The sequence below is a fragment of the Pterocles gutturalis genome, unplaced genomic scaffold (genome assembly GCF_000699245.1).
Source record: "Pterocles gutturalis isolate BGI_N339 unplaced genomic scaffold, ASM69924v1 scaffold32407, whole genome shotgun sequence".
Lineage (NCBI taxonomy): Eukaryota > Metazoa > Chordata > Aves > Pterocliformes > Pteroclidae > Pterocles > Pterocles gutturalis.
The window spans coordinates 1-55,442 of NW_010113814.1; the positions used below are offsets into that span (position 1 = coordinate 1).

At 40.9% G+C, this 55,442-nt stretch overlaps 1 protein-coding gene across 3 annotated transcripts; it reads right to left on the reverse strand.

Annotated features, from left to right (window-relative positions):
- Window positions 1-1,670: 1,670 nt before the first annotated feature.
- IL1RL1 (interleukin 1 receptor-like 1) lies at window positions 1,671-28,150 on the reverse strand. 3 transcript variants are annotated; one of them, XM_010074644.1, is made up of 11 exons: window positions 28,084-28,150; window positions 25,652-25,853; window positions 25,187-25,355; window positions 24,937-25,099; window positions 23,526-23,594; window positions 21,595-21,727; window positions 21,358-21,509; window positions 13,490-13,633; window positions 11,443-11,601; window positions 7,396-7,617; window positions 1,671-1,690 (listed from the first exon to the last, which is right to left on the reverse strand). In XM_010074644.1, the coding sequence occupies exons 1-11, from the start codon at window positions 28,148-28,150 to the stop codon at window positions 1,671-1,673; spliced, it is 1,500 nt and encodes a 499-aa protein (XP_010072946.1). The 3 variants fall into 3 exon arrangements, with proteins under 3 accessions (XP_010072946.1, XP_010072945.1, XP_010072949.1); XM_010074643.1 differs by lacking the exon at window positions 1,671-1,690 and having other exon boundaries at window positions 7,271-7,617; XM_010074647.1 differs by lacking the exons at window positions 1,671-1,690; window positions 13,490-13,633 and having other exon boundaries at window positions 7,271-7,617.
- Window positions 28,151-55,442: the final 27,292 nt, after the last annotated feature.

Genomic DNA, 55,442 nt, shown 5'->3' on the forward strand with positions numbered 1-55,442 from the left:
CGCGGGGCCGCTTCCCGGTTTGGGTGGAAAGAAGCGGTGCCGGGCGGCGGAGCTGGGACAGGGGCTGAGGCCGGGCAGCGGCGCGGCGAAGGCAGGGCGCAATATTCGCAGGTTTACCAAAGGGTACTGGGCTGTCACCCGTCCGTGGGTGAAACCCAGAGATGTCCCCTCAGAGCAAAGGGAGCAAAGGGAGTGGAGATTAACTTTTTTAGGTGATGGGGGTCTTCACTCTCACAACCTTCCCGGGGAGAAAAAGGCTTAAGGAGGTGATCTCTTCGGTTATCTTTAGTCGAAACGCCTCTTCCTCCGCTTTTCTGCTGAATGCCCATTGCAGGACTCTCTTCCAGGAAGTGTGATGGAAGTAGGATGGAGGTTTAGGAACGTGTATATTAAGCTAAATATAGCAACTTTTATCTCTGCTACAGCTTCCTCCCCCTTCTGGATGGCCATTTTGAGAATGAGGATGTGCAAAAAGACAAACTGTATCCTGAAAGGCTGATATTCTACAAAGACCTCAAAAGAAAAAAGAAAATAAAAAGAAAAGAAATTAAAAAAAAAAAAACCTTTACAAAATATCTTCTGCAGGAAAAGAGAAAAGTCAAAACGTGGTCCTACAAAAAGATTTACTGATGCTTTGATCAGAAATGTCCCTATTTCAGTGCAATTTTTTCTGTGCTAGCAGCCCCTTTGGCGAAAGAGTAAGGCAATCTTTCAAGACATGAAATATTTTATAGCTCCATTACTGTAAAGGGAGTGTATGTATTCACTCCTAAATAACTCATGCCAGTAGCTGAGTCTGCTTTTTAGCCAAATGTTGATATACTAGAACTGTAGTTCCATCAGGGATCTCTGACAACCATATTTCCTATTTAAGTACTGTTCCTGAGTATGAATGCTTGCCATTTATTTTGCATGAATGGCTTTTTCAGTATGTACTGTGCAGTGATTCACTATACTTCTAAATAAAGTTATTTTGATAGCAGCATGAAAAAAAAATCATCCCCTCAGCATCTCTTTTATTTTCATATCACCCTTTTTATTTTTAGAAACTTGCCTGGTGACAGCTACACTTTTTTTTTTCACCCAGGACAGGTGGGAATGCAGAAGTGCCCAACAGCAACAGGAGGTATCACTATGAGGTAAAACAAGCAGGTTACACTGAAAAAGGAGAGATTCCCCAGGGCTGGCTTCTTTGCATGTTTTACTGCTGAGATGAAGCAAAGAAACCCTGGAGAGTTTTAATGTCTCACCTCATGTGTTTTTCATCACAGATTGAAACAATTGTACATAAAAGCGAACAGACCATTAGCTAATGTAAATCACCACAACTTCAGGAAAGCCAGCTAAGAATCTGACCCACTATAACTACTTCAAAAATGCGTGTAAGATACTTTGCCGTGGTTTTTGGTTTTATGATTCAGTGCCTGATTTCAAAACTCAAAAGAAAGCATGTATCATCGAGAGGACAGTGATTGTACGTGAGAGTCTGAAAGCAATTTAGCAGACAACAAATAAAATTGTAAGGTAAAATATTGGCTTTTTACTTTAACAGGTTAACTCTTGATAATGACAGTTTGGAAAAATATTTTTTTTAAATTCACTCTTTTACAACAATATTTTCCATGAGCTGCTCTCACATTCATTTGCTTTTGTACCCCTTTGAAATACTCTCAAGTTTCTGAACTTTCATCTGTGTTGTATAAAGTGCTGTGTTCCATTAGTCCTTTCAACTAACGTCATAGCTAACTCTGAGATATGTGAATGTATGTGAAAGGAGAATAAAGTTTACACTTTTTAGACCTCAGACTAATACAATTCTAATGGAGAAGTCATAGCCTTGTAACAGAGAAGTAACTCACTGAAAATAGCTACAGCTCAAATTTTCGTTATGAAAATGCCATGATGAAAATGAAAGTTTGTACTAATATTGAAAAACAGATTTTTGTATGAAGCTCTGACCACCTGACCAATCAGCTAGGGAACACCAGTTACTTCTCACAGTTTTTCGCATCTTCCTTTCCATCCAACATACACTACAAAGAGGTGCTAACTGAAAACCTCAACTGTGAAACTGTTTCCGTCATAAATAGCAACACATCCAGATCTTGTAACCACAGTCCAAGCCTGTTTGCTTCTAGCTGGTAATAGTCCTTTTTAATCTACTTCTGTCATCTCTGTAAAGCAGTTATATTAATTCTTAGCAGGGATGAAGTTACATTCCATAGGTTTCTCAGCGTTATCTATCCCTGATGTCAAAAAGCAGGCTTCAGACTGGTATTGTGTCTGTTAGAGACTCATATGTTCTAAAATACACAAGTTGCACATTTTCAAACTTTCCTCCACATCATAGCCTTACAGAATAACTCAGGTTGAAAGGGACTTCTGGAGGTCATTAGGTCCAGCCCCTGCTCAGGGCAGGTACAGCTGAGACCTTTGACCATGCGTATGGTGAAATTTTTTTTCCTAATATTCAATTTAAATTTCCCATGTTCTAATTTGTGCCAATTTATTTTTTGTCCTGTTGCTGAGCTCCTTTGAGAAAAGTCTGGTTCCATCCATTCACTCTATCTTTCTGTTAGATTCTTGTAGACAGAAACAGGACTTCTTACACTCTCCCTCTGTGTCCTGTGCTGTTGGTGGTCTTTCCCTGGATTCATTCCAGTGTGTCAGTGCTTGACTTGATCTGGGGAGCCCAAAAATTGATGTAGTGCTCCAGAGGTGATCTCGCAAATGATGAATACAGGGTAATAATTACTTTCCTCAACTACACTCTCACTGACAAGGTGCAGCTGGCCACCTTTGTCACAAGGACACACTGCTGACTCATGTTCACCTTAGTGTCAACCAGGATATCAGTCTTATTTCAAGGCCAGGCTGGATGAGGCTTTGAACAACCTGGTCTAGTGGAAGGTGTCCTTGCCCCTGGCAGGGGGGTTGGAACTTGATGATCTTTAAGGTCCTTTCCAAGACTAACCATTCAATGATTCTGTGATCCTATGATTCTTATTCTGCAAAGCTACTTTGTATGGGGTTGACCTCCAGGCTATGTTGTTGAATGAGTTTATTCCATTCCAGATGCAGCACTTCACATGCACCTTGGATTGAACCTTTGAATTTCCCATCAGTCCATTTCTTCAGCCTGTTGCTGTCCAAAATAGAAACCCTGCCCTCCAGTGTGTCAACTATCTTGCTCCAGTTTGTTTTTCTGTCTGAAAACGTTTCTTGTACAGTCTGTCCCATTGCTAAGGTCATTAATGAGGATGCTGAATGGTAGTGGTACCAATATCTGTCCCTGAGGGACGCCACTAGTAATTCAGTGGGAGCTGATCACAATGCGTTGATCCCACATGGACCTTGGTCCCACTGTTTTTCCACTCACCTTTGTCCACTTACCCATATCTCACCAACAGAGGCTATGTTAAAGGCCTTGCTCAGCTCAAAGTATGCAGCATCCAGTGTTCTCCCATTGTCCACAGCAAGTCTGGATAAACGTGATATGCCTTTTGTAAATCCAGTCACCTTCTTTGTGCACTTTGAAAAAGCTTTAGGGGGTATTGCTTCATAATCTTCCCAGGGACCAGGATCTATAACAACTGAAAACAGTTTTAAAGAATAAATTTCTCTAAAACAAAGTCTGCCTTTCATATAGAGTTAGGCACGTAGCTCATACTTTAAAATGGGAAAAGACAACACATGTGCATATGTTTCCAACACAACAACTGTGGTTTTTCAACCCTCAAAAGAACCAGGAACATACCATTCTATCTGTACAATTTTTCAACAGACTATACTGTCAGTTTTACCATCTGTCTTCCAAACATACCTTTGTCCAATGCTGTAATTAATGTTGCATACACTACAAATAACTTGCTACACAGCCCTTCTAGTGGTCACTCTCTTGGCCTTCACAGCCATGTGAAGCAAATACAGGCAAAACTCTCCCTGTGAGTGGCAGGAGCAATAGCTAGGCTGGCTTTTCAGGACTGTGGTTTAGGTGAAGACGTCAGCAGGGGTCATGGTTCCTTGAGCAGTAGGAACATCAAATCTCAATTGTATAGGAGACCTCAAGGCCAAACCATTAAATATATTCACACAAAGGGCTGATGTATATTAAATGCATATGCGGGGAGAGCAGTACATTCTAAGTTCTGTCTTCAGTTATCCTACCTCATATTAGCAGGAACTGGTTTTCATACTTTGACAGTCACCGGGAGCTTCACCACTGACATCAGTGTGAGTAAAGTCTCACTTATACTTGTCTCTTTGTTATTTCTTTATTACAAGAAATGCAGCATATAATTTTCAGATATGAGGTATCCAGAGTTAACAATTTACAATTGAGACTTACAACTCTGTATGACTGCAGTTATATGGCAAGCAGAACACTTCTGTTCCTTCACAATACGTTATTGAAAGAGAGTCAACAGCGGATTCTCAATGCCAGATTCTGAGCTGCTGTTTACAAGTGATGCTGTGTGGGTTTCAGGAGATTACAGCAGTATGCACACACTGAAAATTTCACTGCGTTTAATCCTAATGCTATTCTTAAAAGTGATTTATTTCTAGTTGTTCAGAATCTCTTAGTGCCTGTTCATCCACTAGATGGCATGATGACTCTGGTCTACTGAAAAGTGAAAGCAAGTCTGCTCTCCGGGGTCACTTAAGGTACCAAAAACAGAGAAGCACAGACCAGAAGTTAAAGGGCATTAAATCTCTAGGTGGAAGTTCTAATTCTGAAACAAAATTACCTTTATTCTGTGTAGTTTAAGCTTTAATCATCCAAACTGATTCTTCTATAAGCTTTCTATGGTGAAATGAGAGATTTTTTTGCACTGGGCAGTCTGTCCTTCTGTTATTCCAGTAGGGCAGCCTGCCCCAGGGTACTTTGTATGAATCCAAGGCAATATAAAATAAAAATTGCTAATTTTAATTGAAAACATGTTTGTTTTTTTTAATTTAGATTATTTTTAAGTCTCATTTCCCAGAATGAGACTGGGACAGTCTCATGAGACAGGATGGTTGAGTTTGGCAGGTGCTTGAGCAGGGCCACTTGAAGTTGGTTGCCCAGAACCGTGTCCAGGCAGCTTTTAGACATGTCCAAGGATGGAGACTCAACAAACTTTCTGGGCAACCTGTGCCAGTGGTCACACACCCTCACAGTAAAAGAAGTGTTTTCTGAGGTTCAGACAGAACCTCCTGTGTTTCAGTTTGTGCCCATTGTCTCTGGTCTTGTCACTGAACATCCCTGAGAAGAGCCTCCCTTCCTCTTCTTTATGCCCTCCCTTCAGTTGGGTGCCTTCTCTTCTCCAGGCTGAACAGTCTCAGCTCCCTGAGCTTTTCCTTATAGGACAGATGCTCTAATCCCTTCACGAGATTCATGGCCTTTTGTTGGACTCTGTCCAGTATGTCCATGTCTCTATACTACTGAGGAGCCCAGAACTGGATATAGGACTCCAGGTGTGACCTCACAGGAGATTATGTTGTAGTAATATTGCAAAAGTCTTACACAGTTCTTTTTGCTATAAATGTGATAACATCTATGGAAATACATTAATTTTAATGCACATCTCAGATTTCTGTACTAATAACCAAAGAACACAAAAAGAAGTGACAACTGCAGCATTTTTTTGGTCATTATTACCATCACATACTCACCTCCAGCTCTACAAAAGTTCTTTGCCACTCTCAGAAATCACCCCTTTTCTTTCTGACAAGGCTGTACTCTTCACTGCTGGTAAATCACATTAAGAGTTGTCACGTTTTGATTGCTACTGTTTGTCCTCTTTCTTCCCTTGGTTGGCCATGGGGCTTGATACAAAAGGAGTGACATCACAACAGCCGTTTAGTGGGTTTGGTTTTCACCATCCTAACTACATGCCAGGCTAAGAGAAGTCAATGAGATATCAGTATGTTTCAGAGTAGTATGGTTCATTGCTGACCCCATACACTTCCTCATTGTACCTTCTCCTCTTACCCCTTTCCAGCTTCAAAATTTGTCCTAGAGTTTTTGTTTCCAAGATACTCAGTTATCATCCTTTCTTCTTCACTACATGCCCAGGACTCTAACTCTATTAATAATTGACCTTGTAATTATCTTGGAAATGAATATTCTGTCTTGCTCAGCAGCTGCTGTCAAAAAATCTTCATAGTGAATAGCAACAGGTTTTCCTGCCTTTATGCATGACCTACTATTAGTATTCTGTCTGCGGGAAGAAATGGTACTGTGGGAATAAAGCAGCTCTCTCTTACATTGGCATGCATCCATTCTGTGAAGCTGCCATAGAGACAGTGAGTTTTATCTAGAGGGATCTTTAGGAACAGGATCCAACACTGCACACAGTCTAATGAGGCAGTAATAAAATGCAATATTAGATGTTTTATAGTGAGTGATGAATATGGACACCTGAAAATACAAGTCATCCATGAAAAGCTGTTTCGTTTGCCATAGATCTTTTAATTTAATGTTGAAAAGAATCTACACATATATTGCATACATATTTTTCCTACTCAAATAGCCATCCATAAGTCTGAAGATTCACATTCAATAAAAACTTACAGTGAAATGAAAGGACTTCCCTGCTCTGTAAGCCTGGACTTGGTAACATTAGATGTTCTGCATCTAATTTTCACTTTTTAAGTCCATCTCTGTAACAAAGCTGAAGCTCAAAACCAAGCCTTCTCCAACAATAAGAAAATTCCTGTTTTTAAGAAGCCAAAAAGATTAAAGTTTACAAAGATATCTGTAGTAGAACACTGTTTTTTATACACCCCTGAACTAGCAGGAGATTTGTCTCTGACCTTTGCATCTCAAGGTATTTCCTATCAGAAGAAAGTATAACTAGGGATAAGGTCAAAGGAGAAAAAGAAAAAAAAAAAAAAGGTGAATACTGGCTGTTGTAGAAACGCGGTAAGTCTCTTTTATTTCAGTACAGAAACATGCAGAACATTTGGCTATTCAGAATCAAAATTTCAGTTATATGTATGAGTAAATACAGAAAGAGTACATGTACATTTTGTTTCCTGTGACATGCAAAATTCTGCATACAGCCTTGAATTATTTATTTACAGAACTCCCATACCTATAAAAACTTCCCTCAGTCCCCAGACCTCCTTCATCAGTTTACCTTACTGTTATTCAATTGAAGGACTGAAACAAGTGAAAAAAAGCCAGACTTACACACTGTAAATTTGTGTACCTACTAAAAGGAGAAGCAGCTGCAGGCATGTGGTTCATCCTAATAGTGTACCACTTTTTTCTTAGACTCACTGTTCACCCAGCATTAGCTGAGTATGAGGACTTGAGCGTCATTGGCATATGGTACCTCACTTGTTTCCAGAACTTAGAATTGGATGACTGTGGGTGCACAGTGTGCTGCTCTTTCCATTTGACAGTACCTTGCTGCTTAATAATAAACCTAAGAGATTCCTGAAGCTTCTCATAAGTCCCAATTGTCTCCATTTCCAGCAGTATCACCTTTGCATCATTTTGAATGAGGGCATTGTATAAAGCAATGTGTTGATCATAAGCAGGTTCTTTACAATTAATCAGCTGGTGTGTTAGGAGGATGATCAGCCGTCTGCTCTTCTGCATCCTTTTCTCAATTGCACTGGCTGTATCTAGGAACGTACAAGAAAATAATGAGATCCTGAAAGTTCTTTTATAAATTCTTTTGTGTTTAGGCACTATGTTTTCATTGATTTTTAACTAGAAATGACTTCTATCTCACTTCAGTCTCATAGAGTTTATTCATTAGAAAAAGAGCTTAAAATAAAGGGGGCAAAAAAAAGAAAAAAAACCCTAAAACAAATTTTTCATTTCAAAAGCTTTCTTTGGTTGAAACATTAATATTTTCACTGCTCTTAAGAATTGTTAGGAATTTCTAATCCAACAACCTAGGGTCAAATTCAGTAGATCTAGATTGCATCAAATTTGTGCTTGATCAATAGTCTCCATGTAAGGAATCACGTTCTATCAAGTTTAGTGCTTTACAGACTGATCCTGCAATACTTATCCGTCCTTACCCACTTACCTATTAAGTCATTTGGAGACTTGGGTGACTTACTTCTAAGAGGCTTATTTACTGGCAGAAGGTGTGTTAATTCTCCAGAGCTATAGCTAACCTGTGCATTGGGTTGGCATCTGCCCTGTGGGGGTGGATCCAGACCTGCAGGGCATTTGTATGTCAGCATGACTAAGAGTGTTTTTCTTTTCCACTGCTGTGTTAGGGACAGCTGATCAACCACAACTGGGACTGTGATGTTGGAGATGTTGAACCTAGGAAACTGAAGAGCCAGCATGCTATGGGAGAAACTACTTGGCTGTCTTGGAAAGTTCCACATCAAGCCTCCAGGAGCTGCTTTTCTCAATGACCTGCTGTGATGTCTACATCAGCAGCAGGAAGACTGCAGATGAGTGCCTGTCCAGTGAAATGTTTGTCCCAGTTACAAGAATTTCCTATGGTCTGTAAAACAAAAGATGGAATTGTTTTGGTGGGAGCATGTCATGCTGGGCCCAAGGAAAGAAGGTGGGAGCTGATCTAAGGAACTTCAACGTAAAAATTATTTAACAAAGCCACTGATTTGCAGATGTCATCAGCCAGCTGCGTACGCATCCTCTTGTCCTTTGTGAGGGGCTGCCAGCCCATTGCAAGGGTCTCCTCAGTCTCAGAGATGCCCAGCTTTTTCAGTTCCTGGGTCAGGAAGAGAACTGTTTCTCTGTCCTATTTCTTGATTCTGAGAGTATCCTATGAAAATAATTCACCTTTCTGTGATGTTCATCAATTCTAACTCCTTTCATTGTCTTCTTCTTTTTCATTAAATTTTCCTCATGTTAGGAGAATAGATCCTTTGGGAGGTGAGAAAATTTAAAGAATATGTTAATTCCCATAATAACAACATTTTAAAAAAAAATCTTTCTCAGTTTTAAGGTGCAGCCCATTGTGCTCAGGACCGAGGGACCATGGACATAGGAAGGCATTTACTTCTCCATTTAGATTTCTGATGCCATCCTTGTGGCAACAGGAAGGATGAGGCTGCATGCTATAAATCCTTTAACCAAGGAATTCGTTACAATTTGTTTTGTGAATGCCAGAAGCTTACATGAGTTCAGAAAGTGACAGAAAGTATTGTGAAAGAAAAACCCATCAGTAGCTATTAAACACAAAAATTCAAGCATCTGAAGTCAATGTACTACTGGGAGTGTACATTAGTGGAAGTTTAATATAAGCTTGCCCAGTTCTTAAAATCTTTTCCAGTCATTTGCCCATGGCCACTGCTGAAGGTAGGATACTTCGCCACACAGAACATTGCTCCAGTGAAGTATAATCATTCCTCTGATATTTGCTCGTGGTTTTGTGTATTAGAGACACAGCAGCTCCAGCAGTGCTTGGTTAGATTCTGTGGCAAGGAATGCAGTTGGCAGGAAATTTGACGATGAGAAGAATGGAGTAGAAGGAGATGTTGGTGAAACATATTGATTTGCTGGGCAATGCTTGCATTTGCACCTCTTGGGGCAACGATTAGGTTGTAGAAAAAGCAACTAATCAGTAAGACCAGGGAAAAAAAAAAGAATGCTGGTTTAGGGAAGCATGATGGGAGTCCAACAGCTATGCAGTGCTGGTTTTTTTCACTTAGATCTTTCTGTTTAACTTTGTTTTTTATTGGAAGAACATGAGTTTAAAGTAACAAAACTTTGCTCTGGAACTGAGTCATAAGCATTTCCTGAAATAATAATTCCATTTGATATCCTCACCACACTTTTTTTCTGGAAATACATGGACTTTTACAGTGAAAAATATGACTCATTAAGTGCTACGTTACATGCTCAGGAAGGATTATAGTAGCTCAAAGTGGCATTTCCTGTTTTACTCTGTGCTTAGCATATTTTAATTGCAAGATTTGGGATTTGAAAACCTGGTAATAAAAGACTCAAGAGCAGAAGATATATAAACAAGAGTGGGGAGCATATGAGTAAAGTCTATCTGCCTGGAAGCAGAGAACTTTTTAGTGCTTATAGTGCCAGCAGATTCTGCATAGATTTTCCACCCAAGTGGAAGCGTTTTGAGGCATGAAAGTGGATAAGGAAGAGAAAAATAAAAAGCTGTGAAAGTGGGCAAGAAGAGAAAAAGAAGGACAATGGTCAAAGCTGGGGTCATTTTTAGAGTTTTGATTAAATCAGAGCAAACAAGTCAAACAAAAGTTACTCCCTGTCCAAGGCTGGCTTGTTGAATCTTCTGTCACAGGCATCCATCCATGCCTTTGTACAGTGAAAATGTCTTTGTTTTCAGACAACTTATTACAGCCCACGATAGTACCACCCTCTTCAGCTCAATTGTACACCATGTCCAGTTTTCTTCAGGCTTGCCATCCATAAACCACAGTTTGAGGGTAGTGTCCCGTAACAAAATATTGCACGGTCCTTAATCAGCTGAACAGGTGGCATAAGTTTTTGTCATTGACAGTTTTGTGAGCTACTGTTAGTTCCTTGGTTTGGATCTGGCGTGCTGGGAAGGTTCTGGCTCAGCAACTCTTGCAGCTTTTTTTGCATTCTTGTTGCAGTGAGTTTTCCCAAGGCCAGGTAACACTTCTGCTGCTCTCCAGAAGAGAAGGATATCAAAGATGTCAGCCCAGCTCTAGGCAGGTGAATCACACCTGGCCCAATGCAGACGATTACAGAAATGTGTAGCAGAAAATGTGCCAGCTTTGGCTTCATGCCTGCTTACAAACAGGGAGAGAAGATCTGGTCCACAGAACAACCAGAGCACAAATTAATCAGACAAGTCAGCTCTGAAGGAAAACAGCCATCACCTAGATGACAACAATCGTAAGAGATATAGCAGAGGTGTCCATATGGAAACTAGCACAGATTAACTAACATGATTCCATTCTGGAAGACAAGAAAGCAAGAATAAAGAATAAAGCTCTTGAATGAGCACTGGGAATTGTATGAAGTGAAAGCAGGTCATGTCAGCGAACAGAAGCTGAATGTCCTGTGACTCTAACACCTTTTCAACAGGTTGAAAACCCCCGAGTGATAATAGCAAGGTTAACTTCTCAACTTAGGTTTGTGGTTTTCTCCTCTTCCTTGTCTTGTAGACCTATTCATGCATGTCTTGGTTGTGGCTTTGCCCAGATAATCACTATGCAGAGCTGTGCTCCCCAAAGAGCTGGTGTATGTTTGAAAGAGTCATACTTGGGGTCAGATTTCCTGCATGACCCAAGAAGACTATAAACAATCTGTGCCCTTGCCCTGTAGCTTACTTTCTTAGCACACTGGCAAGCACAGGTCTCACCCTGCCTGAAAGAGCAGACATACAGCTGCTGAGGACATGAGCAGCCAGCTCACGAATGTAAATTGACCTCCTATACTTCTAAAAGGGACTAAAACCACAATTTGCTCCATCTTGACAAGTCATTCAGTGTGTTATCTGATCTGAAACTTACCTTCTCCAGGATATATATCTCTCCCATAAATACACAGTTTATATCCACATTTATTTTCTAGAATATCTGGCATGAGTTGGTAAACAAAGTATTCCACAAAATTAGCTTCATTGGTGTAGCTTCTAGGGTAGATAACATATGCATCATATATCTTCCCATCTGGAAAGCAAAACAAGAGGAAACTCTATTGTGTTAACATGAATTAGAGCTGTCTATTACAAAAGCTAGAATAGAAATAAAAGTATCAGTCTTTGAAACAGATCTAAGTAGAAGTTGCTGCTAATCTGAACAATGTATATCATTGGGTGCATGTCTGGAAATCAGTGACTATGAACATTCGGTGTTTTCCATGCTCACTTGGTGTGTCCTGTGTGTTTGTAACTTCAGAGAACTCAATCTTTGTATTATGAAGGCTGTATCTCAAAGTATATAGAGTAAGAATTAAATTGATTGATGCATGTTATCATGAAACAGGGACAGAGCTCAGCATTTGTTATTTCAGCGATACAATAGGCTGTTAACAGCCTTTGTCTTTCAGGACAAGACATTCCACTTGAATTCTTCCACCTTGAAGAAATTATTCATCATTCCCACAACATACCACACTCCTGAGTGAAAAGTTCCTTTAGTCAGGAAGCAGTCTTATAGTCAGACCCAAGTATGAAGTAAAATATTTCACTCTTCATTTCTCTCAGATATGTTTTCTATTATAGCATTTTTTTCTAATCCCAAATGTTTAACTTCTTTCTTTCCAGTGGAGATGACCATATCCCTTCTTTTGTTGCTATCTGAGGTTCTTGTCCAGACCATCTTTACAATAAAAAAAAGAGATAGCCATTTCCAGAGTCTGATTAACTTTATCATAAAACATACTTAAGTGGAAACTGCCCTGAAAAGCGTACTTCTTTCCTCATTAAAAAGAACATAAGTAACTAGATCAGTTGTAGATATTTACCATGTAGGTGTCTGTGGTAGGAGTCAGCTTCAGATTTAAAAAAACATTTAGGTGTCTACATGAAAGACAGGTGTCTAAACTCCCGCTACAATCAATGGAGAACTAGCCATTGCAGTCAGTGAATTCTAGAGTGATTCAAATTACTCTAATGTTAAACGTCAGGGGCCCAGCTGAGTTGCCTAAACATAGGCAGCTAGTGCCATCTGAGACTTCCTCCAGTACCCTACCTGATCTCCAGAGTCTGCCCCAGAAGTCTGCAACATCTGGAAGATCTGTGTTATGTGTTCATTTTTTTGGCCCTCCCAAATGACTCTAGATGCTCACGTTTAGACCACTGATGCAAGGTCCCAATGCCTGGTTAGGTGAGTTGATTTTATTGATGAGGAGCTGGATTTGGTCACCTAAAAACTTGTACCACCTAGTGTCATTACGTACTGCCTGCCCTTCAGCTGCCACTGCAGAGGGGTTCAGGTCTCTCTTAAGTCTTAAGGGAGCTCCAACAGCTGCTTACAGTTAGACAATTGAATCCAGCCCCAGGTCTCCAGGTTTCACATCAATGATGGAAGTTTGCATGTGTGCACCTTCATTGCATGCAACTATATTTAAATATCTTGATCTTGAGCTGAAATCCACCCCTAAAGTTGTATGGCATGTATTCCCCCCAAAAGTGTCTTCCACAGTATTGGTACCTTTCTCTTTGACTTATAAAAGCTTTATTCCTCTAACAGATGCCTGTTAACACATAAGCCAACAGGCTGGTTCATTTGCTTCAGAGAGCACATAACAAGTATGTTAATAGTACTGCAAATCAGATTTTCACTGTCATTCAATGTTTCATGTCAAATATTTTTGTAAAAAAGTTTGAAACCAGGATCCCTCTGTTATGTAATGCAGCACCCAGGAAACAAGGGAATGTAAAGCACTACCAGAGTTATGATTTTCTCCCTTATCTAAATGATTTCAGAAAGCATGAGAAAGTGAAGGGTCAGGCTCAGGTGTCATATGAGTTAGTAAGCAACTATCAAATAAATTAATTTCCGTATTATTTGTCTTTTTCCTTTTTTAAAACTTTCTTGCTCAATTCTTACTCACCATCCTTGATTGAGTGGGGCTGAAATATCTCCCGATACAATAGGACAATATCAACTCGGAAGAACTGATAGAGTATAACAGAGACTGCTATTGCAACTAGCAGAACTAGACATCCTATGATCAAGAGGATGTTAGGAAGACCCACTGTAAAAAAGAGGAACATATTGTTAGTCGTAGAGAAGTTAACCCATAGGCTGAGCCAGAGCCTCTCATATCCTTACTTCTGCTTCAGCTTTAAGAAGCTCACAAAAAAGACGACAAACCTTTTTCCTTCCCCAGCTGGTGTAGCCAACACAGAGACTCCTAAACTAGAAGCATACTAAGCAGTATATAATAGTCACTTCCCTTGAATCCAAGCCTACTTACACTAAATACCACAGCTGACAATGATGTTTAAGTATTTTGTAACGTTGTAAAACTGTTAATAACACAACCAGCAACCACGTTCAAGCATTTTGTAAGGCATCTAAGCCTATGCGTGACAACTGCAAGCGTTCACAAAAGGACATGCAGAGGCTTCTGGCATAGGTGCACAAACAGGGTACAGAGAAATGTGCAAATAATGAAATTTGCAAGATAACAACAAAGTACACAAAACAAGAAGGAAAACAGAACATGTCCTGGTCACAAAAATAAAATAAACTATGCTGGAGGAAGATGATGTTCTCCCCTCCCTTTTCCTTTGAAGAGGGTCAAGGAGCATAAGATAGTTATGATGAGTAAAGAAAATAGTGAAAAAATGAGCCACCCACTTTAGTTCCAGCTTCCCTCATGGTTCAGCTGTTGAGTCTGACCACGTCCACCTCAGAGACGAAGACTTATCAAGGATAGATTCAGACTAGGTATAAGGAAGAAATTTTTTACAATGAGGGTGATGAAACAATGGAGCAGGTTGCCCAGAGAGGTTGTAGATGCCTCAACCCTGGAAACATTGAAGTCCAGGTTGGATGGGGCTCTTAACAACCTGATTTAGTTGCAAATGTCCCTGCTAATTGTAGAGGGGTCAGACCAGATGACCTTTAAAGGTCCCTTCCAACCCAAACCATTCTGTGATTCTGTAAGGACAGCAGTCACCAGCTCTGTGTTATCATATGCACACAGTTCATCTAGGACAAGAGTCTGATTATCACTCCACTAGGGAAGAGTGGTGTTTCCATTACAACCCAGATAGCTGCATTTCTGTAACAGCCCACTTTTCCTCTTTCACAGAGCAGAAGTCAATCTAGATATGTGCATCTTCTAGATTACACCTTGTTCTGCTGCAGAAAGAGATGATGGGAGGTAGAAGCAAGGTCATTTTGTACTCTCTCCAAACTAGAAAGATAGAAGCTTAATCCACAGTCATACAGCTACTTTTGACCTGTGTCATAGACATATTGAATTCACCCAGGATTCAGTATTGAAAGCACTATGAATTCCAGATAGTCATGTTTGAAATTAAAATATCAAAGGCTTTATACAGCAGTTACTCAAAGAGGATTAATTATTCCCTTGGAGGGAATATTAATGGCAATTGTCTCATAGTAGAAATCTCCCAAGCAAATGAAAGATACCTAAATCTACTCCACTTGGTTTTAATTTGTAGACTCAGAGCAGGTCCATTTTTCTCTGACAAGTAAATCAATTAAGAGGTTTCCATTCACTGTCCACATTATTTGCCTACTTATTCCTACCTAATATGACAACTCGTCATCCTGTAGTTGTAATAACACCACTGCTTTGGGGACTTTTATGTGATTCAGATCACTGAAATAATATGGTTTAAAAAATACACACCCAGAGGCATTGGACTGGGTGATGAACTTTTACCCCCAAAGAAATGCACCCGAAAACCTCCAGATTGTGCACCACATCTGCATAAGAGAGCCCACTTGCATTTTTATTTTACTATGGTATAGCAAACACAATAATTACCAGATGCAAAATGAGATTTGAAGTATGCTGCAAATTCTGAATTATCTTAGCTGAAGAAAAAAATATTCCTTTGAATGTTGGCCCCATAAAAATTTAAGTACAAGCATTCTGGCAATACTAACATGTAGGTCAGCTCTGGCATCCTCATTATAAAGACCCTTTACAGCAACTCAGTGCATGGAGGGTACCAGGAGCAACTCCACCCAGCCACACCCTGTGCATTCAGAACAGGGATCAGTTCAGGACTTTTCCACCCTCTGCCTGCAAAACACACACAAGATATATGTGGCTGCAGCCTCAGGCCATTCACCGGCACTTGAGGAGGTGCATCTTACAGGAGACTGAAGAGGCTGTCTCTATTTCCTCTACAGCAGAGGGATCAAGGCAGATTGGACAATGCTGCAGATTATACACAGACAGTAATTATGCTACCAGGTGAAAGCACTGACCACTACCACCACCAAGGATCATTTTCAGATCTTTGACTTGAACTTGGCACTAAGTGAATGAAATAAGATAAAATATTTATCAGTGAAGAGTCTTATATTGAAATTTACAAGTTACCTGACTTCTCCAGGAGATGTTGGATAAGGCAGTGTATTGAGAAATACTTATTGAGGCAACCTAAAAACATTAGTGCCTGAGAAATTCCACTGAAAAGCTATATAAATAAAGAGTTTACAAGTACATTTTCCCTTTCCTCTGGTAGGATGTGAGGTAAATCTGACATGATTTTCACATTCTTCCTGTTTTTTGCTTTGCCATTTAAAGGAAGAAAAGAACATCAGGCACATGGTGAAACCTATCTCCCCAGAACTAGGGGAGATCTAGAGATCTGGGGAAATCAGCTTCCAATAAGGTCACAGTAGACAAGAAAAAACCCAGCATCTTTTATACTGAAGTTTGGCAGTTTTGTAGTTTTAACAATGTCATGTGATGCCCATGAAGGAACTTTCTCCTTGTGGACCCCTTCACATTTTAAGATTTGACACATTTTCCTGGTCAACTCACACACAAACAAAATCAGAAAACCCTTTCCACTACCTGGTGAGGATGACCCAAGGATCAGAAATTGCCATTATTACTGTTTCATTTGTTGAGAGAGTGCTTACCACGACATTACAAATACTGTTGTAATGCATTGAGCAAGTATCTATAAAATATCTGGAGAAGAAACAGATTGGAACATCTGCAATTAAAAACCTAAAAAATGTTGTTTACGCTTGGTTTTGCACTGATTAGACCAAGGCTGAAAAAGAAGTGACAAATTTCCTGTGCTTATACAGCTTGTAAAGCATCAGACAAGAACTCCACAGGGGTCTTCCTGGAAGACCAGGTTCAGTTCCCAGTAAAGCTGACTCAGCCTCTCGTTTCTCTGAAATAAATCAGCTGTCTTCAGCACAACGGGGGCAAGGGCCAGAAGCCACTTTTGGAGGCCCTGAACAAAGTCGAGCATATCATGTTGTTCCATTTGACTTTGCTGCATCATTTAGTGGCAGAGAGTTCATGAGTAGACTGCCTTCTAATAGTATTTATTTATATTCAAGAGCAATGGGAATACAGAACTATCATCACACAAGAATCAACATTGGAGAGGCCAGAGAAAACAAGTCAGAAGGCAACATTTGAAGGATTTCCTGACAAACTCCAGAAGAACAGCAGTTTTTTGTAACTTCTCTGGCTTCTAAGGTGGACACACTCCAGACAGTAAAGGCAGAGATCTAGGTCTGGAATTCCCAACCACATCTGTATAGCAAAGATGAGCCAAAAGGTCAGGTGCAGTGTTAAAATGTCTTTGAGGAAGAACAGAGCTGATGTTCTGGGCTGAACTTTATCTCTTCTCTGAATGACTGTAATTTCTGTCATTGTCCAGAGAAGAGCATTCATGCTAGAAAGATTTGTGGTCCTCTGGGCACTTTACACTGCCTTGTGAACGAGAATTGAGGAATGCTCAGGGAGAAACAAGATTATGCTTGCGGGTCAGATACATGAAAAGCCACCTCCAGTTATTTAACCAGCCCTAAATCAAGATGAGGAACTAAAAGCCAGTGGTAGCTTATATATTAATAAAAAGGGAAGGATTTGGAAGGTATTCAGACAGCCCATACATTTCCTAGCAGACAGGTTAAAGGGGATGCTGAGGGGTTGTTCCTGTCCTGACCCAGCTCTGATGGTAGAAGGAGTTAACACTTTCTCCAGTTACTTGTCATTGCTTCTTCCTCAGGAGCTAACAAACAGCTTCCCTCCCTCTGCCAGCAGAGCTACTTTTGTGAGCATTGATCCACTGAAGTTGATGAGCTGAACTGGCATGAACAGTGTAGCTGATTAGTTTTCTTGTTCTTGAGAAGTAGCACCTTCCAACATGAGAGATACTGAGCAGCTGTGGAGGACAACTGGGACTAGTCTGGCAGGCAGAGTCGCTGTCTCTTGCCAGGTGTAGCAAGACTAACTACAACTTTGTCAGGAAAGGTGGAAGAAAAGGGAGTTAGAGGTTGTCACAAATTCCTTAGGCTTACAGTGTCCGGAGACACACCACACAACAAGTTACGCAGATGATCTCAGAGCACATGAGAGGACATCTTCTGTGGCAGAGAGGGAATGTAAAATCTGGGATGATCACCATCTCTGTAATTGAAAAGGAAGATACAGGACTGAAAGATCTGGAGGAAATGAGACAGCCTATATTTTCCATAAAGAGGTATTATGAGACATGAAGAGTGTGTTCATGAACAAATGTTGGTGAAGGAGTCAGAAGATACAAAACAGTTTCAGGCACAGAGGAGAGAGAAAGGAAGTCTGGAAGGATGGATTTCACATTGACTAGGCAGAGGTAGATAAGAATAAAATAAAGATCTTTCTCAGCAGGAGGAGAAACAACCCCTGAATGTAGCAGTATGCGAAAGATGCAGGGACATTAGCACCTCTTAATGGAGGCAGGAACAAAGCTGCAGAGACTGTCAAAATTCATAGCCAAATCTTCATTAAATTCTTCTCTTAAAACAAAGAAAGGATTTGTTTGACTCGTCTGTGTCTAAAAGACAGTGTGCATAGTGTGGATACCAGGAAACCACACCAAAAGAGCTGACTGCATTGCATTACTTGTGATAATTGAAGTACTTAAGTCATGTAGCTCATTTCTAAAGAGCTATATCATCTTCTCTTAGAAGAATTTATCTCCTATTTAAAAAGATAAGTGAAAACACACCTGGATCAGATACTTCAGACACTTTTTTCCACAATACAGCACTTTCCTTCACACACATACATGAATACATGTGTGCACAACACATATCCTAAACTGGAAAATATTTTTTTTCCCTGTGAAAAGTCAAGCAGCTTTGCCAATGACATCCATTCCTGGTAGTATTAAGGGAGCATTTTTGTTTTCCATGGAGACAAAAACAAACAGCTCTCATGACTCATGACTGTGAAAGAAACTCTTCCTTTTCTCATCACTCCTCTCTGTCAATTTTTTATTTTTATGTGGATTGCAATTGTTATCAAAGCAAATTGCTAGGGTTAATTATAATTATATTGCCAACAGTGAACTAGGACTTAAAAGTATTTTATTATGAGTCAGAAAAATAGATTTAATTGCTGGTTCCCATTGAAAATTTCCATGTGGTAAGCAAAATCATTAATTCAGCAAGTTTTTGAAGACAGAGACTGTTGCTGTAAGACTGAACAGGTACAAACACAGAGGAGGCTCTAATGCCATTGCTTACAGCATCTTTGCTTCCTCCCTTAATCTGTCACCTGTGCTGCTAAACACTATTTATCTAGTTTATTGAATGCCCCCAAAACCGACTAATTTGACTAGTAAGTGGCACAACACCTATTAATCTCTTACTTCCTATCACAGATCTATGCTACAAATAATAATAATGTAACCCATACTGAATGCCGTGGAAAAAGAAAAAAAAAAGTCAGAATACTGACCAGGACCTTGTGTCAAAAGAACATTATCCATAGAATAGCTAGGAGACACAATTTGTGCTGTGGGAAACACTAAGGAAAAACCGCATTTTAAACAAAAAAAAAAAGTTTTTTACATTAAAAATAAACAAACAAAACAAAAAAAATAGAATACACATTTTTATTACACATTTACAAGATGCGAGGTGCAAGCAAACCCTACAGCATTTTTATTATACTCAGAGGCAAGCTGTCATCATTTTAGCATAAATGTCACTCATCTGTGTGAGGAGTGAAGAAAACTAAAGCAGAGCACAACCATTTCTGGATGTAGCATTGCTTACACCAACAGTGCCGAGTAGCAGAAGCAGGCGCCTTGACAATAGCAGCAACAAGGAGAAGGGGACAGAAATCCACACTAAACAGGCAGCAGCAAAGGGGGGGTCACGGTCAAGAGCTTTCATGAACATTTATTGAAGACCTACGGATAAAAAAACAAAATAAGAGTTGTCTACAACAGAAATCTGATTTCATGAATCACTTAATTAATACAGAATATAAAATACACTCTTTATGTTGTTTGTAATATGGGGCCCATAAAGGACTTGCGCTGCCTGAACTAGAGTGAGCAGAAACTCTTACTCAGTTTCCTTCCCTCTCGTTGCAAGTACGCTCCCACACTCAGATAATTCAGTGCAGAGCGGATGTGTTTCCAGCTTCCTGAGTGATGCTACACTTGCACTCATTTAGTAATATCCAACCAAAACATCTCCTGTCACCTTCCTCTGGGGGGAATTGCTGCTGTCGTGTTGGATGATGGCTCATCCTCTGTTATAATTCACCTACATCCCTTCTAGTCTAGGCTATGGCAAGGAAATAGGTCTATGCTTTGAAGCCATAATTGTGTAGGAAGTTATGAACAGTCAAGAATTCTGCACGACACAGAGCTGTACACATTCTGTAATCACAATACACTTGATTTTACTCTTTCCAGCATTCCCTCATAGAAAACTAATCCCTGTTAAAGACCCTGGGATTTCTTCTCCAAGTCCTTGGTGGTTCAGCATATCTGAAGGGATAAGAAAGGAAATCACTGACTGCAGCTCCTTGTTGTGCCTTCACAGACACAATAGCATTTTTTGCCACAAGAATAAAACTCACTGGTGCTGGTGACAGTGCTTTCTCAGGGATCTGACTATCCCTATAAAAAAAAAGTAATTCCATAGGAGCTAAAGACCATCCCAGTCCCCATCATTTATTGACCATTATTTTCTTTCTCTAGCAGAAATTACTAGAATCATGAATTTAAGAACAAAACCAAGGGAAAGCTTACAAAGTGTTATTCACACCACTGTGTGGCACACAGCGAACACAACAGTGCTCAGAGGGAGAGAGGATAAAGCCAGACATCACAGAAGTTAGTCACACCACTTAACATTCAGTTAAAAACCAAGGCACTACAGTGGATGTGGTATGGGAGGGAAGTCAAGCAAACTGGTAAACTGGCAGCTGAAACTCTTGCTTTTAAAGCTTGCCTGTTTTCCTGCGTGGCTCTGCAGTAGAAACAGTTTGATTCTCAAAAGAAGATGAATCTCTGCTCCTCACAATGCATTGTAGCACTGATGACCCAAGGAGAGGTCAGTTCCTTCCCTCAATCTTATCTGCAGAGGATCCTCTACAGACTATTTTGTAGAGCAGACTGCAGTGTGCTTCAAATCCAAGTGCACCACATGCCTCCGTGGCAAAGGGAATTTGTCACCAAGCAGAAATAGCTTGCTCTGCACATTTAATCTCTCACTAATACTACTTGAGTAATTCCCTCCCCCACAGCACAATTTACCCCAAGGACTTTCATGACCTAATGAAGACACGAGAATTTTGCCACCGGCTTGAATACGTAGGGAGGAAGCAGACTGGTTCTTCTTTTTACTAGCAGAAGCTTTCTTATCAACAGAAACAAGTAATAGAATAAAATCACCAACATATTTCAAACTGAGTGCAAAGTATAAGAAAACAAAACAAAAATATCCTACCCTCACATTGTGCTTTGAGTTGTAACGTCACCGTGACCTTTGTGTTGTGCATTTCATTTAACGCCACACATGTAAAATTTGCCTGCAGATCCTCCTTTTTTACTTCAGTAATATGCAAAGTGGTCTCTCTGTAATATTCTTGCTCATGTCCTTCAAAACTAAGAGAGAGAAAGAGCAGGTACCTTTGGCTTTAATGGCACAATTTGCATAGAAGAAAGATTATTCTGTGTTATATATACTTACAAATGAGTTTTTTCATGAAATCTTGAAAAATCTAAATATTTCACCGAGATGTTGTCCACATCCCATGTGACAACAGCTAGTGGCTGTTTCTTAATCCCCAGGCGAGCCTGACATTTCAGAGACAAAGCAGCACCTAATCAAGATACAGAGGGATGTAAACATTCCTTGATGAAAACCAAATATAATTTTACTTTCCTCATAGCATGTTTTTCTACAAATCTTTATACCACCTGTGAGTTTTGTCCTGTTTTGACATATTTTTCTGCTGAGAAAATGATGCATAGAAGAGACTCAAAAAGAAACAATAAAAGGAGATTTTAACAAATGATCTAATACAACACCAAGGATTACAAAAGGAATTTTTGTATTTGTTATGATGAATGCCTATCCACGCAATTGACTGTTGAGGAACATGGAAAGTAAGTGCTGGTTTACACACAAATGTACACGGAAATAACATAATGTAATTTTAGTATATATTATTTTGCGTAAGTCTTGCACACAGAGTCTTATCTTGGATTTTATTCAAGATGGACAAAAGCAAAGTAAACCAGGAAATTACTTATTAAGTATTTGTCATTCCAAAGTAAAAGTCACTGTTATACTGGGAGAAGGTATAATTAAAACACTTTAAATTATTTCCATGTAAATCTGCATCTAAGCAGGGCTTAGATATGATTAACAAATTTATGAATTACATCCTCAATTGGTATTAGGGAGCATGGAGAAATCCCTTCAGTTTTGCAAATAGGAGACAATAGATTCAGCACAGCAAATAGTTTTTAAACATAAAGTAAATTTGCTCCTTACAAGTGGTGCCAGATTACTTTCTGTCCCAGAGGGGTGGGCAGAGCCCACAGAACACTAGAGACTGACCATCTCATTAGAGAAAGGTGGTCCTGGAGCACAGGTCATCTAATGCCAAGTGACAAAGCAACTAGAGGAAAGATTCAGCATGGTGACTCTCTGAGTATGTGGCACCTCAGACAGGTCCTTGAGGCTCTGCAGTACCTGCTACCACAGCATTCTTGCTGTAGGACTGAAACAGTGGGGTGGTAATTGTGATCCCTGCTCCCAGTGGCCCAGATTCATCCCACCTCCCTTGGGAGAGAGGTATCCTAGGTTATCTGCTTATGTTCCAGATGGGCTCAGTCACTTTCTGGAGAGGTGACCTTTCTCCACTGAGGTTACAAAGCCCCTAGATGGCTCTCACTCCTACCACAGGCACCTTGCTCTGATGCTGGAAGTTACACAGAGTGAATCTGAATCACTGCAAACATCTGTGGTCCTAAATGAAAGTGAACCAGGGGCCAAGCTCTGCACTGCGGGCTTTCCAACCTATCTCTGCGTTCACTCCTTGGTCCTGTCTTTCAGCCCTCCCAGTATCTTTCAACCAGACAGGTCTGCTCAACACTAGTCAACATGCACACGAGCCAGGCAGTGCTCTTCAGCCTCAGAGCCAGCGACCACTCCCTTCTTCTCCTTCATTCATCAACAGAGACACAGACACTGTTCCCACATGGGGACTGTAAGTAACAAGGAGAATCTCTAGCTGCGATAGCCCATCCTTCTCTCTTAGGGGTACCATCAAGCAGTGTCAAGGGATTTAGCTAAAGCCCTCTTTGAAGTGGATGGAAGCTGTCACCCCTTCAGCTGAGATGTAATAATTGACTGTGTGAGTAATCCTACTCTATCCCAGTGATGGTAGAATGGGTTATTTAAATCCCCTTAAACTCCCACTTAATGGCTAAGTAAGCCATCAGTTATATCTAACTTCACATCACTGTGGAATGTGGGATGAATTAAATCTGGTAAACATTATGGTGCATAACCGTTACAAAAAATTCCATCATTTAATCTTCCTGAAGATCCTCATGTTCACCAGGCCATCACAAAATGTTAATTAAAAGCCATTTAAAGTCTGTACTTACCAAGATCCACTTCTATTATATCTTTATCCTTTGGAAATAAAATTTGAGGAGGTAGTGGTGAGTGCTTTGCTTTAGAAGTTAAGGAGTAAAAGAAAGCACATATTAGAAAGTTGTGAAAATGCATTTTATAAGATAATGATTATTATCTGTACAGTTAATATTTTAAGATCCCAAAGCAGAATTGTAAACTACCACTACAACAGTGTTTCACATGTCTGTCGGGACCATCTGGTTTTATTCCCAGGCCCAGATACTTCTGGAAAGTCTTTACATGTTAACAATATAAGCATTTTTCTCCCTATTTATTTAATTTTTACATTTTTTACATAAAGAACAAGGAAAAATTTTTGTTTCTCAAGTACTGTTTTAGCTGCTGAGTGGGAAAAAGGCAAATGCAGTTATAGGTTTGTGTGTTTTCTCAGTTGCTTATTTTTCTTTTAAAAAGAGATATAGAGATCCCTTACAACATTTGAGAAATTACTCATATCCATGATCCAAATCTGCCTTCTGCCCACAAGATGGGTACCTCCCCACAGCAAAAAGGTCTGATGTCAGTCCGCAAATGAACATTATCTATATTTGCAAAAAAAAAAAAATAAAAAAATCCACAACCCAATCCCAAGGCCCTGCCCCCCCCCAAAAAAAAAGTCTTTCTGACTATGTTTCTACTGATCTGATTGCAGAACTGAAGACACATTTTGAAGTTTTACAAGTTGATCCAATCTCGAACTGCTGATTGCTGCATGCTCTTCCCCTGACCACCATCCAAATACAAAGCCTCCCTGAGTAGACTGCACCCCAGAGGCCCCCCTAAGTCCACACACCTCAGACATTTTGGCCACATTCAAAATGACAAAGACACAGGAGTCACTGAGCTCCACTCATTTTCTGTCTCATATTGCTCATTTTGTCTCATTCAAGACAAATCTAAAAGATTTTTCAGCCCTACTATCAAATAAATGCTAGATAATCAAGACAGACCAGAAGATATTGATTTGTAGGCCATCAACACATCAGTGATCCAGTGATCACCAGATGATCCTCACTAGCTACAAATTCTTCTCCCCTCAAACAAATACAAAGCAGAGCTTTGTGGCACCCCACTGAGGACACCCTTCATTTCAGAAATGAGAGCCACCAGACAGTTCTTCCAACAACAGTATGGAACCAGAGTCGATACAGACTTTTAACAAAAAGCTGAATGTGACCAGGTCTGAGTTTACCCCCATCTTGCTCCATTTGGATTCCCATCCAAAAAATTCACCTAAAAAAAAGCTGATCTAAAGTTTTGCTTAAAAGATAAAACAAACCACCAAAAACTCTTTTTCTCTTTAATGTACAGAAGGAGTTTCCTTTGCTTTAAGTAGATAGGAGTCTCCTTTATCTTAGGAAGTTGAAAAGTGACTCTTACCCTTACTTATGAAAATCCTTGTTGCTGATACATTAAACACGTTTCCTTTATGAATGTAGATAAATCGACAAGTATAATAACCATCGTCCTCCTTCCTTGGGTTGTTAACAAAAATATATTTTTCTCCCTGGAAGTATCTCTGTCCCTGAAGAGGTTTGCAGTCCTGGAAAAGAAAACTTCCTTTATTTGGCTGCAGATATCTTCTCACAGTAATCTGATCTACAACTGGTACTATCAGGGTTTTATTTACCTTATACCACTGGATGATAGTAGCATTCTTATAATTGTCAATTGTAGGACAAACAATTTTTCCTCTTCCAGTGTCATTTGGGTAACGAATTTGACTTGGGAAACATACTCCTTGCTTGTATGGATGCACCTGCACACTCATGTTGAACGACTTTGTGCGATTATTTGAACTTTGAAAATGGAATAAAGGTATGTCAATGGTAGTATTTTTATATGGGATAAGTTAAATATTTGTAACAAATGTGAGTCTTGTTTTATAAACATATGGATGACTATTGCAGTTCAGTCACAGATTGATTTTAATGACCTGTCATAAAAGCAGCAATTGCAGGATGAAAAGTTACGTGAATTGGTGTATCTCATGAAAAAATGGCATAATTTCCACAGCTAATAATTAGAGTATATTATTAAAACATAGGTGTTTCTCTCCAGTCTTACAACTTTCGCTTTTCAATGTTGCACTTACAAATGTATAACACAAGTGTAGTTTCCAGAATCCTCTCTAGAAGTTGGCAGAAACCAAAGAAATTGTTTTAAAGAAAATATTCGTGATCCCTCGTCTTCTGCAGGAATTATTTTGTTAGTATCCATGTGATACCAGGTGAACTTCACAGATGAACTCCATCGGGGACATTTTATAACTAAAGCCTCACCTTCCATTGCATCAACTGCAAAGGAACAAAATATGAAAATCTCAGATTAATTAAACCTTAGCCCCAGTGAGACAGAGGAGAACTTGTCATTCCTGGATCACTAGGCTAGTTATGTTCCTCTACCTTCCCTGGGTTTTCAAATATGATATACAGCAAACTTATTTGCACTAGATTTTTTTTCAAGAAAAAGTTGTTTACCTTGAGTTATTGAGCCATTTGTTTGCAAAAAAAGTAATTAATGAGTGGGACCAAAACAAACAAAGAAGCAAACAAACTCCTGGATTTAAACCAGCCATATACTAAAAAATATCAGGTTTTAATTGAAAAAATTGTAATTTATTTAAATGAACTTCTTATGCAGATCTTTTCTTGAAATTCTGGTTTTGTTCAAAACCGGAATTTAGACACAAAGAAAAGTACTGTCTTTAAAGCTGTACTATGAAGTTAGCTTTCCTTACTTCAGTATAACGAATATTTATTTAAAGAACAGAGAAGAGCTATTGTTCTGCCTTTTTATCTTTTTTTTCCCCCATGGAAGAAAAAATATAGAAGGAGGAAGCCTGTAGATAAGATCACTTTTAAAAAAGGCAAAATCCAGAAGAGCTTCTCCCTGAAGTTCATGAAAATGTGATAAAAAGTAAAGAAATGTAACAGACTGAAAGGAAAAAATTGATGGGAAGATGAAAAGATGCCAGAAAGGAATAAGAGGCAATTAAGAAGCTTAGGAAAACAAACCATACATGCTCACACATAAGAAAAAAAGAGGAATGAGTTGGGAGTATGACACTAAATTATTATTTTTTTTAATTGAGTATATTTCTACTTTTGAATACTGAAACTAGTCCAGAGAAACATTAATTAAGCAATTTTGACATATATTTAAGTCACCAGGCACTTGAATAGCGAACTGGACAAAACTAGAAATGCTAATCCAAAACTTGAATTGCATTTTGGAGAAGAGAAAGGTGAAAAAATAAGCAAGGATGTAGAATGGACAAAGATGGAGATTGGCAGAGGAGCTACAGTAGATAAAGGAGCATAAAAATGAGAGTAGGTAACCAAATAGCTAACCAAAATAGAGAATGCCTATCAAAAATGTCACTTTGTGGGAGTATTGCCACCGCCTGCCTTTAGACACATAGGTGCACAAATCAGGTGGTGAGTCTCACTACATGGTGAACACTTGGCTTCTGCTCTGGTTCTTTCTAAAGAAGTGGTCCATCTCCAATGAGATGAGACATGTTGTCTCACTTACTAATTCAGATACCTAAATTAGACACATCAAGTACCTCCAACCCCATAATTTTAACAGCATTCTCACCCATGAGCCTTGCAAAGACAGTGGGATGTGTCAGGAAAGGTGGCATTGCCCCACCGAAAGAGGAATACTTTGGAAATACAGCTTTCTTCAGGGAAAAATAGAAGAGGAGAGGGAACACACATAAAAGGAGAGGCCTCATCTAAACTCAATGACATCAGTGAAAATTATCTTGGCAAATTCTTGGCCTCTTAACAAATCTAATTCATTTGAAACTTAGCATTTGGCTTCTTAACAAATCTAATTGCTTTGAAACTTATCATTCATATTGTTAAACTGAGAATACGAGGAAATATTTACATATCATATCTTACAATATTTTTCAGCCAAATAAGGAGGTCAGCTGGAGACTAGAACTACGTGAGTGCTATGTAATGCTGTGTCACTGGTCAGCACTGGTCAGCACTACATAGCAAAGTCAGCAGAGCTGACCTGTCAGAAGTAGCTTAGTGTTTTGAATATCCCCCATGTGCAGGGAAATGTTATGCACTTTTGGGTTAACACCCCCAAAACCAGGGCATTAAAAAGCATTTTTAAAGAGCAAAGCACTCAGTTACATCCCTGGTTCAGCAGGGTGTATACAGATATGCCCGTTCAGTGCAATTTAAGCACGCTATTGGAGTCGTTGCCCAGCTGGGGCCTGGAACACCAGCTACACTCAAATCCTTTCAAAAAGCCCCTTTCATTTCAGCTTGCAGAGATTCCAAGGAGCAGAAGTAGAAGCTACACAATGTCACCGAAATGGACAGTACTCAGTGCATTTTAATGTACAGAGAAAACACACAAAGCTAGTTTTTAAACTGTGATTTATGGCTTGAGGTAAACTAGATAACTTTAGGTTTAAAAAAAATTTGCCAGTTTGGGAACAGTCTACATATTTCTACAGAATAAATCTCATCAGAAAGTATTTTTTCAAATGTGACTTACATGTTTCAGACATCATGGAAACCGAGAGGAAGGTAGATAGGAAGATCAAATGTACAAACCCCATCATATTTCTAAACCAAAAAGAAAAACATTGATAACTCAGAATATACTCTGACTACATCAATCCTGCTATTGCCATGGTACTGACGTACATCTACTAACAGATAACAGTATCATGCAGCGATAAACTGCATCATGTGAGCTGCTCTGTACATTGTGTGTGTGTGTGTAGCAGTTGTTTTGCAGGTTTGAGGTGATGCTCTTTGTTCTATAATCAATGCAATAGTCGATGTTCCATTGAAACTACTGTTATGACGTGGTTTAATGGGTGTAGGGGAATTATTCTGCCATGGTGGGCCTCAGGCAGAAGCCTCTTTTTGCTTGGTTGCTTTTTTTTTAAGGAAGGTAAGCGTACATTGGCATTCCCTTCACAGTCAAGTGCAGAGAAATTATACCTCAATTTAGGAAAGGATAGATTTGGATTTGAAAATATATACTCTAACTCTGAATTAAGCTTTCATCCAATCAACTGCTTAGATGCACAACACCTTTTTTGCTTTCTGTGGAAGTGGAGGTATCTTCAGTGACAGCTTCACTAGGTAAGCACTTAGCAGTAAGAACAAAACCAGGTGAGTGCCATCAGCAGTGCTCACCTGAAGGGAAACTGAAGAAATGGACTGGAAGGGTAGGTAAAGGAATATATATTATACTTGTGTAACAGCAGTAGGGCAGATCCTGTGCCTCACTGATGTTTTCATTTGTGTCTAATTGATATGCACCTGCTTTAATTTGCACCTCACAGTGTGGCTCAGGCACTCGCCAGCAAACCCCTTTATTAAAGAAACTGGTTATTTGTCTGTGAACATTAGGTTGACCTAATCTAGGAGTATCTCAGGAGACAGCAGACGTGCAATCCAGCTATACTGCACAGCCGTAAGCATTCTACTTACCATTAACAAAGCCTTCACTTGAATGCTGTCTTTCACTGCAGATCACAGTGGTGGGTTCTGCTATCAGGTACGAGGAAGAAGGGGTCCCATGGTACTACAGATGGCAGATAAGTTTTCAAGATAAATCAAGTTAGAAACAAATTATAATTTATCTGGCAGATAGTGAGCACAAGAGGAGTAGTGAAAAATAGGCAAGAAATGTACAGGCAGGGTAAGTACTGTCGTCACACTTACTGCAAGGAATTTTTACTTCAGTGCCAAAGATTTCCAGACTAAACAAACATCGACAGACCTTATCAAGACCTATGTTTTTGCCAAGTCTGGAATTCAGAACAAAATCAATTTTGAGCTTTCAGAAGTCATCGGCTTTGTATTGATATGGAAAGTTTTCTTTTATAAGGTTTAATAACATCCAGAGGCTTACTCTTAAAATTGTAAAAATAATAACAGGCTGTAGTGTTGGAAGAGAAAAGTGTGAGAATTTCAGCATAGCAATTTTGCAGGGATACTCACAAATCACAGAAAAGATGAGGTTTAGACCGAAAAAGCAGTATCCCAGCATTAATGTGGTGGCAAGGCTAGTGCCATGCCTTTTATGGGAAGTGAGTGACCAGCCAGGAGCTAAAAAGAAATTATTTGCATGAAGAGCTGCTCATTTTCATTAGAGCTGGAGAAAAGCACTACATACAAGCATATAAAGTCTGTTGACTTCTTTAATTTTAAGGAAATCTTTGTCCAGGTTAATAGTTTTTTATAAGGTACTTTTCAGCACAAGAAATGTCAGGAGTTTTCTCCTGGAAGGGATGAACGAGCTGGCCCAGAAGAGCAGCCAGGAGTGACCTGGGACAGGGTAGGACCTGAAGGAGGAAAGATACAGAGCAAAACAGCACACAACAAAACTCACAGCAACAACAGCAAAGCGTTTGTCTTTGTTCATCCTCTAGAGCAGGAGGCTTGTTCCTAGAACTTATTTCTGACACTACCAGGGAGAAAACGAGATTAGCAGGTGGGAATGGGAAGCTGAGTTTCACATATCTCAACTATTAGAGGCCTAGATCCAATTCAGGACCTAAACAGATTTATATTTGCCAACAACTCTTTTGACTTCATTCATCAGCTGAGGTCTACTTCGATCACAGTTGGAAGATGATACAGGGACACACGGCTCCATATTCTCCTGAGAAAGAAAAGGGAGGTGCAAAGACCCTGCATATATTTGTAATCCAGTTTGCTATTCAGCTGATATGAGCAACATTTGATCGATAGATGGTGTCTCAATCTCCTGAACAGCACATCAGGAGCAAGTGACGAAAGTTTCTCTGACATACTGCAGTGAGCACCTCATTTCTACAGTCCATGAGACATTCACCCGTTTCATTTCTGTCTCTCTGGGTAAAATCGAAACACTGCCACCTAGCTCTGATCTTTCTGAGAACTGATTTTCTTTGACTTGTTTTCATGAGCCTGGTTATGATATAGATCTTCTCTAGAACACCACTTCATTCTCCACATTAATTTCCGCTTTCTTTAACAGTCTTTCAATACCTGTTACTGTACCTAATTTTATTAGTTCAAATCAGCTTTGCTTAGCCTATGCCTCACTTGTTTTTTCTCACAGAAATGACTTTTTTCACTTGCAGCTCACAAGAGTCATTATTGCTCATTCCCAGTAATTCAGCATCTCCAGATACTTGTGACTTCGCTGCTTAGCATTGACTTATCCAGATGAGACCTCTTACTCCTAAAAGGTGCTCTGTCCAGCCAGACAGCCAGTTTTTCAATCTGACTTTAAAATAGTTGGTACCCACATTCATTTGGAATGGCTCACTTGCCCCAGAGAGGGTCTGACTAACACTTCACGGACTGCAGCAGGGTATACGCACAGTCAGAACTAGTGGTGTACCAAGGGAAGGTGAATCCCTCCAAAGGGTGTTTATGCTGCCTTCCAGAGCACTGTGCCATCAGATGCTGAATGCCTAAAGCATGCAAAATACATGTATGTGCATACACATACACAAACGGGATATGCAAAACACTAGCTGCAGCAGGGCTAGTTCATCCAACTGAGATCGGATACATCTATATCAACTGAGTCTCTGCAGTGAAGTCTCCAAACAGACCCCAAGAATCAGCTAAGTGAAGAAGTCTAGGCTGAATAAGAAATAAAATTTAGTATCACCAGATTATTTGAGTAATTAGACATAAAAATACATTCAGAATATTCCTTCTTCGCTGGGACACTTTTTCCTCCAAGTGTTTGGTTCTGTTCCATGAACATATTTGCCCCCAATGAGGTATACCTGCAGTTACACTAATGGTTCTGCTACTTTTAGAGCTATTTTGTTTAAGCAAGCGGATACTTCAGCATGAAGGCAAAAAGTGATGGATTTTTGAAACTAGATTTGAAGACTGTCTGAAATGAGGTTCTTTCCCAATTGATATTTTATTTCTTTGTGTCTCTTTGTATTTGGCCACAATTGATGCCACTATTGGAGATACTGGTGAGTCCCTTATTGCCAGTGCTAGAAATGGAAGGCTGGTATTTAATAAAAAGTTGCAAGGACCTGTGCTTTCTCTGTTTTTGAGATACAGCTTTGTCCAGGAATGGAGGTGGCCAATTACTTGCCCTCACTAACTCTTCTAACAAGTGCCAGAATGATCCAGGAGTGAGAAATTTGTATTTGCCTATCATCATACTTGCTAGCTGTTGTAGTTAGCTTTCTGTTTCTTGAAGTTGTCTTTGAGAGAGTCCTCATGGCACGGAGTTGGAACTCATGATCTTTAAGGTCCCTTCCAACCCAAACCATTCTATGATTCTATGACCTTACACATACTGGGCTACCAGCCTGCACCAAAACAGTCCGAAATAGTTGTGCTGAAAGGACAGATTCTCCCCGCCTAACTTTCATGGTTGCTTTGTTGATTTTCCCCCATTTTTAAGTTGCTGTGTGTTGGTGGAAAACTTCCATATGATGCTGAAAAAGCACTAGATCCAAATACAGAGATTTGGATAAATGAGTATGTCAAAACCTAGCCCATAATGATCCAATATCAAGAGAAGATGAAAGAACTGGGGACCCCCTACTTATGGTGCAGAAGCAGTAGTCTATAGGGCTTAACTCCTTGCTTCTCCAAAGGCAACTGTGTTAGTAACATACTTGTGATTTTTTTTTCCAAAATCGTATTTGTCAATGAACTGTTCATAGTACTGTTTATATAAGTGAACAAACATTATAAAAGTATCATACCTTACATACTAACAGAACTTGGAAATGCTATTGCAATTTCTACTTTAAAAACCTTAAAAGACTTTACAACATAAACATACCATGAAATAGCAGTTGTGTGAGATTTGTTTACTAGACATAGAATTCATTCATTCATTCATTCATTCACCTTTTGAAAGTTATTTTCATGCTTTTATCAAATCAGAAAACCCATTCTGTCTGAAAATGGGCAATTAAAATAGCAGCAGAAACACTGAACTTATTCAAGAGCTAGCACTCACAATTCTTAACACCTACACTAGTTACAGCTGTAAGTGTAAAATTCAGGAATTTCAATATTTAAGTATGCAAATGCTAGAACTGATATGCACACTATTCTTACAAAATGTTTTGAAGCAAAAAAGTACATAAATATACTATACTCTGAAAAATACATTGCACAGTAAATATTTTCTGTGTCTTTGAATAAGTAGCAAAAATATCTGACAGAAAACTGCAGACAAATCCATTTCTAAATACATTTCATTATAAGGTAAGTCTTTACAATGGCCCTAAAATTATTTGTCCATCACATAAGTGTATCCCCTATTTTAATCTCATCTTTTTTTCTTGAGATAAAGAAGCACATAAGTTAACTGAAATAAACTTTGTTATAAAATACTTCATACTATTTCCAGCTGAATCAGTTTTGGTTAAATGATAATATAAAAATTCAACATACCATCTGGAAAATTCAGAAAGCAAAGAAGTGGCTTGCTCTCTGTGGCTGGGTTCTCTGCACTGAATTCTCTGCTGTAGCTTGTACCAGATATTACTGGGAACTCTTTTTAACTGGCTTGTGCAGTTCATATCTGTAGGAGCAAGATATACAGCTTCTTTTTGAGACACCTCCCACTGAACAGAGCAGAACATGCAAATTACTGTAGTAACCTTAGGTACCTATCAGCGATGGCATCTTCTAGTTCCAGTTAGTCAGATAGCTGTTACCAATAGCATAGGCTTTCCATTAATCACAAATTATTCCATTTTAGCATGATTATACTGCAATAAATGTGCTGGCTGGTTATTGGCTTTCTCACATGCCCCGGGAGAACAAAGAAGGGACCCTCAGCCAGCAGAGGGTGCTTTGAAACAGATTCTGTTTGAAAACAAGGGACAGTTTTACCTGGTGTAGGCAGGCAGCAGCTCCTGGAGAACAGCTTTAAGTCTCTGAGGCACCAGGGACAGGTTTTAGTGAGGGAAGCTGTTTCACCGAAGCTAAGCTGATAAAAAAAGGCCGCTACATCAGCAGCTAAATTAAGTCTCTGAGGGAAAGAAGGCTGAAGGCAGTTCCACGGGAAATCCAGAAGCAACTCCAAGAGAGAGCAAGAGAGAAAGAGAGAAGTTGTCGCAGCCGTGGAAGTGACCCGGTGTACAGTGACTCACAAGAGAAGGTATTCGGGAGACTCTATGGGCCACTGAATATCAGAAAGACAGTTTTAGGGAGCACTGCTCAAGACTGCTGAGCAGCCTTCCCAGCATCAGCACTAAACCTGGACCCATCAGACCAAAGGTCCCAAACCATCCCCTTCTCATGCAGCAGCCAGTCCATAAGGGGTAATTTCAGTACCAAATCATCCAAATTCCAGGAGACAAATCAGCTTTGTATATCTTAGCAGAATAACCCCTAAAAGACATTTTGAGAATCAACTGTTCATTCTTTCTTTAACAAAACCAGATTTTATACTTATAGTCATTCAAACCCTTGCTTCCCTCTGGCAGACATAAGAGTAGCATTTAGCATTTTCAGTGTTCCTGGGACTCTGCTGTCAGCATACAGCAGCTCCACATCAATATACAAAGATGCAGCAATTATATTCCAGGATGCAAAAATCGTACTGATGTCACACCCATGCTTTTCCCAGTTCTTGGTGTAGCATTTCGTTTGAAGTGGTCTGGGGGTTGCACCATCCATATGACACACAACATGCAAAAGATCTGAAAAAAAAATAACCTGCAACAATGAAATCTCACAATGCTTTGGTCAACTGGTCAGGGTCAGCTCAGATCTTACCTTGAAAAGCTCACAAACCACTCCCTGCTTAGGTTCATGCAGTCTCATCGGAATCAAAGCCTTCCTCATTTCCTGACAACCATTCACTAGAGACTCAGGCAAGAAGTCTGGAGTAACCAGCTGCATTCAGTGGTAGATTCACCATCCTCACACCACAATATGTCAGGTTACTCCAGGGAGGTGTTAAATACATTCAGGTCTAGCTAACTTCCATTGCCTGGAATGAGTTCTTCTAACATAAAGTCCACTAAAATGTTGAACACAGATGCTCACTGTATTGCTCCATACCTCAGAAGAACCCTTCATCCTGTAGTCCATTCCCCATGCCCATGTTGTTCCCAGATCATGATGCAGGTGGGAAACTGAGTTCCTGGCTAAAGGGGATAGTTGCCAGCTGAGCAAAAAGCCATCCTGCAGCTTTCATAAGAAACTACAATCAGCTTCACAACTTTTGCCTCAGCTTCTAAAAAAATTCCTATTTGATCAGGATATGGAAAAATGTGCTTACAGAAACATGTCAAGAGATTTGAGGAGTTAGATGCATCGTGCTCCCTTGAGAGACTCTATACATAGCACCACAACAAGCAAGAGAATCATCTGTTCTTCAAGCAAAGATGTCAAGAACTAATGGGCTTAAACTAAAGCAGCAGACAGTTAGCCAAGACAGCAGGAAAACTATTTTAACAGGAAAGGTAGAGAAGCACAGAAAGAGTCCGCTAGGAACCCAGTGGAGCTGTCACTGGCTGTTAGACCTTAAAGAAAAATCTGGTATTGGTATCACGATGCTGTAGATGGCCCCTCAGGTCCTTACCAGGACTACGAATAAATGGCCCAGAGACTCATCTGTCTGTGATTCAATGGCTGGTTTTGGTGCAGCAGGGCCATGTGAACTTAATTCAGTTGTGTTGGCAAAATTACTCCTCAGCTGTGAAAAAGTATGCAAGTTAAAGCCATGCTAGATACAAAAAGGGAAAACCCAGATCAAGTTAAGTTACTGAGACCATAAGAGTTAGAAGTTCAAGCACTCAAGAAGAAAACTGATGACACGGAAAGAGATAAAATTCTGAGATAAAAAGCAGAGATAGGAAAACAGCAACTCAGCAACATCAGGGTTCACTCTGCTCCAAAAAGTAGTGCTTAGCCTAGCAGCGTATTAGTCCTGGCTGTATAATACCTACCTCTATTAGCCAGGAAATAATTGCTGTGTACATTTTTTTGCACCCTGCTTGCAGGCAGTCATTACACAGAGTAGGGGATGCCTGAGGAGAAGTAATCCTGGCAGGAAAGATTTAATTCTCTGCATTTTTTGAGGACAACCTAGGGACCACTGGTGGAGTTAGGGGGGAAGCTGCTGTTGGGTGTGTCCATACCCCTGGTAGGTCTAACATTTTTCAGATGGTGCAGATCCACCTTGCTGAGACTGCAGTGTCCCTCTTGTTGCTTGGTGTTGTGGTGCCTTACTTGTGGCTAGCATAAGAACCTCATGCTTTGTGCAACAGGGGAATTAGAAATATTTTTCAAGGGTTATAATATTCTGATGGGGATGGAATCCCCTTCCTCCAAGGTAAGCATTACCCCTGGTGTTTATCATTAATCATGCAGTCCTATTACCACCCACATTGTGATAAAGTGTAATGAGCTGGTCCCAAAATAGCTCTGCTGGTTCCTTTCATTGACAAGTTTGAGATAGTTATCCCAAGAAGACACTGTTGGGGAGTACATGCCTAAGTAGAGTGTATTGGGTTTATGTGGCAAGATGTGGGGGGTGCAGGGTGGCTTCTGTGAGAAGACACCAGGAGCTGCCCCTGTGTTGGACAGGGACAGTTCCAACTGACTCCAAGACAGACCCACCACTGGCCAAAGCTGAGCCCATCAGTGCCATTGGTAGCACCTCGGTGATAACATATTTAAGAAAGGGTAAAAACTGCTGGACAGCAACTGTGAGAGAGGAGCAAGAATACGTGGGAGAAACAACTCTGCAGAAACCAAGGTCAGTGCAGAAGGAGGGGGAGGAGGTTCTCCAGGTCCCAGAGCAGAGATTCCCCTGCAACCCATGGAGAAAATCATGGTGAGGCAGGCTGTGCCCCTTCAGCCCATGGAGGACTATGGTGGAGCAGATATCCACACTAAAGCCCATGAAGGACCCCACACTGGAGCAGGTGGATATGTCGTGAAGGAGGATGTAGCCCATGGAGAGCCCTCACTGGAGCATGCTCCCAGCAGGAACTGAGGCCATGGAGAGGAGCCCATGCAGGCCTAGGTTTTCTGACAGGACCTGTGGCCTGCAGGGGACCCACGCCAGAACAGTCTGTTCCTGAAGGCTGCACACCATGGAAAGGACCAACACTGGAGCAGCTCATGAAGAACCGTAGCCCATGGGAAGAGCCCACACTGGACAAGTTTGTGAAGGACTGTTTCCCATGGGAGGGACCTCACACTGCAGCAGAGGAAGAGTACGAGGAGGAAGGAACAGCAGAAACACGATGTTATGAACTGACCACAACCCACCTTCCTCATCCCCCTGCACCACTTAGGGGAAGGAGTTAGAAGAGTTGGGAGTGAAATTGAGGCTGGGAAGAAGGGAGGGGTAGGGAGAAGGTCGTTGTAGTTTTGTTTTATTTCTCACTATCCTACTCTCTTATTAACGGGCAATAAATTAAATTAATTTCACCAAGCTGAGTCTTATTTGTCCTTGACAGTAATTTGTAAGTGTAAGTACCTGTCCTTATCTCAATCCGTAAGCTTTTTGTAGTCTTTCCTTCCCCTGTCCTATTGAGAAGGGGGAGTGATAGAGCAGCTGAGTGGGCCCCTGGAGGCCAGCCAAGGTCAACTGCCATGGCAGGGTTCCACACAACAGTAGGTGAGGACATGCATGTGGAGAGAGAAGGATTAGTAAGAATTTAAGTATTACAAAGCCATCAGGATTTTCATCATACTCATCTTTCTCCTTCATCCCACCAAAGCAGAGCTATTAAGTCTCTTACCAGGTTTCCAGCTCCACTATAGTTGCTGGCTAGTGTATTACAGTTCCAAGGATGGAAAATGGAGGTGAGGCTATCTTGAAGGTAGCAATTAGCTAAACTAACAAGAATTATATATTAATTATTATATCTCTATATACTGTATTTTTAGTATGTCTGGCATGTATTTACCTTTGGGTTGCAAATTGATATGTCACTTGTGAAGTTATCTGGTCACTACCAGTTTATAAAAGATCTTAACAATGACAGTTATGCTTGTCAGGCCAAGGACTACATTCAAACAAAAATCTTAACATCATCACCAAAGACTTTGTATCTCAAAACCAGATTCCCTTTCTAAAGAAGTTCGCAATTTCTCTGCTCCATGCCTTGCCCCAAAAGGAAAAGAGCTGTGCCACCATCCCACAGAGGCTGGACAACCAGACAGAATGAAAATAACAGCAGCTGTTCTGACTACCACCAAGTCGCCAGCAAGATCTCCATGGGGCCACCACAAAGCCCACCAGAGAGAGGATCAGTGCAATACATCTGTTGCTTTTATAGAAAAAAAAATACTCTGCTGAGTCTTCAGGATCTTTATTCTCACAAGTGATCCTGTCCTTGAATGCCAGAATGCCTTACAGTACAGACATGAGTGTCAGTCTGAGCAGGCAAGTATCTTTGAGCAAGAAACCTATCCAAAGTTTATCCACAAAAGAAGAGCTGAATGAACCAACCCTCCTGCGTCTAAATAACTTCAGGGCACAGGCAAGATGTGCCTAAAAGTGAAATCTTCCAAAACTTAAGTCAAAGACCGTTAGATCCAAAAGGTCATTGCTTGGTGCAACAGCATAGACTAATTCCAGAAGTTCCAGGCCTTTACAGCCAGCCCTCCCCTCAGAGGGCACGGGAAGCTAACATCCACTTGTGCAGCACCCACTCTCTTTCCCATTACTGTGGAAACAGAAGATTGTTCAGCACATCATTGTTGTTCCTATCTGGCCTCTTCCCTGAGAATAAAGAGTTTTTTCTACACAATTTCTTAGAAAGAAACTTCTACAAATATATGGCATTCTGTAAAACATAACTCAGATGCAAAAGAGTTTTTGTTCTTGTACACAACTAAAATGAACTGGGATTCTCTGGAAAGTCATTGAAGATAATTTGTTGACAAAGGATACTGTTTATAATTACTTCTTACTAAATAGTCTTGTTTGTTCCTTAATGTATATGAATTCCTGGAAGTTAATATTTTACTGATAAAATAGGGTCATGACATATTGACAGCATACAGGAGCAGAGCTTTGCAAAAACTGTTTATATTTTTTTACAATATCACTATTTAAGAAAATGTCTTTTTTTCTTCCCCAGGTTACGGACTGGGTTTTTAGAAGAACAGTTTTTCTTATAATTATACCATTGTTTTTGCTCTCAGACCTGGCTGCAACTTGGAGTTTACATTCCCTGAAAGTTTAAAATATTTTGGAAAGAAAAACAAGGCTTCTCATGAAAACTAGAACTTCTGAGTTCTTCCTACGAAAAGGAAATGTCACCCAACTTATTTTTTCTAGAATAAAAAAATCAACACTTTTGTCAGTTTTTCTATAGTTGAAGTCCAGACCCCAAGGAGTCCCCTACTGGAGTTCAGAAATCATAGAGCACCTCATCCCTAGACCTTAGATCACCTGTCAAAGCAGGGAGGGCTATGAGCATGAAAAACTTCTCTGGCCTTGGCTCCCAGCAGCTAGTTACATGGAAACTAGGACATAGTACATCAGCAATTGGGCTGTTTATTGTAGAATTGTATGTACCCAGTTTGGCCAGCTGCAAGAAATTTTGGGAATATAGACAGTGGTGTATCTCTGTAAGCTGCAGGGATATCAAATGGCATGCAGAGTTCCTCTCAGCACTTATTACCTGAGGTTTTCAGACTTGTTTCCTTCAACGTGAAGATATAACTCAACACAACCTTTTTTCTCTCCCCTCAGTAAGCAAAACTCCTCTGTTTATGGAAAACCTTCTTGCAGCTCTCCACATGAATTATTGCAAATCTTCTTGGGAGATGAGCTGTTGCAGGAACCAAGCTTATTTTCCCATCAATCTAATATGAGCTATTTGTTCTCATCCATGGTCAACATACCTATTCCCCCTGCGTAACGCAGTCTTGGTGTATCAATTGCTCACCTTTCTCTTGTACCTTGGGTCAGACTTCTCATTTCTGTAGGATTCTACATGGAAAACAACCTTTACGTAACTATGGCTTGTTGCAAACTGTCCTGGGTTAAGCTGAGACAGAGTTAACTTTCTTCATAATAGCCAGCAAGAGGCTGTGTTTTGGATTTGTGCTTAGAAGAAAGCTGATAAAAAGTTATGTTTACGCAGCTGCCAAGGTCTTTCAGCTTCTCTCACTGTCTGCAAACAGGAGAAGCTGGGAGGAAGCACAGCCCCACTTACTAGCCCAGGATTTGATCTTAGGTTTGGGACTGAGACCCAAAGTGGCCAATAATCTATTCCATAACATGCACGTCATGCCCAGTATATATGTGAGGACCCTCCAGAAGATCGTCCCTTTTTGGTTCCAGATCTCTTTTGCTCCGGGTCATCTCGCTCCAGGTGGTCGCTCTCCCAAGACCTTCCCCCCCAACCCCGGTCAGCTCTCGGTCTGGGACACTCGGACTGTTATCTCTGTTCTGTGAGTGCAGTTTCAGGAGTCTCCCTGCTGTGGGATTTTTAGCCAGGAACAGGCTGAGCCTTGGTCATCAGGTGAGGGGGGGTGGTATCACTGTGTATCACTCATTTGTATATAGTATTATTTTCAATATTATTGTAGTTTAGTTATTAAATTGTTCTTATCTCAACCCACGAGTCCTTTTTTCCCTTTACCCCTTTAATTCTCTCCCCTATCCTCAGGTGGGGAGGGGGAATTGTGTGAGTGGGTGTGTGGCTTGGCCCCCAGCCAAGGGCAAACCCATCCCACAAACCCAGATAGGTCTTCACCAGGGCTACTTCACAGATTTGAGAGGTCTTTGTGTACAATTTGGCCTGCCGGGCACCAATAAGAAGAGGCAGTTTCTGGGCAGACACAGGAGCAGCCCTACCCTTACTGCTTTCCCTGTAGGATGTCAGCAGTATAATACAGGCAACCCACTGCACAAGAATTCAGTGCCGAATGGTGGAGTTACTTCACATTAGACAAACATTTTTTAAAGTCATTTATTCTTTGGATCTTGGGTCCATGGATGACTTCTGGGAGGCAGCTCTCAGGCAGTGGAGCACAAGCTCCCCCAGAGGCCCTGTGAGGAGGTTAACCCACAGCTAGGCAATGCCTACACTAGAAATATGGGTCCTCAGCATGGATTCAGCCAGAAATGGAGGTCATGTCTGGTTTTTTGTTCAAAAGTGTTTGATAAGAAATATTTCTGTTCCACCACATTTCCATCGCCAGCAGCAGAGCTTGCAGTCTCCTAGGGGCTTCTAAGGACCTCAGTCCTTAGTCCTCCACCACCTTCAAGAGCTGCAGGTTTCAGCCCCTTCTGCCTGTTTGCTCTCAGAGTCCGTGACTGCTGGCAAAACTGTTCCTAGACTTATGCTTTACAGCTTTACAGCTAACAGCCTGCAGAAACAACCTTATTCTAGACCTCCCCTATTAGCAGTGTAGTGTGTGCTCTGCATTGTACAACAAGAGCAGGTATGTCTCTCTGTCCTCCTCTCACCACGTCACAGCCTCACATGCCGAAGCCCAACAGCCATACTAACTACCTATGGCTCCCAGATACACCAGTCCAGGACTGAGGCTCTAGGACAGGACCCAAATTTTGGAAGTTTCCTAGATCTTGTGAAACTAATTGAAATGCAAAAGCCACACTGTCAGATCTGTAGCAGAATTATTGCTTTTGGACAATGGATAGATTTTAATGGGAAATTCCATGAGATCATGTGTCCTCTAGCTTTAATTGGTTTGTTATTGTTAGCCATTGATCTACACAAAGCACTATTCTCAGAGAAATTCTATGAATCTAAATAATCTTACCAACACACAAAAAGCAATCAGCTTTCAATACCTACAAGGACATCTTGAGGTCATTTGGGATTTTCTCTGAAAATGGCCTGATGTTAAGCAGCTGCCAACAGGGCAAACAGATTGTGAGGACTTAGTAGCAAAAGAACAGAGAACAAAACAGGAAATGTTATAATACTGATGCAACATATCTTTATCTTGAGCACTGAATGTAGTTCTGGTCGCCAGTAACAAAAAGGATATAATAGCATGAAAAAAGTTGCTTAAAAGAGCAGTAAGGATATCAGAGGTCCAGAGGGCTTTTATTACAAGCATAAAACCATCTTGACTGGCACTCTGCAGCTGAGAAAAGGGAGGATTTTCAGCACTAGGAAAAATTACACAGAACAATTTTTCAGTGATAAAAGGAATGATCAGGCACATGGTTAAAGTAGAGAACAATACTCTTTCACATAAATAAAAGCAGAAACTAATTGCTACATGAAGTTGTCAAAAGTAGATGGACATTCGGGTTAAAAAAGTGAATTGAAGAAGGAGAGATACATTGATTGCCATTTCAGTTGCTGTTGGAAAAGCTGTATCCCATGTGATCGACACTGGAAGGGCTCATCATCCTCTCCTTTGTTTTTGATGGCTTGTGTTTTCAGTTAGCAACAGGAAAAAGACCTGGGGAAGGGGGTGGGGGAGGTTGTGTGAGCTGGTATGATACTTCTTATTTTCGTACATTAATAGGGAGACAGAAGAAACACAAAACTGTAGGTAACGTTTGAGTTTAAATTCTTTTTTTTGTCAGTTATTTCATTTTGTCTGACAAATACTGTGATTAATAACTCTGCTAAGAACTAAATGAGCAATTTTCCTTCCCTGAAACCAGGAATTTCTGCAGAGTCTGCAGATCTGTTCCCATAAGGTCTCAAGTTGTGCTTTGTGAAAAGGCTCATTCCTTTCCTCCCCTTTGTTCATGCTTTGGAGGAGAAAAATCTCCTGTAAAAAAAAGCAGCTCACAATAACAAATTTCCATTCTTTGTGGCTCAGAAATATAGATAATGCAGATATATGGGGAAATGCTTCTCCATAGAGGAGACAATGAAACTGATGGATTTTGAGCACTGAGAATAAATATAAGGTGCCAAGTTTTTGCATTTCTAAGCAAAGAAGTCTACTATTTTATGTCAGGAGATGGTTTCCTGTTCCAAACCCCAGTTTCAGTGACAAAGCCCTTTTGGGAAACAGACTTTCTGGCACAGTCTCTGGTGTTTCTTACTAGGAACGTAAGTACCACAGCACTGATCTCTGTTGAAACCTCACGTAGTTCACTCACCTGTGCTAGGTATTAGGGCCCATGGGCATCCTGCTCAGCAGCACATCTGCTACAGTGCTGGAGCCATGCTCTTGCATTATAAAAGATGACTCATCATCCCACCTATTATTTTTTTTTTTAACTGGTCACTCAGTGCTATGTGAGTGCAACAGGAAGTGAAACCCATCTCGTGTTCAAATTGCCATTGAAATAAGAAGTGAAAATTGTTCCACAGAGGTAGGGTCTAGACACATTACACAGGTTGACAGGGCCACCATGTCAACTGCAGGCTCCATTTGCCCTAAAGTGGGGAATCTGGGAAAAAACATGTATACAAAAACAGCTGCTTTCGGCACTTCTGGGCCACTCCATTGCTGGGGAAACTATACCTTAGTGTCAAAGATAAACCATATCCTGTATGTTTATAAAAAAGCAGTTGAAACAAGTGGGCCTAAAAGAAGGAAAACTCAAGGATGCTTAGTTTTATTACCTAATGTGGACATGTTGGTATCTCTCAGGGTACATAAATATCCCTAATGCAGAAGTAGATGTAAGTAATAAAAATTATTAAAGAAATTAAAAATACATACGAGTTCAGTGAATATCTGTCCTGCAAAGACTGACAAATCACGGCATGTAAGCCCTGACATACTCTTGATTCCACAGAGTCAGTGTGCACCATGTACTGGACTCCCAAGAAAGTGCCAGCCACCCTGCCTGCTTCTTTTGGATAATTGCATGTGAGTGAGTGCTACAGCTTGTGCCTAGATTACCAACTAGCTCAGTAATGATTTTGAGGCTCTTGTTTCTTAAATTGTCTGACATCCTCAGGCAACATTACATAGGCGCACACTATGTCACGCACTAATCACACGCTAGGCCACTGAGCCGAGGACGGTCCCTGGTCAATTCCATATGGCCTCAGCAGCCTCAGTGCAGACATGCCCACACTGCTGTGGATATGATGGGACAGGTGAGTGACACAAAGATGATCGTCATCAATCATCAGACACTGCACATCCAGATCGTAATAAGGTTTGCTATTTTCTTACTTTAAAGAAGTTGCAGACCAGCAAGAGACTTCTTGCCTGGTATTCATTTCCATTACCCAGGAAAAGGGTTATTTTGGTGCATTATAAAGGATAGAGTCAGTTTGCTGTTCCCAAAGGCCATTCAAGCCCAGACAACATAGACATGGCCACAGATTGTCTAACATTCAGGCTCCAGCTGCCATGTATTTCTAGCTAAATATTGCCCAAATTGGGATTTAGAAAACAGGATTCACCCACACCTCAGGCAAAAATCCCATACTTCTGATGTCCAGCACTGCCTGAACTCATTCAAGGTCTCTTCTATGCTTAGGATAGGCACTCTACACACTTAGAACTCCATCCTCTGGAAAAACAAGGATTTCTCTCCAATCATTTACAACTCGGACTGAGAACAATCCAGAATCCCAGACAAGGCTTTCAGTCAGAAAACTTATCCATAAACCAGAAGACCCAACTTCTAAGGTCTCTAGAGGCTTCTACAATATGGGAAGAGCCCTCCACCCTGCCCACTGAAATTGGGATGTAATGTGTTGGGGTTTACAAATTATGGGGAAGACAGAGAACAGCTGTGATGACAGAGAGCAGCTTAACCCAGGACAACAGCTAAAAGTGAATTTGACTCTAGCCACCTGGGGGCTAGATATTAATAAGAAATTTGTATTCTGAGGCTTTAACTTGTCTTAAGTGAGTTGGACTCCCTCAAATTTGCTTTCAACAAGCAAAACTGCACTACTAGGTACAAACTGGCCCAGGTACCTCAGAAGAAGCAGAAAGTGTCCTAGGAGGAGTTGAGGGAGCACATTCTCCTTCAGGGCAAGAGACATTGCCAGTTTCCTGATGACTGCTCGAACCACAAGGCTAGTATGAGAATGAAGAACAGAGTGGGGGCACACAATGCATTCAGGTTTTTTGTATCATCAGAGCTGTTTCTGCTCCGTTAGCATCTGTTCTCAGAAGACAGATAACCAGCCTACATCATGACTAGGGGTGGAAAGAAGAATTTCCTATTAGTTCTCTCTTACTGTCAACAGTAAGGGTCAAGAGTAGCCAATTTAGAGAGTAGAACTCTCTCTGAAGGTCTTCAAGGTCCTCACCTTCTGCCTTCTGGTCTAACCAGATTAGACTATCTCTTTTTTTAATTTATCCTAATTTTCTCAGACAACCAGAAGTTTTCTGAATGAGAGTTCTCGTGTAGAGAACTCTTTCCAGACTTTCCTCCTGCTGCTATCACAAAGTTTATCAATACTGTAAAGTCAGCATAAAGTTTCTGTCAGTTTGTCTTTCTGCCCCAGCAAAACCTCAGGCGTCAGATCTGACCTTTGGGTAGCCACAAAGTTTGAATTTTAAGAGCTCAGCAGAAATGGCAGTCTATTATATGAAATAAAACCAGAAACTAAGTTTAATCTCTCTCCACATCACTAGCAAAAGCACTCTTTTCTATGATTTCATACACTATAGGATGGAAAAACACAGTTCAAAAGTAGTCATAAGCAGAACAGCAACTCTGTGTCTGATAAGCCAATGAAGTAAAAATATCTGTAAAGCAATTGCTATATTATATATTCTTTGAAAAACAGCTAGGAGGTACTAAAGTCCTTGAGCTATTATTAAAAATATTCTGTTCAGTTTGTGTGGTCTCTCTGGAGTGGTTTATTATGAAGTTTCAGAAAATACTGAATTACACTACAGGAATTTGTCTGATGAGAAAAACTAAATCAAAGAAAAATTAATTCTCTGCAAACACTTTAGATGGAAACTACATACACATAGCAAAAGAAATAGAAAATGAGCAAGATTGTGGCTTGTTTTCCAACATATTCACCACAACAGAAGATTAGCATATCAACCCAGCATAACAGCACACACCTCAACTACATTTTCAAAAAACAGCATGAGGAAAGCAGGGACACATCTCTGGCCTGCAGATTTCAGAAGAAGCAACTTTCAAATACACAAATAAGAATTATAACAAATGCTACTGTAACCTCTTCTAGCCAGCGTGAAAAGGAATGAGAATATGTGTAAAAAAACCCCTGAGACTGTACACTTCAGTGGGCATACCTTTCAGTTATGTTTCCATTCAGTCAATCAATCAGCTTCCCACATGTTAACATTTTTTACATCAACTTCACCTCTAACTCCTTACTGGAAATTCCATTTGCCAGTAAGCTTTTCCTGTGTTCCAGCTAAAGTGGAAATGAGTAATCCTGATTTTATTATCCTTTTTTTTCTTTCTTTTTTTTTTTCTTGTTGTTGTTGTTGCTCTTTTGAGCTGGAGAACAGAAAGCCTAGAATGGAAATCCTACCATTAAATAATGTCTGCACATCATTGTTATAGACAATTCCACCTACCATCATAGCCAAAAAGGGGGAATTTAAGGAAGCTGTAAGTAGTATTTGTCATGACTATTCAGGGACTCATATTGACTCTAGGAGAAGTTCAGTTCCAAACACATGGTTATAACTGCACTGATGTCTAGTCCATGCATCTCCCTGCACCATGCCAAGAGAAAAGTCTGTGAGGTTCCAGGTACACTTTCCTTTTCATTCTTTAGACATGACAAAGTCAACTGAACTCACTGTAGGTCAATGTGCTAATTTGTATGCAATTATTACCACCTCCTATTTTTTCTGTTTTGGTTATTTGAGTCAAACAATATCTAGAAAGAAGGAGCTAGCTTTTTATGACTGAAATCCTGGGTAAATGAATGAGAAGGAAGACACACCCAGAAGTTTCAGTCAAAATTTAATATGCAATAGGAAGCAATAGAAGTATCATTTGCTGTTCCAAAGATTAAGACTACAAAACTGTGATGACAAAAGAAGTAGAACCTGCTCTAGCAAAATGTTTCCAGGTGCTTTTCACTAACAGGGTCCCTTCAGATGGTCCACTAAAGCTTTAAAAGACAAAGAATAAATTTACTGCAGCAAACAGTGGAAATACCAGATCTTGAACCAACAAACAGCTAGTTGGGTTACTGCAATCATGGCAAAATTACAACTTCGCAGAAGGATAAAAAGCTACTGTGGAGACTGTTGAGGCAATGTAACAGGCAATGACGACAAACTTTGTTGACACGAAGGAACAGGCAGTGATAGATAAAAGAAGTGGACATTGATGAATTTCAAAGAGTCTACAATTCAGACAGATTATTCCTTCCAAGCCTTGCCATTTATGGAATAATGAATAAATTACATGAATAAAAAGACATGAAAGAATGCTTGTCATCAGCAGTGGTAGCAAACTTTGATGGAATTGCTCCATCCTTGTATTGCTTTTATAGCTCAAGTCATAGAAACATGACAACAGCTGTGCTGGTTCAAATCATCTAGGTCAGTACTTCTTCTGTCCTAAGGACTATTAAGAAAAATAAAGAGTAAGATCATATCCAACATACACTATAACTCCACCTCAGTACTATCCTAGTTTGCAACTGCTCTCAGCACCAGGAATTTCCCGAGTCTGTTATGTTTTGTCTGTTTATTCACCTGTTATTGGATCTCTCTTCCAGGTCAGGTCTCCCCATGAAACATGTGGACTTTCTACTTCTGCAGTGTCCTCTGGCAAGGAGTTCCACAGGGCTGCTACCTCTTTCCTGAAGATCCATCACCTTTTTCTCTTTAATGTGCTAGATGGCCAACACTGAGATTGTGCTGAAGCTTGATAAAGGAATGGGTAAAAACAGGAGAAAAGTTGTGCTGGTTACGGAAAACACTCCTCATCAGAAGCTGCTAGCTCAGATCATGCTGCCTACTGTGGGATATGACCTGTTTCACTCAACCCCTTGACCAGGGCAACTGCAAGTCCATCAGACACAAGGCACAGAAAAAAAAATCCTTAAAACCCAAACATACAGCCAGAGAAGAGAGACATTATCTCAATGTGTTCCTGGCATGGTACTGCAATCTACACAGTGGGCTCCAAAGGACCACACTTGAGTGCTAGGAATGGTATAGCCCCAAGAACACAGACCATCAAACAGCTGCTTAACCTTACCAAGTCTGTGCTTTAGGATCAGTGCTTTTCTTGCTGTCCTCATCATCTACTCTTGCCTTCCCTGCCTCTCCTGTGCCAGAAAAAGAAAAAAAAAAAAAAAAAAAGAAAAAAAAATTGTTCCTAGATGGCATGCAGTTTAGAAAACAGATCTACCTAAGAAATAGCTGGCCAAGAGGAACAACAAAAGCAGTTATTTTTCATCTGGTTTGCTTCTTGTTTCATGGACAGGTAGCTGTGCTGACACAATAGAAAAGGCAGCCTTGGAGAGGATATGGGCAAACAGAGGGAGCAGGACAGTCCAAACTAGTGAAGACAGGGAATAAGCACCTGTCAGGCCATGCCAGAATAGCAAAAAAAGTGTCATGACCTTCCTGAGATCCAGCTGCACTGGATGGCTGCACCAGCATGATGCCTGCAGACATTTCTTGGGTAACCGTGTTGCATGAGTGTTTGCTAACCAAGAACAAAGAAAGATCGCTGTTTTCTTCAAGAGAAATGTTGACTATTTTAATACCTCTCAGGGTTCAAAGTCACCTTCATAAGGAAGGACAGCTCTATTATTTATCTGGGAGAGGATGTGGTTAATTGTGTTATGCAATAACAACAGACCAACTCAGCATTATTATATCTGAATGGAAATAAGCTCCACTCTCTGTGGCTTTCAAGGCTTACAGAACAGTGTTTGGGTTTTGATGCTTCACCCCAGGAACTTTCTTTCCCACCAATAGCAACAGACTTTGCAGGAAGCACAAAACCGTCTTTTTCACTCTCAAGAGAGAAAGTCAGCAGCCTTCCAGAGTCTAAATATTTGCTGAGTAATCAAAAATAAAAAAGCATCTCACTGTAAATACACAACTTCACTTGACACCTATTGCTACAAGCAGTGGCAAAATGCCATGAAATACTGGAGCAACACAGTCCAAACAAGCTACACAAAACCCAGCAGGTTTCACATGGGTTTTTGTTTGTCGCTACAGAGGGGAAAAGGAAGCAAAATACTAAAGAAACTTTGGGGTTCAGACACCAGAATGTTATCCTGATCCCAGGGTTTCAGTGGAGCTCAGATCTCACATCTTGAGTGCTGGAGATAAAATCCATGTAGTCTGAATGAGCCACGGTCCAGCAGCTGCAGAAGGGCACAGCTCCCTGATGACATTTGCAGGCAAACAGGCAGAGGGGAGATGGAAGCACACCGAGAGCCCTGAACTCCCTGAGGTCTTGAGGAGCCCTTATACGACAATACCACTTGCTTTTTGTTCAAGCACCACTGTGTCCTGAAAGCTGCAAGAATAAAGCACACCAGGCAGTCCCAGCTAACATCTAGTGGGGACAAAAGGCATTAGCCTGCCAGCACAAAGTGTCTGTACAGCCAGCACTGCAGCTTGGTGAGGCCAGATCAAGCAAGGGGAGAGAGACTTCACATGGGATCTCTGGTGTACAGGAAGGGCTCTTCTTAGGGGTCTGCCTGCCATTGGCTCCATTCCTTGGCCTTGAGGGAATGCGTGAGGAAGCACTAAGGACGACAGGCCCAGAATCAGACCTGAGACACTGCATGAGCTTCCTACAGGACAGTGACAGCACAGAAATGACATGGCTACAGTGTGGGAGCCAAGCTGGCTTGAGCTGACAGCAACGAGAGGTGCAGCTGGAGCCAGCACCCTCAGGAGGTTGGCCGTGCACATGCAGCTCCACAGTAAGGGCGGCTTCAGCTAGATGCCCACCTGAGTGCTCAGAAATACCACCTAAAGCTGAAGCACACCAAGGCTGAGCAGAGATGGGGAGAAGGTAGCAGCAACCTACCTGTCTGCCCCAGCTTGGGGCAGCTGCCTGTGCTTCTGTTGAGATATCAGACAGATTTTCAGCAGCTGCTTTTCCTGCTGTTGAAGACAAAACGCATGGCTTGGCCGGCTGCTGGCCTGACTGCAGAGCATTTCTCGTGCTTTTCTCTAGCATTTGTTGTTCCTCCTTTTTCCCAGCAGCCCTCATAAGTAAACTGGGTCCTTTGGCTGTGAGACAGCTCTTGGCCCGAGGAATTGGTCAGCTGGAGCTATTGCAGCCAGTGTATCTTCTTCTAGCCCTTACAAGTCCCTGGCCAGATTAACACACAGGTTTGCAGCATCTGTAATCAGACTTAATCGCATGTCAAAAGCCTTGTGTTTCCTCCCTGAGGCAGTTAGAATCACCTGCAGGTAGGTACATTCTGCCCTCCATGGTGAAATACAGGTGCAGGTTTTCAGTGTAAGTAAAAAATTATTGCTTCCCCAGCTGAATCCCTACACAGTCTGTGAAGTCTCTGCTCCCCTCCCCCTCAAAAGTCCTCTGTACTCACTGCTTGAAAAGATTTTTCTGACAAGAACCCAGGACCTTCTAGGGGAAGAACTCTGCTCTGCATCTAAGGCAAGGGAAGTTCCACAGCACTGCGTCTTGTGAGAGGAACATGCTGATCCAGGAGGTGACCTCGCTCAGGAAATCAAAAGAAGATTATCAGGCTGATCAGAGTTATCTTCAAAGAGAAAAGCCAAGAGCAGTGAAATATGCCCACAGCAACTACGTTTGTGGTTAGAGAGGTACATGCAAAGATAAAACAGCACTTTGCTGCTTCACATGCCCACAAGTAGCTCAAAAGGCTACATGTGATCTTAATCAATAACTATGTAGGGTGCTGGTGGCTATATTCCTCTTCACCTCCTCCCTTTTTCTCCGCCAGGCCAGGCCAGGCCACACAGACTATAATGCTGCCAGGTCTAGGTCAAATTGGCTAAGCACTTTTAAAGCTTTACAAGGATTTTTTTTTTTTTTTCCCAATTAGCCTCTTACTCAGTTGGGATGGTATTTAGCTGCCAAAGAAAAAGTCATACAGCTATTTTTAAAAACAGAATGTTTTCTTTTGCAAAATATGCACTTTGATTCACCCCCCACTGTGACATTCTTTTTTTATTTCATGTGAAAGCCCATCTCACGCTATCCACCAGGACCCTACTCTGTAAATGGAAATAGCCACTACTCTTTATTATTCACATCCTTGAGAGAAATGTATGTAGTGACTCCCTTCTCAAGGGCTCTAGCACAATTCCAGCCAGGACGTGTTGTTACGCTCAAGTGGAGCTGTATGGGTAAGGTGGTTGTTTTTTGTGAGAAGCAGCTGTGTGCCACTGACTACGAGGTGAGCAAGAGGCAGCCTCTTTTGGTGGGTGTCACAGAAGAGAGCGAGAGATTGAAGAAGGGAAACAAGTGCATCGCCTGATTCCCAAGTTCCTGAAGCCCTACCAAAGCCACTGAGGCCTCTCTCCCATAACTCCCAGCCTCCCCCAGGATACCAGTGACTGCTCACAGCCTCCCTAGAGCTGGAGCAGAAACTTTCAGCTTTGGCAGCACTGTATGTTTGAGGGACATACAAAGCATGCTTGGGGCTGCTCCTAGGCTCTTCAGTCATTAGATTTCCTTCTTGTATCCTAATACGTATACAATATGACACTTTTAAGTATTCCCATCTGATTGTTAGCTACAAAATCCAACTACTGCTGAGAGCTCCTTGAATTGATGATAGCATTATGAACCACTCTGCCTCAGCCATCCTGTGCTAATTGCTTTAATAACTTTCTGCAAAGCCTCATCTTCACCATTAGTTCTGGAACTCAGGATCTGTGTTTTGCTTGAGCCATGGCAGGATCTTTTGATTTGGCTGCACTTTTAATTCTATTAGTATAATTATCATTATGAAGACAGGCATTAACCCAAGAAAAAAAATTAACTCCAGAGATTTTGGCAAAGGTTCTAGATAAGCTTTGAAATCACCCAATCACTTCCATGGTGCAAACTCTCTTCAACGTACAAATCATACGGCTGTTGGGGAGGGGGGGGTTGAAAAAAAGGCAAGCAAGGAAGTGAAAGAAAGGCTATATATCAGCAGTGAAAAGAGGGTTTGCTAGGTCCCTTGAGACCTGAGCACGTCCTCCAAGGCAAGGATTGGGGACTGATCATTTCAGGTGGCAGAGACACTGCCTGCGAAATTAGAGTCCCAAATCTTCAGAGCCAGGGAGAACTGGCAAGTGCTTCCTGCTCCCAGGAACACTGTGATGTGACATTTAGTTTTGTATTGTCTTCATGATGCACCCAAGGTCTCCTCTCTGATGGCAGCCCTGAGGCAATTCTTCTTCAAGGACTCCAGCACCACTGAATCTTGCCCACTGTCCACCTGCAGACCAGGGTCCTACAAACACATCATCATCACAGACTCTGAGATTTTGTCACCATGTGACCATTGCATCCATTTTTTTCCAGTTCAGTGGGCTAGATAGTTAAATTAGGCACAAATTCTCCATAGTTCACTATGTCAAGTGAGCTGTGGGACTCTCAATTGACTGGGGAGCACGTGGTTGTTAATGGTCCTCCAGCCATCATGCGTGGCTGATCTGCTGGAACGCAGATCCCGGAAGAAGTGGTCTCCATTCATAGTCTTTTTCTTGGAATAATCAATGGGAAGTGTGGCTCAACATAAAGCAGTCAGATCTAACTGACATATGCTACAGGCTAATAAAGAAACACAGCTCTACAGAGGACAACACCTCCCCATTTCCCAATTAATTCTGAGGCACTGAATTAACAGATGTACATACTAAAAGGCCAAAAATCTAATTTTCCACTAAATTCCCACCTAGTTCCTACAAAGGGAAAACACTAAAAATAATAATTACAGCATAATTCAGAACAGCAGTCACCAGAATATCTTCTTTTCTTTTTACTCTCTCTTGATGGTTGTTTTTCTGCTGTCGTTGTTGTTGGTTTGGGGGGATTTTTATGTGTTGTGGCTTGGCATTATTAGCAACAGAACTTCGTTATGATTTTATGTAAACAGAGTGGCTTTTCTTAAAAGCGGAGAGCTTCAGTCCCGCCTGGCTCCCACGCATCACTAGGTGGAGGTATTGCACAGTGCAACGCCGGTGTCACTCATGGCTGAGGGCTTTCAGGATCCCCACAACCACTTCCCATGGCAGATATTATTACTTCCCTCACCAGCCCTCACCCTGGCACCCCTGATCTTTTCCCATCCTCGGTTGTTTACCCGCTTGGAAGTGACCTTTTCCTCAAAAATAAGCTAGTTCATCTCCTAAATTAGGTACCCAAGTAACTATATGTCCCAACCCTCCAAAAATGCCAAACACACCAAAGTTAGCAGTTTTTAAAAAGTGACAGCAGGTGCTGCTGGCGTGTCCTTGGCTCATTTAAATACATACGTGTATCAAGCCATTCATATCTAGGCTGAGGAGACATGTTTTTATGAAAAACTTGGCTTTTCTCGCAGAAGTTGGCATGTGTTCTGTTCAATCTCTGAGGAGAATCAAGTCTTGTTTACTCTAAAAACACAGGAATCGGAGCCAGATATCAAGCTGAACCAGATGTCACGACCCAGAAGAGAGAGTGCACAGATGGTAGGGGGACATATGGCACACAAGTTCTTTCCCACTGGGAGTGTCCTTGTCAAGACAGCTCTTTAGCTTTGTCACTATTTGTTCCTGTAGGCAATATGTAGGGGAGTTAACTGCCATTTTTTTTTCTGTTTTAAAGGGACAGATGAATTATTTTTTTGTAACTCACAAATATCCTGCTTATTTGCCATTTCAGACGTGGGAGAATTTATTATCGCCTTTATCTGTCTGTAACTTTTTTACTCTGACAAAGATTCATTTATCCTGCCCCTTCCCCTATGCTCCATTTGAAATGATGTGGTTGTGGCACCCCTTACCCAGAAAGTACAGACCTAGCTGATACAGTCTGAGTGTGCTTCCCTAGGAGTGAGAGATAGGATAAGAGCAGATAGCTCTGTGATGGGTTTACCCTTGGCTGGGAGCCAACCCCACACAGCCGCTCTCTCACCCTCCCTGCTTCCAGGGATGGGGGAGAGAATTAAAGACGTAAAGGGGAAAAAGACTCATGGGTTGAGATAAGAAAAATTATTTAATAACTAAACTACAATAATATTGGAAATAGTAACGATGATAACAATAGCAATATATACAAATATACAAATGAGTGACACACAATGATATTACTCACCATCTGATGACCAAGGCTCAGCCCACTCCCAGCTAGCAATCCCAAAGCAGGAAGAGTCCTGAAACCACACTCCCAGAACACAGAGAAGAGCCCGAGCATTACAGACTGAGAGCTGACCGAGGGAGGGAGATGGCCCTGGGAGAGTGACCACCTGTCACAAGATGACCCAGAGCAAGAGAGCTGACCCGGAGCAAAAGGGGATCCAGAGCAAAAAGGGATGAGCTTCCAGAGAGCCCTCACCTATACACTGGGCATGATGTGTGTGATATGTAATAAGACTATTGGCCCCTTCACATCTCAATCCTAAATCTAAGATCAAATCCTGGCCTAGCAATTGGGGCTGTGCTCCCTCACAGCTTCTCCTGTACCTGCACACACTGGCACAACAGAGAAGCTGAAAACCTGACCTCGGCTCTCCTGGCAGCAACTATAAACATCAGTATGTTAACAGCCTTCTTCTCAGCAGAAATCCAAAACATAGCCTCACACTAGCTACTATGAAGAAAATTATCTCTGTCTCAGCTGAACCCAGGACAAGCTCGAATTTCTCTCCAAATCCAACTGCTTGTCCAAGTCACCCACTTCCATGGCACAGAGCAAATAAGTTAGTTACACATACTTGAAAAACAGAAAACAAACAAACAAGAAGTATGGGTATTAGAAACAATGTGCTCAAAGAGAGAGAAAATATCTTCTTAAGGATGTGACTATGGCCCTTCCCATCTCCCAAGGAATCTGTACATTCACAGTATGTAAACCAAGCAAGAAAATGCAAAAGATGAAAATCAGCATTAGAAATTGAAGGAAAGATGAGGCAACACTAGGCTGTGTTACCATGGACAACGCAGAAAAAGGAAGCATTCCCCTGATACATATTGCTGGTGAGATAAAGGAAAGACAGAACACGGATTTTAACAATTGCCAACAGAAATAAAGCCCATCAGGGAAACTGCTTAGTGCAAGAAAAAAGCTGCTAGCCACTGATTTTACTTACATGTATTCTAAAGCTCTACAATGTAACACATCCTTAACTATTTCTAGGAAAAAAGTCTCTCCCGAGCCCAGATTTTTATAAACATTAACTGTATTCTGCCTGCTTCATCTTCAAGCTAACTGCAGCTATGGCAGGAGGTACAACAGTTAAACCACCATAACCTCTGAACAAAGGGTAGAATGGGCTTCCACCTCTAGCAGAAGCTCAAGTCAGCAAGATGAAAAGTGAAATCACCTTTTTGCTCTTCTACCTGCTAGGATGCAATATGGAGGTAAATTAAAAGGAAAAAAAAAAAAAAGCTAGTCAGAGATGTCCTACCTGGGGCATCGCACAGACTCCATCAGGTTGTAACAACTCATTCTGGGTTTGGGCTCACAGCACATGATCTTCCCCGTTACATAAGCCTTTATCCATGAATTAATACAGTCATAGTTGTGTACATTTGTCCTGGGTTAAGCTGACACAGAGTTAACTTTCTTCATAATAGACAGCAAGAGGCTGTGTTTCGGATTTGTGCTCAGAAGAAAGCTGATAAAAAGTGATGTTTACGTGACTGCCAAGGTCTGCAGACAGGAGAAGCTGGGAGGGAGCACAGCCCCACTTACTAGCCCAGGATTTGATCTTAGGTTTGGGACTGAGACCCAAAGTGGACAATAATCTATTCCATAACATACACGTCATGCCCAGTATATAGCTGAGGACCCTCCAGAAGATCGGCCCTTCTGTTTTTTGGTTCTGGATCTCTTTTGCTCTG

What these genes read in the sequence shown, in the direction of transcription:
- IL1RL1 (XM_010074643.1), bottom strand. Translation starts at nt 28,150, where the DNA reads ATGATGGGGTTTGTACATTTGATCTTCCTATCTACCTTCCTCTCGGTT. An exon ending in AAGGATTTTCATAAGTAAGG is followed by an intron (nt 23,595 to 24,936) that starts GTAAGAGTCACT and finishes TAACTTCTAAAG; the next exon opens with CAAAGCACTCACCACTACCT. An exon ending in AGATATATATCCTGGAGAAG is followed by an intron (nt 7,618 to 11,442) that starts GTAAGTTTCAGA and finishes GTACGTTCCTAG; the next exon opens with ATACAGCCAGTGCAATTGAG.